Source organism: Numenius arquata, chromosome 5 (assembly GCF_964106895.1).
Source record: "Numenius arquata chromosome 5, bNumArq3.hap1.1, whole genome shotgun sequence".
NCBI classification, from domain to species: Eukaryota; Metazoa; Chordata; class Aves; order Charadriiformes; family Scolopacidae; genus Numenius; species Numenius arquata.
The window spans coordinates 7,665,491-7,737,579 of NC_133580.1; the positions used below are offsets into that span (position 1 = coordinate 7,665,491).

General features: G+C 38.0%; 1 protein-coding gene and 1 non-coding gene across 7 annotated transcripts; one reads left to right on the top strand and one right to left on the bottom strand.

The window, feature by feature from the left end:
• Positions 1-6,407: 6,407 nt before the first annotated feature.
• Positions 6,408-40,974, top strand: FMR1 (fragile X messenger ribonucleoprotein 1). Of its 6 annotated transcripts, XM_074147212.1 has the most exons (17): positions 6,408-6,720; positions 15,078-15,130; positions 16,198-16,291; positions 17,305-17,376; positions 17,653-17,801; positions 18,845-18,938; positions 19,029-19,145; positions 23,647-23,817; positions 23,951-24,029; positions 26,922-27,031; positions 30,665-30,751; positions 32,975-33,170; positions 34,479-34,658; positions 36,004-36,086; positions 37,955-38,047; positions 39,394-39,464; positions 40,901-40,974. In XM_074147212.1, the coding sequence occupies exons 1-16, from the start codon at positions 6,670-6,672 to the stop codon at positions 39,406-39,408; spliced, it is 1,644 nt and encodes a 547-aa protein (XP_074003313.1). In that variant the 5' UTR covers positions 6,408-6,669; the 3' UTR covers positions 39,409-39,464; positions 40,901-40,974. The 6 variants fall into 6 exon arrangements, with proteins under 6 accessions (XP_074003313.1, XP_074003309.1, XP_074003311.1 ...); XM_074147208.1 differs by lacking the exons at positions 39,394-39,464; positions 40,901-40,974 and having other exon boundaries at positions 37,904-38,912; XM_074147210.1 differs by lacking the exons at positions 39,394-39,464; positions 40,901-40,974 and having other exon boundaries at positions 34,515-34,658; positions 37,904-38,912.
• Positions 40,975-67,072: 26,098 nt separating this feature from the next.
• On the bottom strand, positions 67,073-67,145 carry TRNAV-AAC (transfer RNA valine (anticodon AAC)). Its single transcript has one exon. It is a non-coding gene; the product is annotated as a tRNA-Val (tRNA).
• Positions 67,146-72,089: the final 4,944 nt, after the last annotated feature.

Sequence of the window (72,089 nt, forward strand, 5' to 3'; positions counted from 1 at the left end):
TACTGATATTCAAAAAGAAAAAAGGAAATGTTTTACTGAGAGTTGTAGACCAACAACAGGATATACACATAGTGCTTTAGAGGAATGCAGAAATTACTATCAATTTTAAATGAAACCCATTATTCCAACAAACAACATAACATGGAGCAAATAAGAAAGAAATCACCCACCAAGATACTTATTTCACAGGTAGTTGAATGATGACGACAGTCAGTTTTTGGATGACTGAACTGAGCTAGAGCTCAATAGTTAGTGGATAGTATTTTAAAAATACATATTTTTAGAAGACAATATTTTTGCAAGTTACAAAGTTTAATAACCTTCTGAAGTTTAGATTCCAGTGTTTACTTCTTTGACTCTTCTCTGCGAAACCAGGAAGCTTCTTTACTGCAGGCACAAAGTAGACTTAAATCCCTCAGGCCTCCTTCCATATTCAGGTCAGGAAGATACAGTATACTGTAGAAACTGAAAACCACGAGTGGAAACACATATCTACACTAAAGTCGAATCTGTGACAAAATGAGCCTTGGATGCCTACCTATTCTGAACTTACTATACAGAAAACTATACATTTGGATGAGGAGAAAGTGGAGTAATAGCTTATAAAAGAAACAAAGAAACTGTCAAGTTTAATCAAAGGTCAGCTTAAGTAATTATGATAGAAAATCAATAGAGATTAGTTGGCTCTTCATATTAATATATTTTTACAAGATCAAAGAAGATTATCCACTAGTCTAATACATGTAATGAAGGATTTTTGGTTTTAATCCTTTTACAATATTTGACTTTGTCTTTTTGTAATGTTTATACTTTCATTGCCGCTCCATGTGAGCATTACCTTTTTATAAATAAAATACCAGAGTACTTTACTGGGACTCACAGATAAAGTTCACATTAACTATTCAAAGAACTGAATGAACAGGCATAGCATAATCTGATTTCTTGTACTCAACACAGTAACACTTGCAAATCTTCCCTGGTTTAGTTCAGCTTCTCTGTACAAGTTCTGGGAATACCCACTGCTCTATACCTTGATTTGGATATATGTCATTTCTGGGTATCACTTTAGTCAAGGACAAGCTAATAAAACTGCAATACTTTGGTTATACTCAACCTTCAACTATTATTGATTAATCATAAAGCAACCTTGTCTAAGAAGTTTTTCATCTTGATTATAACTGCTTCTTCCAATTGCTGACCTGGTTATTAAAACATCATCATTTCGGTTAGATCACTGAAAGGCACTTTAGTGAGACTACATTGTAAACCAACAAGAAAAGAGCATCTCACCACATCCAAACTAGCGTGATAAGTCTCTTGCCCTCTCAAAATTTTGGCCACAGCTATAAACTGACAAGAGAAGAATCTGAACTGTTTGGTGGAATAGAAATAACTCAAAATCCTATGTATCTCAGACAAACACAAAGCCTTTTTTTTCTCAGTATCAAATACTGCATCAGAAATAAGACACATATATTGCGACTACCAGGCTTAGATGGAAATACAGAAATCTAAGTATCACCTGCAGGGCATGCTGAAAACCACAGCATAGGGCAAAAGACGTTATCCAGGAGACTCCTGTCTTAAGTGATGCACAAGGAAAAACAGCAAATAAAAATTTGAGAGGTTGAATTAAAATCTCTATGAACCTCAGCAAGACTAAGCTGAAAAATGGGTGTGTAAATAAGGAGAACTGTATAAAATTCTATTAAGAGACTTTGACAGTTAATCGGATTACCATTTTCTAAAAATGTTTCAGGAGTAACTCTTGTAGTCCCTGACCAAGCCTTAAGGTAAATAGCACAAGGTGGGAAAAATACTCAGTTGTTCCTGTCACTCTTACTCCGGTGTCTATATGAAGGGTCTCTCACAAATCAATTAATGAGCAATTCATGATACTGGGAAAGGCTCTGATTGTTTGATTGCTGCTATTGTTCTGAAAGGCTGGTGTTGATGGCTACATTTTAAATACTTAACTCCTTCAATGTACTGAATCAAAGCTAGCATTTTCGGGTGAAGGTCAATAGACAAAGAGCTGGAATACCTAAAATACAAATCCTAGGGATTATTAGCTAAACTGGTACCGATGCTCAAGGATACAGGACTCTGATGAGTGCCATTTATCATAGCTTTCTGTCCTTCAGCTTTCCTAAAGAGAACAAGATTGGAGGAGACCTTTTTCTTATATTCTCTACAAACACTTAAGAAAGCATTTGAGTAAATCCACTAGTGAATAAAAGTCAAAGCTGTTTTTCTTTTAAATTATTTTGATGATGAAAAGAGGTATTCCAAATGCAGAGTGCCTGAAATACCTTCCAGTTAGCAGATCAGCCTGCAAACACCAAGTAGTGTAGACCTGAGTAAGAAACAGAAGCACTGAGCGTCTGTAGGACCAAACCCAAGACCTGGAACAGGTGAGTTGAGACTGTTGGGGAACATGAAAGAATTCGGGGGGGGGGGGGGGGGTAAAGGGGTGGGGAATTTTAATTGATTCATAATCGCACAGCCACTGCATAGTGTAACTGAACGCTAGGATTATATATAAGAAGTGAAGCCTAACGTTTGAATCAAGTAACATTTTATCTTTAATATTAAAAGACTTTAATGGAATTTCTGAGATGCATTTTTATAGTGTCACTGCATTTGAAATATAGACATATTTAAAATGATCTAGTTTACTCTAAGTCTGCATAAGAACTAGTTAATTATGAATACATTTCAGAATGGATGGGCAGTTCAGTCTGAAGATAGTTCAAAGTAAAATAGAAAAAACAGAAGTAATTTGGAAAATAAGAGGAAAGGTTAAGAGTCAATCAGCAGAAAAACTAGAGTGCACTCTGAATACATGTAAATTCTCTAATTAAGTAGACAAGGATTAGAAGACTCACTAGTCAGGACAAAATAAAAAATGTTGAATTTAAGCAACAGCAAGGAAAATTTAAGTTAAGCCTTAAGGAAGATTATGCAGTACAGCAGCTTTTAGCTTTGGGAAAGTGGTGAAATCATCCCTGGAAGTCAGAGCTAAATTAGACACCTTTATATTCTGTCTGCTCAGAAATAATCTGCCTGCGTGACAGCAACCTATCTTATTAACAAGTGAATAATTATGACAAACAATGAATGAAAAAACCCACTTCAGCTAACTTTGTTTTACAGCTGGCCATCATCTCTCCCAACAGACCATTGAAATTTTGAGTTGAACCATTTATACGGTTTCTAGTTTTTAAAAATGAATTTCTAACATGAACAACCACAAGAGAGGTCTATTTTACCTAAATTTCTTTATGGAGACTCTGTAGGATCTAATCTCTGATGTGTTTTTATTCATACACAAATCTTGTGTCATTGCTTCTCGTCTTTAAATATTTCCTCTTTCAGTCCTCTTGTACCCTCTGCCACCCCTAAGCAAGTCAGTCCTGCGACTGCCTGTTTAATGAACACAGCAGGCTGTCAAACTGAATCACTAGATTGAACTGACCCTTCATCGTACTCAAGAATTTGCTGAAAAGGGTATCCAAATCTGATGAAAAGTGAATCATACACCTTCCCTTCAAGATACATTGCATAGCAATCATACTATTAAATTCAGTGCTGTGAATGCATACAATAAACACAATAAACAGGTGAACACCTATTATACAGGGATTGCTACAGGCAACTCTCTGTCTCTCGCACATTAAAAAAATAAACAGGAAGGAAAAGTTTTGGTGGCTAACAAAAATATCGTGCACCCTTTCATAGCTTTAATGTAAAATGCAGCATACTGAGAAACCGTGTCTCCATGCCTGGGAAGATCATGGAACAGATCCTTCTAGATGCCATGCTTGGGCACATGGAGGACACAGAAATGATTCAAGATAGCCAGCATGGCTTTACTAGGGGCAGGTCCTGCCTGACTAACCTAGTGGCCTTCTATGATAGAGTGACTAGGTCAGTAGATAAGGGACGACCTATGGGTGTGATCTATCTGGACTTCAGTAAGGCCTTTGACACGGTCCCTCACAACATCCTGCTTGCCAAATTGGAGGGATATGGATTTGATGGGTCAACTGTTCAGTGGATAAGGAATTGGCTGGATGGTCGCACCCAGAGGGTGGTACTCAATGGCTTGAAGTCCAGATGGAGAGCAGTGACAAGTGGTGTCCCTCAAGGGTCCGTGCTGGGACCGGTAGTTTAACATTTTTATCAACGACATAGACAGAGGTGATGAGAGCACCATCAGCAAGTTTGCAGATGACACCAGGCTGTGTGGTGTTGTCGATACACCAGAGGGATGGGATGTCATTCAGAGGGACCCGGACAGGCTGGAGAGGTGGGCCCAGACGAACCTCATGAGGTTCAACAAAAGCAAGTGCAGGGTTCTGCACCTGGGCCGAAACAATCCTTGGTATAAATACAGACTGGGGATGAGGTATTAGAAAGCAGCCCTGAGGAAAGGGACTTGGGGGTGCCGATGGACGAGAAGCTGGACATGAGCAGACAGTGTGCACTTGCAGCCCAGAAGGCCAATCACATCCTGGGCTGCATCAAAAGAAGTGTTGCCAGCAGATCCAGAGAGGTGATTCTGCCACTTTACTCTGCTCTGGTGAGACCTCACCTGGAGTACTGTGTGCCGGTCTGGAGCCCTCAATATAGAAAGGACATGGACCTGATGGAGCGGGTCCAGAGGAGGGCCACTAAAATGATCAGGGGGTTGGAGCACCTCTGCTATGAGGACAGACTGAGGGAGCTGGGGTTGTTCAGCTTGGAGAAAAGGAGGCTCCGGGGAGACCTCATAGCGGCCTTCCAGTACCTGAGGGGGGCCTACAGGAAGGCTGGGGAGGGTCTGTTTACAACGGCCTACAGTGACAGGATGAGGGGCAATGGTTTTAAGTTGGAGAAGGGGAGATTTAGATTGGATATTAGGAAAAAGTTCTTTACTATGAGGGTGGTGGAACACTGGAACAGGTTGCCCAGGGAGGTGGTTGAGGCCCCTTCCCTTGAGATATTCAAAGTGAAGCTCGACGAGGCCCTGGGCAACCTCGTCTAGTTGGAGGTGTCCCTGCTGACTGTGGGAAGGTCGGACTAGATGATCTTTGGAGGTCCCTTCCGGCCTGGACCAATCTATGAATCTATGAAACACTAATTTGCAAGGCCTGAAACACAATAACATAAACAAAAAAACCACCAAACAAAAAAACCCCAAGAAGATAAAATCATAGTTCAAGAGTTTGCAAATTCATCATTTGGAGCAGAATTTCACCCCATGACTCATAAAAGGAGAGCATCACACACTTAGTGACAGAAATCACAGCTGTGGCAATGCATTGTGATTTTTGAGGGTAACAGGGGAACTATTTTCTTTCTTCTCTTATTCTTTGTAGTTAGTAGCAAAAAAATACCACAGAGGAAGATCATGTTAATGTTTGTGCAGGTCTAATGAAAAGCTGAACAAGCAGCTTTTGTGCCAGTATACTTTCAGTCGTAATTGCTCCATCACGGGTATAGCAGCTCTTTAAAATATTCACCACCAGGTTCTAGGGCGAGCCGTATGCAGTGTTACAGCTTGCCGTCAGAAAAATTAGGGAGTTGAAATGTTTGTGTGTAAATTAGCTTCATAGTGGACTTGTTAGTTTGTTGAATGTCCCATGTTAGAGGGACTAGCACCTCAGCCTTCCAGACCGACAGGTCTGCTCATCGTGAGGTGTTCAGGTCTCCATCACAACCACAACAGCCAGGCCATTCCTTAGCGGACAGCTCGGTAAAACCTGCCACAGCAATCTACATTTCATTCGTCACTCTTGACCGGAACCGGGGCAGAAAAGCCCACTGCCGTGGTTGGGCCTGCTCCCCCCGCCGCAGCAGCCATCTCTCACAGCCTCTGTGCAGTCCCAGGCCTCCCGCCTCCATCCCCTCCGCGCCCGCGCTGGCTCCGCCCCATCACTCCCGCTATCTCTCCCGGGGCTCCTGCGACGTCACGGCTCCCAAGAGCCGCTACCGGCCCCGTTCGCCCCCCCCTCCCGGTCAGCCCGCCGTAAAGGCCATAGACCCCCTCCCCTCCGCCCCCCGCATGCCCCACCCCCGGGCTCGCCGGAGCAGGCCGCGTACTGGCCCCCCTCCCGGTCACGACGCGCGGCGCGCAGCCTGATTGGCCAGCGGGGCAGTCACTCAAGACACGCGCCGGAGTGCGGGGGGGGGCTAGGCTGGATCTCGGTCTCAACTGCCGGGTTCCATTGCCCGGCTGCGGCTGCGCGCAGGCGCGCGCGCCCGGGCCGTTAGGCGGAGGTGCGAGCGAGCGGCGCGCGTGCCGGCCGCGGCCCGTCACGTGACCGCGGGCTTAGCGTTTACATTCGAAACGGGCGCCCCCCCTCCCCACCTCGCCCCGCGCGCGCGCCGCCCGGCGGTGACCGTTTCGCTTTCATTTCCGGGAGGGCCCAGCGCGCGGAGCGGAGCCTCACGCGCAGCGCCCCCCCCACCTCGCGCCCCGTCCCGCCCCTCCGCCCCCGGCGCCGCCCCACTCCCGCGGGCTCGGCCTGAACCGAGATCCCCCTTCCCCTCCCCCGCCCCGGCACACACATACACCCTCCTCCTCCTCCTCCGCCGCTGCTTCCCCCGCCTGCGCCGACACAGAGAAAAGGAAGGAGGAGGCGCCGGGCCTGGGTCTCCCGCACCGAGCCGCCGCTGCACAACATGGAGGAGCTGGTGGTGGAGGTGCGGGGCTCCAACGGGGCCTTCTACAAGGTACCGGGTGCTGGCGGCTGGGTCGGGCTGGGCCTCAGGGGAGGGAGTGGGGCCTGGGACGGGAGGAGGAGGAGGAGGCGGCGGCTCCTCCTCCCCGCGCTGAGGGAAAGCGGAGGCCCCGGGGCAGGAAGGAGAGAAGGAGGAGGAGGGAGAGCGGGGCATGGGGGGGAAGCCTTGGCGCGAGCCCCTCGGTGTCTGGGGAGAGGGAGCCGGGCCCCCGGGGTAAGGGGAGCTGCCCCTGGGCCGAGGGGACTGGAGGCCTGAGGAGGAGGGAAAGAGGGACGGCGAGAAAGGGCCCCGGCGCCCGAGGAGGCCTCGGGCCTTCCCCCTATTGTGGGAAGGGGAGGCCCTCGGCGTGCGAGAGGCGGCGGGGGGAGCCCCGGGCCGCCTTCTCCTCGGCGCTGAGGCGAGGATCAGGGATGGGGATGGGGCATTAATTGCTAAATCCTCAGCTTTTGTCGCTACTTAAGGAAAGTCTTTCTCGCTGTCCAGGTTTCCAGGAGAGCTGCACTGCTAGTGCACGGCGTTCAAGGCGGGGGTGGAGGGGGGGAGCTTGTTAAATACACGGTCATGATAAAATGCTGTCGTGGATTCCTGCTTTTAATGCCATGGCAGGGGACACTGCCTGCTGATATTAAGGAAAGCATTGTTTGACCGAATATATACGTGCTGAGTTGCTAAACACATTTAATTATCAAACGCACTGCCTACTGAAACTACTTAACAGCATTCCATGTTTGTTTCCAAGCCCTTGTGTTGGTGCTGAATAAAGCCATCACTGAGCCTTATACACCTATGCTGAGTACTTAATATTTTTATTAATACTGTGTAGTATTGCTGTGGCTTTGCATGAGTTGGGTTGTATTAATCAGCATATTAATAAGATATAATTTGTGGATTTACCCTACTCACAGAAGAATGAAATTCGGACACAGTGGGTTTGGGCCTACTATCATTGATGTGTTATCAGCATACCAGAAACAGTCATAGATCGGTTTCTGCAAGTCTACCATCATTTAAATGTTCCTAGTACTTTAAAAATTGGGCCTAGTTATTGTGCGACATCCAATATTTATGTTAGTAATGAAGGAACAGGTAGAATTTCACACTCTGGTGGTGGTGTGGTAGGGCAGGTTGATATCCGAATGATACAGTTCCACCAGCTCTGAGTGTTTCTAAGAAAAAAAGACCTCTTAAAAGCTTAATTTTAAAATACATATAATAGTATCTTATTCTAAAAAGAATACTTTTTTTAAAAGTATGTATGGAACAAGTCTGTCAATATGGTAAATAAGCATCCTTGGGTTTGCAGTGTTGTAGCCAAAGTCCTAGATCTGGATATTGCTTCCTGGAATTAAATTATTTAGCACTTTCAAAAATCAGTTTTACACTTCTAAAACGCAGTATTTGTTCAGAAAGAAACAGAATGCATAAGTATTTTGCATAAGAGAACTTTTAATGAGGCCTTAATCAAATTATATGAGATTATTTACACAATCATGCAAAATAAATGGTGATAAAAATGACATTGTGCATTTTTTAGTGACAAATATTATCAAAGAAACCTGGGAGGATAGAAGTCTTCTGTAATATTTTTTTTTTTCATCTTTGACATCGTGTTCTGTTCTCCTTTTGTCCATAACATATCGACATTGGTGGTTGTAGTTCAGGTGAAAATTTCTTTTGAGCATATGTTCATGGGAGCTCATTCATGAAGTGTGATTTAATGTACCCAAGTTACAACACAGACATTGACCAAGTTGCATATTATTTTTCTCTTTTAACTTTTAGAAATTTAAACATAGGATTTTTCTTGTCTCTTCTTAATCTCTAGCCCAGAGGACTTGGTTAAATTATCTAGGGGGACAAAACGGGCACGCAGATTTATTGGTCTTTACCTGTATTACTTGTGTAGATAGAGCATCACACTTAAGATTAATGCAACAACTTTTTTTTTAAACTAAAAAAAGTTTGGTTTTTTTTTTTTTTTAAATGAAACCAACCTTCATGCAGTAATGTTCCTCTAGCCTGAATTACTTGACTTGTAGGTACAAATTTTTATTTCGTCATAATGTCCGAGTATTACCCAGTTATTAAATAATTCATCTAGATGTTTTCTTGTGAACTTTATGCCCGTTTTGTTGACGGAGAATTTGATTATTAAATGAATTGGTTGACCCAGCATAACAAGAAGTGTGTGATGATGTCAAGTGCAGATTTAATTGCAAGGCGGTTTTATTTTTTTCATTTATAAAGTTTAAGCCTCCTGAGAAACGTTTTACAACAGTAGCCCTGCAAACAAAGCAAAAGCAATACAATTCAATCTCATGGTTTACTGATAACTTGTGATAGTTTCTTTGGCTTTGGATCTTTCTGAAGATCTTAATCAAAATATGTAAATGTTTTGGAAAAGCATGCCTCTGTCTTGATATCAAGACATGGTGGAGAGGAATATGAGGCTGCTGGAGCATGATGGAACGGACACAAGTAGGCACCTAATTGCCACTTCAGGTTTTCATAGCCTCCTTGTAGCTCTTTCTGAAGACCTTATAAATTCAAGGCCCTAAGCACTTGGTTTCATTTTTGAGTGTACCCAGCAGCACCTTGATGTTGACAGAACAAAACTGGTGCCTAATTGTCACTTAAGCCCTGCTGAGAGTAACAAACCAGTCTTTTCTCTGCTTGTATTACCTGTGGGACTTGATCCAGAAAGCATTGTGAGATACATCTAAAGGGATTGTGTTCCACACAAAACATAGGAGGTGGTTTGAGAAGTCATTCATAGTCAACTGGAAGATTTGAATTAAAATTTCATACTGGTCAGGTGCACTATGTTTCACGGAGTGCTGGAGTGTGTTGGTGTGATCGCTGGAGTTAAGACTAGCTCTTTCTGAATGGAGTTAAAATACCGCTTGGTGAATGCTTTGTGCTTTCATGCTTTTTTTTATCCTTGGCTAAGATGAATTATTCCATGGAAAGTGCAGTGCAATCAATGAGCATGATTCAGGGATAACTGACAATCTAGTATGTAGAGATGCTTAGTCATGACTTGGTGTTTTGCTGGGCCCAGAATCCTTGGAAGAAAATTTTAGGTTCACATATTTATTTTAAGAAGACTGGTCCACCAAACCAACAGGACTGTGAATCCTAAGGGGAGGGAACTACTTTTCTGCAGCTCACAACTAAGTAACTAAATCTTGAAGATTAGTGCTATTAGGGCATATCTTTCCACCTCTTTTCTTGTATAGGTGTAATAAATTGGGTTTTGAAGTTCTTGTCTCATTCTCAGAGGACTAATAGACAGTCCTTTGTCTAATCTTTCTGGGAATAGCTCTAGATATTATTTCCCTCTAAAAGGGTATGTGGTGGATGCCTTTCCAGCATGGGATTGATTTTTTTCTTTTCCAGTTGGGGGGCGATTCTCTCTTGTATCCTCTGCTAAAGATGGAAAGCATCCTGTTTATGAGGCAGATGGTTCTGGAATGATGTTTGCTATTAACATCTTTGTTGCCTGTAACTGATTTTTGCCACTTCTTGCTCTATAACCTTGTTAAAAATCTTCTAGTTCTTATCCCAGGAGTTTCAGGACTTAGCCATTTTTCTTTGGTTTTATAGATACTTCGCTTTTTTTTTTTCATTGAAGCTACAATTGGCAAAATCATTCATATTTCTTAGTTCTTTATTACTTCAGGTCTTGGTATTAACAACTGCTCCTTTGGCCTCCTGTTGCGTTCTCTATAAATTTTTTGTTTTTGTTCACTGTCCCATACAGACATATCCTCAACAAGTATCTCCAGTCTTTTTGTACATTTACAAGTCTGTGTACTCAGTCTTTCTGAAGCTGATAGCCTGTACCCTTTACCCTCGCTGCGTTACCATTTCTGTGACTATTCTTCTTTCCCTATTCTGTTTCTTTGGCCTGCTTTTCTCAGATACGATTAGTCATGTGAGTTCCCTTTTGACTTTCCTCTTGCAACAGGTATGAAATCTTACAGAGCTGTTATGTCAACAGTAGATGCACATTTGTATCAATGTAGCATTTTTTTAATCTTAAAAAGCTTATTTTCCCCACTTTAACTCCTTGAAATTAATTATCCTCTTTTATTAAAATGGTTGACAATGCTCACTTCTGATGATGTGAGCAGACTTAAAAAAGCAACAAAACCTCATGACATCTGGAGCTTTTATTCGTTCCTTTGAAGTGTCTGTCATTCCATTTAGCACAAAAATAACCAATATACTGGTGTTTCCAATAATTCTTATTTTATATCAAATAATCTGTAAAATTTAGTCCGTATCTTCAGCGTATCACCCTTCTTAGAATGTGAATGGTCATGTGTTTGAGAAATGCCCTGGTGTGTCAATGTTGGATTGCAAACTTTTCTACTTAATTATGTCTGGAGCATGGAAAAAAACGTTAATGGTTTATGTGACTGAAAGTCAAATTTGGTGTAGAAAACTTATATTTGATTTTTTTTTTTCCATATTAGAGAAGAAGAATCAACCTTAGCTCTTGTAAAATGTGCTCCTCTTCACAGAAGTAAAGGAAACCTTTTTCATTGATTCTCATTTCTTTTTGTATACTCTTACTTGGTATCTCTGCTATTAGTGATAGTGATATCCCAGCTGCTGTAGTCTTTCACTGTCCTCTTCCCTCATTTTACTTCCATCTAGTTTCACTATATTTTTTTATGCTTTTCATTTATGTGTTCCCATTCATCTTAGCCAGTGCTCTGTCCCTTCTTGGGTGTGCATTTCAAACTCGCGTATATTCACCTTTATGTTTGAATTTCCATGCCCAACTTATAATCTTTATTTCAAAAAGACTGATGAATGCTTATTGTGCTTTTCATGATACTTTGTGTGAAATCAGTACCTCTTCTCTGTCTTTACTGACATCTGGGGCTGGCTTGTCCTGTGTCTGAATTTGGGTTATGATGTTTAAGGTCTCCTTGCTTTTTAGCATTGGCTATAATTTTACACATATCACAGAATAAAGGAAAACAAACAGTTCTGATAAGCTTTAATTTTGGTTTCCCAAAGGCATTAATAGTTAAGTATTAATTATTTTTACGGAAACTTAGAAATGTTTCAGAACATTTCTATTTGTACTTAGAAGTGTACAAATATATGGTGCTGTGGAGTCCAAATACAGTTTACTTAGTACAGATCTGTTTAAATAGTTATACCAGAGGATAATCGACATAATGCTATGGTACAGACTATGAAAAACTGGTGTGATAAGTGTCTCTGACGCTTTTCTGTGTCACAAGAAAATCAAGAACAAGGAAAATCTATGGGTAGATGGGATTAGACAGCCAAATACTTAAGCTATTAATATATTTTGTCTGATTAATTGGTCTTTTAAGCATAAATCTCACATGGAGGTAGGCAGAAGTGTTGTACATATTGCGTATTTGAAAATAGGTATTTGGCAAGGCATCATTCACTTTGTAATTAATTAAAAATTCATTACAATGATTTTTTGTAATTTTGCAAGGCTGGAAATTAAAAGGCAAATAACAGTGTTATGACATCAACTTTTCTGGCCAGGCTGGAGTGAAAATCAGGTATTCCATATGTTTCTGTAGTTCAGTCTCCTGAACTTGGTATAAACTGAAGTAATTTTGGGGTTTGTAATTTCCTTTAGCAATGTCCATATTGATGCTACCAATGTATGGTCAACAGTTATCCTTAACATTCCTGATTCAGGTTTGGGGGTTGTGACCAAAGCAGTGTTGAAGACTTGTTTAAGGAGAACTTAAATAGGAGTGTGTAGTTCAATACTCTCTCATTTAGCTGTGTCCCCCAAGACTTACTTTTTCCAGATAACATAAGTACTAGACTGTTTAAATGTTGTAGGCTAACTTACATTTCTTTGTGTCACCATCTAGTTTACTTATTAATGGTAGGTTTTTTGCATTATTACCACTAGTTATTTATTTTGCTGTAGTTACTAGGATTCTGCACAAGATGACCTGGATGTTATGAGCAGTCAGATCTGAATATGAGAAGTTGTCTTGCTCTTTGCTGCTGTGCTTGTGTATTTTTCTGTCATTTCCTGAAATTTTACAGAGTGCTATTTAGAGCATCTTTTGGTGTTTTCATCACCATAGAGGGGATGACTTCTCCAAAAGTGTCTTTTCATAGCAGGAGAATTTTTTTTTTCTATTTTATGAATATGAGAAAATTAAGCATCAACAAATTCTTGAGGCATTGTCCTGTGTTACTCTTATCTGTTTTCCTCAAGGCTGTTAAGTTTTCTTGGTGTCATTTCTGTTGGATTTGCTTTATAAAATAATCTCTGCTTTTGCATACTCAAGTGTTACTAATAATACTAAGTCCTGCCCTTTTCCAGTCCGTGGTGTGCAGGAGTCATACCAAATACTTGGTAGTGATTGCAGTATTTTTCAGGTATTAAAGGCACCCATTTCTGCTACGTCTATAAGAATAGGTGCTTCAGAGCTGCACATGACAAACATTGGAAGAAATGTGTGTGGAGCCTTTAAAGGTGATGTGTGTAATGTTGCGAAATGAGTCAGGACCACCATAGTATTTGTCAAATACATATCCAGTTCTGGAATTTTCTTACAGAAGACACAGAAATATGAAACACGAGATAAATGTTCAGTATCTGTAATGATCACCTGGGAGTTCTGTTGCCTCTTTACGTAGATAGCATTTCTGTACTACTGTCAACATGATTTTGAGATGTGGTCTTAAATCTGTTTTATATCATGTCCCTAAAATGTATCAACTGTAATCCCCTTGGAAGGAATATCTTGGAGTTTTGAGATATGTAATTACGTAAATACTATTAGAGACTCTTAAATCTCCTTTGTATTCTAGCAATAATAAACTTTTTCTGGTAAATTTATGGTATTGAGAGGTGAGTAATTGTAAAAACATTTTTTGCTATTGTCATTGTGGCTTTGCTTTGACTTCTATTCAAGGTGGCATTAGTTATTTTCAGATTATTAGTTAACTTTGTACTTCTTTCTTGTACTGAATGTCTCTGACTAATGACACTTGTGCGCATCTAGTGCTTAATTTTAGTATAACCAATTCTTGGAGCTGCTCTTTGCTACTGAGATACGGCTGCAACTCAGGAAATACTTTGCAATACTTTATAAAGGAAAAATACCAGAAGAATTTTTTTAAACCATTTAGATTCTGTATGAGAAAGAACCTCTTAACTTCTCGTAAAAGATACGAGATATTCTTGTCTTGGAAACTTGAAATGCAAAGAGAATAAAATGTTTCACAGTTCATAAACTAATTCTTCTTTAGAAGTGATAGTAACTGCTAAATTATTTTCAATTTACTGAGAGTTTTTTGATCTACTAAGATGGATCTCCATTGGTAGAACAAACTTTTGTACTCAGTTTTGCTCATGGACTTTTTAGCTACGTACATTGCAAGGATATACTATATAAGGACAAATATTAGTGGAATACTCAGCATTTCACCAATGTTTATCTGTTTCAGAAGTTCTTAAAGATAATTTTTAAAAAGAAAGTAACAAACAAAAAAACCCCAGTGTTTTCATCCCTGGTTGCCCCATGACCTCCATCATTTGAGGCTCTGAAAGATATTTTCATTGGTAAATCCCAAAGTTCTTTTAGTATTGATCTTGCTGTTCTGTAGATGGGGGAGGATGTTTGGGCTTTAAGTTGAAAATTGCTCAAAGGTCAGTCAGTTGAGTAGCGTAAGGCAGGAAAAGCCATCTCTGTGCTGAATCTTAGTTCTGTACCTGCTTTGTGGTTGCATTGGAAGCTTAGCACAGCTGCTGTGCTGAAAAAAAGCTGCAGGGCATTTAAGTTTGTACGCTATGGAAGTTAAGTGTGATGAAGTGAGTAAGAGGAAAACTGTGCTGAAATGGATGGTGATGAATTTGCTAGTGTGATAGTCAAACTTAGCTTGAGGTAAAAGAGAAGAGACGAGTTTTTATAATTTTTTTATAATGAGTATTGCCATAGTTTAATTTCTAAACCTATGAAAATACACAAAATATGATTCTAAAATGAAACATTTTAAATTTTATTCATAAAACTATTCTGAATGATCTGGTGATTTGTTAGTAACCTTTCCCATTACTTATAAAAAGTAGGAGTCCACGTATAGCTCAGGCATTCTGTCTGTGTATCAGTACACTGGCAGTCATGAACCCAAGGAGGTTATTGGCTTTTGGTATGCGTTTTACATAAGTCTGTTGCAAAATTTGAAAGGCTGACTTGAAAGCATACTTAAATTTTGAGTTTCTTCAATATCTGTGAAAGGAAGGTGTTGTACAGGTTTAAAATTATTTTTTAAAATATCCATAAGTAGACCATAATTATACCTTTTTTCTTACACAGGCATTTGTAAAGGATGTGCATGAAGATTCTATAACTGTTGCATTTGAAAACAAGTAAGTATATTGCTATGCTATAGGTATAAATGATAGAGTATCAACCTTGCATTTGATTAACCTAAATATAACTTAATAATATAGAGTAGCATCTCTTAGATACTCTAAGCTTGGTGCTAGCATGTTTTAGAATGGTGTTTGGTATTTACTATGTTGTGACACTTCTGTATAAATACTTTTAATTGTTTAAATATTTTTAAGTACAAAACTATAGCAACATGGGTTGTGTTGGGATGTTCTTACTGAATTTATGTTGTGACAACCCATGTTTGAATAAGACAGCAGTGATACCCTGACTTCCCCTTTCTCATGTGAATGGCTTATTTTAGGTTTAGCAGATTACATTATTACAAAATTTGATTTATAGATAAGTGATTTTCTAAGCTAGAAATGAAAAGGTGTTCATTGCCCATCGTTTAAGGGCATAAAAAGTTAAACTTCTATTATGCCATTTAACTCACTTTTCGTTTCCTTCAGGAAGGAAATAACACACTGCTATATGCTTTTCACTGTAAATCTTTGTTATGGCCTCATGTGTTGATTTTTGAAAGTTGTTTTCTAGTTTCTTTAAAAATAACGTGTACTTGTCATGCTCTTTTTATCCAGTCTCTGTTAAAGAAACTGAAAATTAAAACTGTGTTTAGTCTGAATCCTAATCAAGTTTTCCTGGTCTATAGCTGTTAAATTACCAAAGAAAAAACAGGCTTATTTTGAAGGAAGTGTCCAAATATGTTGTGAAATGTTTGTTAACCTGCATTTTTAATGTTGGGGTTAAAACCTATAACTGTAGATAGAGTAAAAACTGCTGCTGGAAGATTCAAAACAGCACAGGCTTTTCCTGCCTTTATGCTTGGAAAAAAAAAATCATTACTTTATTAAGATGCTTAATGGTCATTTAGGTGTGTTTCTTGTTATATATACATTGGATCACATTACCTTCAATACTTGTGTGCACAAAAGCTCCACAAAAGTTAAAAATTTAAAATTAATGGATTGAAAACGCTTCTGACTTCTATTTACAAAGAAGGTGAAAATGTTTAGGCTATTCACTGTGTTTTTATTTATAGCTGGCAACCAGAGAGACAAATACCGTTCCATGATGTGAGGTTTCCACCACCCGCAGGCTATAATAAAGATATAAATGAAAGCGATGAAGTAGAGGTATGTATGCTCCATTAACAATATTTGTTTTGAGAAGTGAGAAAACTCAGGGTGAAAAATGTCAGCCAAGCCAGTGGAAGGCTTGCCTCTCTTAGAGGAACTTTTTTTGGTTCCAAGTACTACATAAAATGCAGTGTCAAGCATGTAATCAAAAGATATTTTGACAGTTGTAAACCATACAGCTGTTTTGGAATTCCATGTACCAAGACCTCGATGCTGATTTACAAACATGATCAGCGTTTCTTTGATTACAGATCAGTTCTTTATCAGAACTGAATTAATCTAGAAATAAATGCTGGGCGGTAGTTCTTCAGCACTAAGTTAATAATGTCTATATTGCCAAAATTTCAAGCTGAATGAGATAAGTTGTATTATTTGTGTGTGTACATAAAATATAAAAAAAATGTGTATATGTAAATTTTTGTGTCTATGTTTAGAGACTGGCTTTAATACAGGACATTCTTAGAACTCCAAAATTTATTTTTATAATTACTTTTAAAAAGAGACCTTTCAAGATTTACATTTTTCTTGCATGGTGTTCAAGTTTATTTTGATTTGAAAGATAAGAAAATGGCAAAACTTCTTTGGTGTGGCTGATGTCATATATGTGCTAAAGGAGTGTAGGTATGTGTCCCCTCCACGCACTGGTAGGACCTCATCAGACCTACACACAATTAGAAATATTGTTGACTAAGTATTAACAGATGTAAAAGGCTGAATTATCTCCCTTCTGACTGCATGCAAGACTGAAGCAACTAATGCTAGTAGATTGGGTAGAATATTATTTATCTGTACAGTCTTATATACATAATTTTATATCCTACCTGTATTTGCAATAGACGTTTCAGCTGTTACATGCTTGTTACGGAGTGCTTAGATTAGAGACTTTACGTACCAATGTATTTTGCTGGATTTTGTTCTTACAGCAGAGTTCCAGATCATACTAGTTACTGTTAGCTGTTGTGATGTCTTTTAAGATTGCTACACATGAGTAACGTATGTATTTTGTTTAGGTTTATTCCAGGGCAAATGAAAAAGAACCCTGCTGTTGGTGGTTGGCTAAAGTGAGAATGATAAAGGGTGAGGTAGGAATATGCATATATACATATATATTTTTTAAAATATTTATTTATACTTTTTTCTTATGTTGTGTTTTTATATTGATGTGTACAGTGTTGTTAACCTGTGCCTCTTCATTTTCCAAAAATTTATTGATTGGAACTGTTACAGTTACCATTAACTTCAACCTGAAAAGTTCAGATTTGACTTGTACAGTTAACAAGTGTCTTTCACTTAATAGTGTAATGTTCACTCTTGTCGTAAAATGTGTGGCTTGGATGATTTTATTATTTTTATATCAGTTCTACGTAATAGAATATGCAGCTTGTGATGCTACATACAACGAAATTGTCACAATTGAACGTTTGAGATCTGTGAACCCCAATAAGCCCGCAACAAAAGATACTTTTCATAAAATCAAACTGGCAGTTCCAGAAGATTTAAGGCAAATGTAAGTACAAGTGTTTCTTTCTAACCTGTTTCAAAATGTGGGTAACCTCTTGAGCCAGAGACAAGAAGGAATAAAAATGCTTTTTACTGCTCTAGAATAACTTAAAATTTTTCATGTAAGAATGTAGAAAATACAAATGTGGACATGCTCATACTTCAGAAATAGAGAAGATGATTTTTAAAATGCAGTTTAGTCCAGGAGGAGGAAATACTTCCTTTGAGGTTTTAAGTTTTTTGTGCAGTATAGGATAAGTCTTTGTCAACTTTATTGATCATTTTCTAGTGGTCATTGGTAGAGTATCTGGCAGTCTACGCAAGTTGATATTTAATGACAAATGAAAACGCTGCCTTATATTGTAGGGTGTAAGGTGTTTTGATGATGGCTGTGGAAATAGTTGTGCGATAATCAAGCCTCCCATAGTATGATACAGAAACAACTAGTTTTGTTTTAGAACATGGGCATTTCATTCTCATGTAAATATAGCTCTGAAACTCAGATTAATACTGACTCCCCTTTTCTAGCTTCAGATCACTTTCTGTTTTTTTAGAGATGTGTGTTATTGCCTCAGTGTGGAATAAATTATAAATTCAGGTTAAACTAATAACACTAACTTCAGAAATTCTATCACCAAGTAGCAAACAGACAGAAGAAGCCTGAATAAGCAAAATACAGCATGAGATGATCATAAGGTCATTAGAATGCTGCAGTGGTTACAGTGAAGTCACACATACTGATTTATGGTGTGTTTGAAATTTTGCACTTGCTGACTTTAACGATTATAGCTCTTTAATGTAGTTTTGCCTAACTGTTTTATTTCATAGATGTAGATACAGAAAACTTCTGAAATATTTCTAATCCTACTCATGTAAAAGAAAATTGATTATAATAAAGGATGATAACATAATAAAATAATACCTGCATTAAAAGGGAGGAGTTGGATATATTTGATTAGATTTTTTTTGTATTAAGAAATTAATCTTTTTGGCTATGAACCATAAATGTAGCAGTTATTATTTTTGACTTTGTGGTGTTTGTATTTGTAGGTGTGCCAAAGAATCTGCACATAAGGATTTCAAAAAAGCAGTTGGAGCTTTTTCTGTAACATATGATTCTGAAAACCACCAGCTTATTATTTTGGTAAGTACAAGTGTCTAACCGTACCATTGGCAATGGCTTGTTTCAGAAGTTCGTGTGTAAACCACTGTGTTTTCTTTATTAATAATTTAGTCAATCAATGATGTAACAACAAAGCGGGCAAATATGCTGATTGATATGCACTTTCGAAGTCTTCGTACCAAGTTATCCCTGATACTGAGAAATGAAGAAGCTAGCAAACAGCTGGAGGTAAGTTATTTGTTTTCCCTAAAGTACCTTGAGTTTAAAAAAATAAAACAGCAACAAAAACTCTCTACCCTTTTGCTTTTTATAGCTGGTAGGACTTGCATTAGGGTGAACGTAATTTTTATGTACTGGTACTATTCTTGGTGTTAAATAGAGGCAGATTGAGATGTAACCTAGCAAAGAGGTTTACAGTTAAAGGGCCTGTTTTTGCAAAGACTCAGTTTTATCCAATCCCATTTTATTCAGCAGGATTTTGTGTGGGATTAAATGCAAATATATATACACACATTTTTCCATAGTTTGAAGCATAAAATAACTAGCCATTGTTGGATGAATAGTGCCACATATTTGTTAGCTTTGAATTACTATTTTTAAAAATAGATGGGAGTTATATGGCATGATACTGAGGTGGACAAGAACTGGATCTTGCAAAACAACACAGTGAAAATGAGAGATGGAAGGGGTCAGACTCCTGATGGTAGTATGTATGAAGGGATGGGTTTGTCTGTAGATAAAATATTAGAAAATCATCTTAAAGCAGATACAGCTTCTGATATTCTTGTGACTGGAGAGTGGGTGTTGACTGGCAAGAAGCTTGACTCATACGTGTCCATGGGAAAAAAGAAAAAGCATAGAGTAGAGTTAGCAGAAGAGAGCAGAAAAAAAAAAAGCAGAGAGTAGGCTAGGAAATAAGCAGATCTTTAGACAGTAGAATTTCTTCATGTTTTTTCTCCTATCTACAAATCAGGAAAAGAAAAAGCAACGTTTCTGAAAACTTTAGATGTCAAGAACTAGAAGTACCACTGGAATGATTGTAATTCAGTTTTACATGGGTGTGTACCAGCTCTGTTACTTAAAAGCCAGTTTCATTTCCCCCTCACCCTAAGGGTGACATCTGTTTGGTTTTAGTTTGAAGTGGGCTGTGGTGTTAGTAATTCAGGCCTCTTGTATCCAGTAGGTGTACTCGCTGTTACAAGAAGTTCTTTCTTCTGTTCTTCTCTTTTTAGTCTTGATTTCAATATTTCAGAACTGTAATCCGAATTTGTTGGGGTCTTGATTTTTCTCAACACCAAGAAAGGACCAGTTTCTTCTCATTGGTGTTCCTTCTTGAACACCCCACCCTAGCGCTTCAGTAATCTGTTCTTCTCCATCTTCCTCCAGAACTGACAATCGTGTGGGCAGTTTACCTCTTGAAGTGCAAAGTATTATTTTGGAGGTGGGAAGAACAACAGCCTCTATAGAGCTAATTCTCTTTACATGCCCCCACAAATGCATGCAGCAGCAGCTGTTGTCATTGATTCTTTTCCCAATCTGAATCTTGGATTCTTGGTGTCGTTGTAAGGCTGAACTTTTTTGCTGCTGGGAAGGACTTGAGAACTTGATTTGGTTCTCACTAGAAAACTGTTATTGGACTTTAGTTAGAAGTGAAGGTTGTGAGATAAGTATGTATGGTTATAATTTGCTTGACAGAGGTTGGCTGGTATATTTCATGTTGGCATTTGTTTCCTGTACTTATAAAAATCAAGTTCAACCAAACCTGAAAAGAAAAGCTTCAGATAGAAATCATGAGTATGATTATTTATTTTTTTTTACTGTTGAGACACTGATGTACAAACAGACTGCATGTGTCTATCTGCAGAAGAAATGTTTAGTGAGCACTTCGGGCTTTACTGCATTATGATTAATAGTTCATTGTTTCCATGAAACTCTTTTTTGTGTCTTTCTCTCTGAATTCTAAATATCTGCCATTCTTTTCTTCTGCATGTTTTACCTTTCTTGCTTTCTTGAGCCGTAATTACTAGACTGGCTTCTTTTTTTTTGTTTTATCTTTACATTTGTTGTATCTTGTACCTTCTTTCTGCATATTAGCTTCTTGACTTGCAGGGCTCTACTTCTCAAATGTGGCTTTTAGAGCATCAAGTAAAATCATTTTTTTTGTTTGTTTGTGTTCTCTCTCAGTAGAAGTCTTAGTTGTTATTTTGACTTACTAGAAAGCCTGAATTACAAGTGTACTTTTGTGTTCTGCTTTGTACTTTATTCAAGTGCAATTCAGTCATGGCCTCTAAGTAGGTATTAATACATTATTTGCATAGCTGTTTCTTACTTATTTGTTGGAGGGAAGTAGAATACAGAATTTCCTATGTATAAATAAAATACATTTTGTAATACATAAATTACAGGAAGGCTAATGATTTTTTAGTACAAGCAGTATAACTACAGTTGGACTGTCATAGCCAAGGTCCCCAGTGACGGTGTAGCTTCGTGTTTCCTATGTAGTGTAAATGGCTGTGTTAACGACTGATCAATTGACTTGATCATCCTGTTCTCCACTCACATGTAGTAGGTCTGTAAGAGATGTCAACTAGTAAATCAGCATTTGCATTATTTGTTAGAATGTAGATCTGTGAGCATTTAAAATAATGTTTACTTTCCGAGTTGTCTGCAGTCTAGTTAATAGTGGTTCATGGAGCTCCCTGACGATATGAAATATTTCATGACATTTGGACACTTGTACCACTGTCTACTGTAGCCAATTCTCTGACAGTGATTTAACACAGGATATTTATCAACAGCTTTAAGCAGGAGTGGGTCAGATAACAGTAGCAGTTTAGCTGGGAAGAAGTAGGGCTTACTGTGGGCACTTTCTTGATGTTTTCTCAACCTCTGTAGGGCCTCGTATTGCTGAGGTTAAACTGCTAATTTAAAATTTGCTTGTATATGTCTTCACACATCTTAGAACTTTGATTGCAATGCAGAAACACGTATAGGATTATATATTTTGGCTCTGGAAAGATTGTATATAGATTTCTTTTTTCTTCCTTGCAAATACTCTTTTCATTTTGCTTAATAGATTATCACAGTTAGAAATTCTCTGTCTTCTCTCAATGCATTAAACTACTGTTAACTTTCCTGAGTTCTGTTATGCTCAGACGCTTGTGGATAGCATCCACGTTTTTATGTAGGAATTTTACTCATTATGGTAAATACTGACTTTTTTACACATACAGTATTTGCTCTTCTCTGTAGCTTTAAGTACTGTAACTTCCTTTTAAATGTATGACAACTTCATTATCATAAACAATATTTTGTTCTGTATGTTTATATCTTACTGAGTTCTCTCCATATGTTTCTTGTAGTTCTCAGGGTGACCAAATTTAGTGATTTTCCTGTTTCATCTATAGCACAAGCTTCCTATAAGAAAACTACCTGGTTTTTTGAAAGCTTGAACAGGCTATACAGGAGAAACTTATCAGTCATTGTTTTAGTCTTTTTAAATGTGTTTTTGAAAAAAAGTGTCCACTTCTTTCCCTACTTGCTTGACAGGTTGTGAACTGCATGCAATTCAGCATTTCCCAGGTGTTTTTCCTTGCACTCTTGAGGTCTGTTCATGCTAATAATCTGAGCCACCTGGGACTGACAGGCTGTTCATACCAATGCAGGGTTGTATGGGTGTCAAGGAAATCTAAGCTTCTTGCATGTTTGAGTATTTTCAGCACCACTGAACTCCACACTGTACTACAAAATAGTTCTCAATCTTTCCTCTCTTCCCAGCTGTCTTCTGAAGAGAAGAAGCTTGCTGTGCGGTGGAAGCTTTATACTATTAAGAAAATAATGAAATTGTATTTTACGTATGGGCATGTATATGCATACTTGTGCATCAAATCAGAGCTTACTAATGTAGTACACTTGAAAGCTCAGGACTGCTTTCAGAAATTGTTTACTTTGGTCGTTACAGTTTGTTTGGGTTTTTTTTCCCGTTTCACACATTTTTTTGCAAGTTTTATCCGGGTTTCTAGTGCTACTTTTTCAGTTACTTGGAAGATCCTCTTCCAGATCCAGAAGTTGGTTTGAATTTTGTTGGTTTTTCTTTTTATTATTATCTTATTTCATATAGAATATGCTCATTAAGATTCTGTAAGCCATTTTGTATTGTTTGGTTACACCATAACAGTTGCATGTAAAGGTGCATGTAAAGGTGATGAGAGTTGCAAAACAGTAACCAGGTGTTTAATTTGAGTGTAACTGAGCCTTAAATATGTGATTGAAACTTGTTCTAATAATAGTCTTTAGTCATTGCTATTTCTATCTCATTTTTGTGTCCAGTGCTTGAGTTGTTGCTGTTTCTTCCTACCTGTTGAACGGGTGCAGTTTTTTCTCAGAGATCATAGTGTTTGCTTTGATAATCAACACAGCTACTATTTTACTAACCTACAGGAATGCCGTCTTACTTATTAACACTTGATAGCTGTAGATATTCTGTGGTAATTCAAAAGACAGAGTTGTCGACACAGCTAGAGGCTAGCCTTATGTTAATATTTTAAAGGTGATATTAGGACTTCTTCAGAAGACTCCCCATTGTTTTTGAAGTGAAAATAACTGTCAAAAGGATTGATTAAAATAAAAAGTAGGCTAAATACCTGACTAAAGAATCGGCTCTAAATTTATGTTGATTTCTTTCTCCAGTGTACTAAAAATCAAACTAAACTAATGTATTTTTCTTCAGAGTTCTAGACAACTTGCATCACGATTTCATGAACAATTTGTTGTACGTGAAGACCTAATGGGTTTGGCCATTGGCACTCATGGTGCTAATATTCAGCAAGCCAGAAAAGTTCCTGGAGTGACTGCTATTGATCTTGATGAAGATACTTGCACATTCCATATTTATGGAGAGGTAAGTTCCCTTCTTTCACGATTCAAAAAACAAAAACAACAAACAAACAAAAAACAAAAACAAACCCCCCAAAAAACCAAACCCAAAACCTTGGGAAAACAGGTCTCATTTCTCATACATTTATCTGTTTTAGGATCAAGATGCAGTGAAAAAGGCAAGAAGTTACCTTGAATTTGCTGAAGATGTCATACAAGTCCCAAGAAATTTAGTAGGTATGTCAATTCTGGAGGCTGTCTGATAGTAAGGAAAAATGCCTTGAGAGAATTGTATTTTACTTCTAGAAGTGTGGCAGGGTAAAACTTTGAAGAAGTTCCCTTTGTGAAAGGGTTCTAGGTGGTACAGAGTTTTGGGGTTTTGGGCTTTTTTGTTTTGTTTTCCAGCTCAGTGCAGAATTTTTACAGACACATTTACCTTCAGTACATTCTAAGAAATTACCTCCTGGTTTGCAGTTTAGGGATATCTTAAACTAGAAGCAATATGCTGATGCTTAAATAAAAAGTAGAGTAGCTTCTGAATTGAGCCAAAGAATTAAATTACGTCCTCCAAAGATGTCCAGAGATCAGTTCAGTTCTACAACAGTTGAATCTGTAGTCTCATATTTTCCTAGTATATTTTGGATCATTTCTTTGACTTGTATTTGTCTCTTTTCCTATCCTTTCACATCTGAAATACAGTTTGTTTAGAAGCAGCACTGTGGGACGAACTGAACGCCTAGTTAAGGTACCCAATGATCAAGAAAATAACCCAAAGACAATCTAATAGATTTCCGTTATCAAACACCCTTAAAGTCCTCAGAAATGCATGCAACCCTTACGTGTGTGGGGAAATCTTTTAGTGAGCTTTTGATGCTACAAAGCAACTTAAAAATACATGGCTTAATTAAATAGACAAGAAAAGAACAGGAAAAATACTATACAGTATAACATACCACTAAAAGCAAATACTTTAATAGGTTGTCAAGCAATGTATGAAAGCTGGTGTTGGAATAGTATGAAATTCTGCAATGGGACAAGTAAATGCAAATATGCTACCTACAGCTCTTGGAATTGATTTAAATACAGTAGCTTTCCCTTCCCCACTTCCTCCTGATTCTATTGGTGGTTAGTAAAAATTATAAACTGCCATCATTATTTTAACTTGATGGTTTAATTTTTCTTTTTTTCTTCTGTTTAGAACTGCAATTATTTCTGTTTTGGCAGTTTTTCACTTCAACTTTGCTTCTTTGCCTGGATCCTTTAGAATATAAAATTGGCTGAACCGTATGTTATAACCAAAATAAGCTATGTTTGGTAATTTGCTTTTTAAAATTTCTAATGATTTGCCACACAACTAAATAATTTGTTTTAAATAGGCAAAAGGCTTTTTTCCTTTTACTATATTATTGATATGCTGAATTTTTTTATCTAAAAAAAAAAATCAAATGTCTACGTAGTTATCCTTTTAAAAATGTGAAACTGAACAAAACCAAAACAATAACAAAAAAGCCACTCAAGATGTTACTTTTTTAAAAGTCTGTATGGAAAATTATAACCTGAAATATAGGATAAAAATATATGCATGCAGTTCTTACATAAAAATCTTTAAGAATAATTATGTAGCTGAATTCAAACTATTTCAAACAAAACTCAAATATTTAAAAAGATGTATTTCTTCCATTGGGACAACCAATGTAAGATACTTTCTTTTCGGTTTTGTGGGTTGTTTTTTTTTTGTTGTTCGTTTGGTTTACCTGACTCTTTTTAAATCACTGCCAAGGCTTTTTTACATTTATTATTAAGCTGCTGTTACATTTGCTCGTGTTGTATAATGGAATAAAGTAATCAGAAGAAGCTTATGACTTTCAGAGCAGCCTTTGTTATCAAGGAAGAACTTACTGGCCATCTTTTGTCATGTTTTCTGCAAATACATAAGATTTTAAAACTCATTGTAGAAAAATTGAAACACAAAAATGAAAATTTACTTAGCTTTGAACAATAGGAACAATGTCCCATGTGATTAAAAGTGGATTTTAATTTGCTCTTCATAGATTAATTGTATCGGCAAAACAATAGTTGTCATAAAGGCAAAAAGTATTGAATTCATTTCAATGAAGTGCCTGTGAAAAAGGTCACTTTTTAGGTTTTCCAGCAGTTTTGTTAAAAAAAAAATCATCTTTTTCTGTTACATGCAGAAAACATCTTTTACATCACTCTCTAAGCTTTTTTGTAATGCTTTGAGTGAAGGATGTGGCCTTTCCTCACTACCTTCCAAGTAGCTCAGTTTTTCTTTCCATTTTTGGACAGCAAGTTATTTTGCTTAGGTTGGAGAGAACTAAAGTTTTCATTTTCATTGTCTCAAATTAGAATGTCTGGCTCTGAAGACAAATGTATGCATTACTGGCATTGCAGTATAATGTATTTTTATCTTTGACTTTTTAATGTATTATAAGCTATTTTCAAATATCTGCAAAAACAAAGCTCTGCTTCAGAGAAGAGAATTTTATGTCTTGTTCAAACAGTGTCTTCGGTAGTATCAAAACTTCATCAACTAAAATTTTTGTGAACAAACTAAGACTTTTGCTTTGTTCTCTACCCAAAAGGTAGTTATAGCAAATGTTAGGACTTTGTAAAAGGGGGTTTTGTTTTTATTTGTGTTATGTTTTTTTTAAAATACAACCAGCAATGTTTATTTGTAAACCACTGAAATTATTTTAAACCTAACAAAGCAAATAAGCATGCAAGATACAAATATTTCTGTAATCAAGATGTGTAATTCCAAATTTTATACAAAGGTAAGGCGTTTGTGCTTTGAATTTCCTTTTCTTCTCTTAAAGGAGCTTTGAAAAAGAAGGGAACTCTATTCAGTAGCAAACTTCTTTATTAAAGTACCTTGCTTTCTGTATGCTGCAGCGGTTGCTTTGGAACATTACCAAAGTTAATGCCCCAAGCTTACTTAGGTGTTTTAGTTCATGGCTTGTTAACTAAATCTTTGTTGTGGAGTATTAAGTCATTTTTGGCAAGTTCTTGCACTGATGTTAAATACTCTTGTGTAATTAGAGTATAGTAATACTCTCAGGTTTGGGGAAAAACCCTAAAGGTAAAATGTTCTATATGTTCTTTCTGTAGGAAAAGTAATAGGAAAAAATGGAAAACTGATTCAGGAGATAGTGGACAAATCTGGTGTTGTAAGAGTGAGAATTGAGGCGGAAAATGATAAAAATATTCCACAAGAGGAGGTATGTTTTCAGTTAATGTTATTTCTGTATGTGTTAAATGGTGGTTGTATTCCACGCAGTGATAAAATAAATTCTTCCTTGTGTTGTTGTAGTGGTAAGATACAGTTTTGATTAATGTATGTTTTCCTGATGGAATCTGTATTTCCCTATTAATGCTGATGGGCATTTTTGTATAAATTTGGCTTGTTATCTGTGTTTAAAAAATACTTTGTGAAATATTTTGGTGCTGCACCTTCTTAGAGATTTAATTTTATTCCTGTTAAAAGCAGTGACACTTTCCCAGCACTTGTTAAGCTGTAAATAAGTATATGTGAAGCTCACTGTTTTCATTCATTAGTTTGCTTTGAGTTCAACCTCTTAGGGTTTTTCCTGGTTTAAATTCTTACCAGTAATTTCTTATATTGCAGTGAAAAGCTTGTGCTCTATGTATAAACCTCTTTTTTAAAAAAATGTTATCTAAATTCACAATAGCCTGTAATTGTAACCTAAATAAAAACACGGCATGAACAATGTGATACTCTGGGTTTGCAGAGGAAGGCTATCAGCCTCGTAAAGGGCCTTAATGAAATCTTGCATGTTGTAATTTGAGGTGCTTTTATGTGGGGCTGTGTTGAGGGGAAAGGTTGCAGGTTTGCAGGAAAAGCTTCAGGCATGAAGCTTTTAACATCTCAATGCAAAAAGTATCCCTGCAATTTCAAATGTAAAATGTGCTTACGGAAAACTGAACTGTCTTAAATATACCTGGAAATCTAAATATCTACAAGGTAAGGAACCTTTGCTACTTTGAATAAGAAAGGAAACGCATCTCTTGAACCCTTACATTCTTGCTTGAGTAGTTACTTCATTTTTTTTGTATTATCACTGTAAAACCATTGCTGAAGACCCACAGTCCAACTTCTGTCTTTCTGTAAATGGTGGCTAAGCAATTAGGGTTTTTTTTACCACTTTACTAGTTTACGTCTCTCTGAAAAGGTAAAATAGTCAATGTTTAGATTTAAAGGATTCACTCCCATGTCATATTTAATTTCTAATGATAAATTCTTGCAGCATAAAATTATTAAACTAGCTCAATAAGCAAGAGGGTGCTGTTATCACTGCAGGCTAAAGCTTTAAACATTTTTAATGTGTTAGCATCTGGAATAATAGAAGAGTAAAAGAGCAGGTAGTCAGGGCTGCAGTTAGTATGTCAGGCTTTCTTTTTTTTCTTCTGGCTTGAAAAAGCTTATTTGTTGATGTTCTTCAAAATGGGCTTCTAAAGATTAACTTGAAAGCTTTTTTTACCAGCCCAGCTCTGCACTCACACTTCTGTTTTACCTGTTATGACATTGCTAACACTGGCATTGCTTACACTGCTTCACATATTAGTAGTGTCATACCAGGAGCAACAGAGAAATCTGAGATCAAATCTTGGCATGTAAGATTTCTTGTGAGTTTATTTGTATTTTATTTTTGAAATAAATGTACGTTAATCTTCCCAGGTGTGAACTTTGCTATTACAGCCCTTCTCTTTGTAAAGTACAGTAGTTTCAATTTTAAATTTTAATACAGCATTGGCTTCTTTTCCTTATGACTAAGATGTTAGACTGCTGCCCATCAATTTTAGGTGCAATTTCATAGCTCCCACGATTTTATAACAGGATCTTCAGGGCTTTCATCTTCTTAAAGCGAGATAGGTACTGTTTGCTGTAGTAGTATATATTATTTTGATCTGTAAATTTCTTACGCACATAAGGTCTGCTCAGTATTCAGCACTGAAACTAAGTTGAAGATTGGTACTCTTGCTTTGAAGACAGAAATAAGGTTCAGCAACTAAGCACTTTGATGCTAAATGGCTTGACATGGCTAAAATTGCTTGACATTGTTACCAGCTCATATTCTTAATAGTTGGCATTGCTATACCTAGAATCCACTGCTGAAAGCAACAAGCCATTTCCTTAAATGCCTTTTTTAAGTCAGTTGTTTTATGATCTTTTAATAATTGATACTATGTGCTAGTTAATGCCAGTTTAGTAGAAATTTCATTACTCTTTATCAGGGTGCATTAAATATTTATGAAACTTAAAATATCCCAGATAATAAAACATTTCAGCCAACGATGCCTGTGGCTAAAGGTTTGCTAATGCTCATGAAAGTTAGTGTTAAGGTTTCTTAGGGTCAGAGGATTGTGTCATTATTTTTTTCCTTGTTATTTAATGCAGATGTGTAAGATCTAACCAAAGTTGCTTGCATGTAAAATTTGAAAAAAAAACCAAAAAAAAACACCACCACAACAAAACCCAAACCAAACAAACCCCAAAAAAGAGACAAACTGTAGACTTGCCACTCCTAGGACTCCTAGGGAACCTCAGTATACTCTGTGTGTATTATTTTTTAAGACATTTGTGACTCAAATCGCTTTTGCAAAAAAACCTACTTTGGAATGCAGCCCTGTAAAGGGTATCCCTAAAGTGAAAATCAGAGGTCATGATGAAATACCAAACCAAAATTTAAATTCCACAGGTGTAGCCAAGCTCTGGGTCTGCAGTGGTATAGGTTTCAGCAGCTTGAGACTTACAGGTTGACTTGTGCAGTCCACAGTGAAGCTCGTACTGCCATGGTGAGGCTGCAGCTGGTACCAGAGTCAAGTAGTTTAAAGCTCCTTGGGTCTGTGTGGGCTGCAATCACACTTCCGAAATGCTGCATAGACCTATTTTAGTGTCAGGAGTTCTGGTGTGGAAATTGTCTTTATATCTGTCTAGTTGTTTTCAGCACTTACGGTCCTTTTTAGGTAGATTTCTTGGCCTGCTTTGGCTGCTTAAGTTAGTCTTTAGATATTTTATCTCCAGGTGTCGTAATTTCAGGCATTAGAATTCCCAGCTTTACATTTTTCAGGTATTTGTTGCATTGCTTAAATAAAATCCTTGAAAGGTAAAAGAAATCTAAGTTAGCAATCATTACCTGAAATACTAACTCTTATTTCTGGGATATTTTTGTTTGCCTTTTACAAATTGAACTATCCTCAAGAACAATCAAGTTTTGTTTTATGACACGGTGTTAACTTGATTTACTTTTTTAAAATATCAAAGGTTTTTTTACTGATGTGTAGCCTAAAAGAACCTGGTATGAGAGAGCAGGTGTGATCAGCAAAGGTGGTATTAATTTTGAAGGGAGGAAATCTGAAGTGTTTTGAATTGACTTTTTTTGTTAACGTGTTCAGAAAAATAAACGTTGGCATTCTGATGCATACGATCTAATTTTTCTTTATTAAAAAAAGCTCTTTGCGTGTGAGGGTGGTGAAGCACTGGAACAGGTTGCCCAGGGAAGTTGTGGATGCCCCATCCCTGGAAGTGTTTAAGGCCAGGCTGGATGGGGCTTTGAGCAACCTGGTCTAGTGGAGGTGTCCCTGCCCATGGCAGGGGGGTTGGAACTCTATGATCTTTAAGGTCCCTTCCAACTCTAACCATTCTATGATTCTGTGAATTGGACTACATGATCTAATCAACATCAAAATTCAAATAGACTATCTCACTCATTTTTAGATTTATGCTTATCCATGTTGTAAGAATTGCTTTCAAGTTTTGAGTAGTATGTTTGGTTCTCTTCAGTATTTGATGCCTATTCAATAACTGTAGGACTACTGTTACTGTGTTTCAGGGAATGGTACCATTTGTGTTTGTGGGAACCAAGGATAGCATCACTAATGCAACTGTTCTTCTGGATTATCATCTTAATTATTTAAAGGTGAGGAAAGTGACGCTGCTTTACCAATGGAATTTTTCTAGCAATACTCAAGACTGTAACAATAAGATGATGATCAAAGTCTGCTTGGGCCCCAAAAGGCTGTTGAAAAATTGCTGTTATAACAGGTTTTCAGTCAAAATGGGCTTCTTGTAAAGAGAAAATGTTTTATTCAAAGAACTATTAATCTGAAGGAGGGGGTGAAAAACATGTTTTTTTCAGAATGCAAAATACAAAGAAAATCTATCTCAAAAAAATACTGACAACTTAATATACAAGGAATAATCAGTCCCTCGTGTAACGCAAGTCAAGCAGGGCTCTATGCAGAGATCTTGTTTACAGTGGGCATTTCATTGTAAAACCCTGAACTTCTTTTTCTGTAGTTAATTGACATTTCATACTTCAGGATGTTTTGTAGGCAATTCAGCTTTATATGTTGTGTTTTCTCTTGGCTCCATAACTTCTCCAGTAGTCTGCAGTGCTTGTTGTCTTTCGTACATTTTTGCTTATAGCTGTTATGGCCAGGTGCTCAGTCTTTGGCAGGGCCAGATGTTAACAGTAGGGACTGCTTTGAGTTCATTTAATTAAATATATTCTTGCATCTCTTTTGAAACCTCAAGACCATTCATAATTGGATACATGTCCAGTTTGTGCAGTAGCTATCATTGAATCCTCTAGAATGCTGAGATTTCTTTATGTAGCTGAAAGAAATTTCTCAGTACAAGTATCATAGAAGTTAGAAGAAGAAACAACTTTTGTTTCTTCTACTTAGCTACTCAATAACCGTACCTTTTAATCCTGTTTGTGGAGCATTTGGATTTATCAGTGGTTTGGAGCAGAGCTACAGCAGCTATCAGGTAGTAGAGGCAGAGAAGGGACCGCATGAAAACTAGTGCTGAAAAATCAAGCTCCTTTCTTGCATGCTCGCTATTTCAGAATATAAAGACACAAACTGAGCATGCAGGGATGAGTTTGAGAAAGCCAAAGCCCATCTGGAGTTGAATGTGGCAAGGGATGTGAAGGGCAACAAAAGGGTTTCTACAGGTATATTGGCAGCAGAAGGAATACTGCAGAAAATGCAGGCCTGCTGCTGAACAGAGTAGGGAGGGAACCAAAGGAAGAGGCTGGGGTACTCAATGTCATCTTTGCTTCTTATTTTATTTTATTAATTTTATAAGACTTGTCCTAAGAATTACAAGGCCCTTGAAAACAATGGGAGAACCTGGAGCGATGACTTACCCTTCGTAAAGGAAGATTGTGTTAGGAAACATCTGGGAAAAAAGGGAGATGCGCAAGTCAGCAAGACCTGATGGGATGCATCCCTGAGTGCCAAGGGATCTTCTCAAAGTCCTGGATGGACAAGGTGACCTCCAGGGGTCCCTTCCAATATCCCACTGAAACTTTCATAAATAACTTTCTCCCTGACAAAATTTAATGGAAAAAAAAAAAAGTGACTTCCACTTTTTGGTTAGCTAGACAACATCTCAAACTTACAAAAGTATTCTCTGAATATATGACCCTGCAGAAAATTGTGTTTATCTCTTTTAGCAGTTACGTGTGGTAAGAATTGTGTGTGCTGGCTGTCTTTCTGTGTCTGAGATAAAGCACTTTGGTCTCTGCGCTTTTAGGCTTCTGCACTTCCCTGGTGTTATTCATTATAATTAAGTAGAATTTAACAGCAGTGTAACCTTTAGCCCTTTTTATGAAACAACATTATTACATCATAATTGTTTGTTAATTTTGGTATTTGCTACATGCAACAGTGTAAGAATCATCTGTTGGATCTAAAACTTTTAAATTACCATTGCTGGAAAGCTATAAATGGATGATATTACTGTGTTCAAAAATAAAGGAATGTTAGTTCCTCTGTTGAAAAATGTTTAACTTCCTTAAGGGTAAAGATCTCATAAATTTAATACCAAGGTATAGTTAATTCTGTCTCCTGAAAACAATTGATCTGAGTGCTTTGTCTTGATGTATCTTCTTTAAATGAACCTAAACTTGCCAGCTGGGCCACAGGGAGAATTGCATTGGTAACAGACAGACTTAAACATTTGAAAGTGGTTTTTTGGTAAACAAATTATTCTCAAAGTTGAGTTACTATTTGAATATTAAATAGATTATTAGTGGCAATACTTAAGTATCTGTTTCTGAGAATTGCATGTCTATAGATTCAGATGATTAAATAGTGGTTACATATGACTTGCTGTGCTTGTATTTGTGTAGGAAGTAGACCAGCTGCGTTTGGAAAGATTGCAAATTGATGAGCAGCTTCGACAGATTGGAGCTACTTCTAGGCCACCACCAAATCGTACTGATAAAGAAAAAGGGTACATGACTGATGATGGTCCAGGTCTTGGACGCGGTAGTCGACCTTACAGAAACAGAGGGCATAGCAGACGTGGTCCAGGCTATGCTTCAGGTAGGTAACTAAAACTACACTTACAGTTTTAAGAGTGGCCTATTGGTCTTTTGCTGTCTTGAAAAAGACTGGACTGGGAAACAGAGCTGTTACAACAGAAATGCCAGTTAATATTGAGGATTAATATTCAGAGATTAGGACTCTATGCTGTAGAAGATTTTCTGAAGTAAAATGCAGGGATTATATGTAATCTAAATTTATTTCCATGCAGTTCCTGTCTCTTACAGCATGCTTATGCCTTCTACATTATGAACTCTTTAGGGCAGGGATTGTTATTTTATCTGTATTTTTAAAAATTCCTAATAATAACGAGGCCTCAGTTTTTATTTGAGCCTGTAAGAGGCTATCTTAATCTAAATATTTGTAAGTGAAAATGTTGTGTAACTTAATTTGCAGAAAGAATATTTTCCTCATATTAAATTGAACTTTTACGTTTTTACTACAAGAGCATAATCACCAAAACACAGTATTCGTCTTTAAAACCTTGTGTAATTCATTAATGAATAGTTTTCAGGATTGTGGTGCTTCAGAGCAATCTGTTACTTCATTATCCATAATTTAGGTCAGCTGGTGTTTGTCCTGACTGAAAGAACTATAATATGAGCCTGTAAAGACAGTCTTAGCTTACATTCTACATGATACAAAAATAATGTGTTTTGTGCTGAAGCTGTTTTAACTATTTTTAGAAGATGAGCTCACCTGGCTGGTAACTACAGGATTACAGGCAGGGGGAAATTAGGGAAAAGAACCAGCTTTCATCAATGATGGCAATCTTTTAACTGGAAAAATTGTATTGGCCAGTTATTTTGAATTTGTTTCATTTCTAGCATTCTGACTTTGATCCTGCTGTTGCAGTGTGTGTTACAGGCTGTTTCAGGATGAAATTTTTCCTTTTCATAGAGTAGTTGCAGTGGTGAGGGGAGACAGGACAGGTTATATTCAGAATTTTCAGTTTTAAAATACGAAAGAAGGTCTAATCTATAAACTCCTTACGTTTTACTAGACTTAGTATATTTGTGTAGTAGAGTCAACAATATATTGATGACTGATAGCACCGGGTAACTGTGTATGTGTGGCACACTTATTTAACCTTGAACACACTTCTAACTTTTATTCATGTGTGTCTTTTTCAATAAGTAATATATTATACGCATTTCTGTATTATGTTACAGAGGTTGGGAGGCAAAAAATCGCAGAACTTTTTTTTAAAAAAAGGAAAATTTTTAAATATATACTTTTTTCATTCTGCTATAGTATTGTCATGCTAAGCTACACTGGCATGTTTGGATTTTTTTATCCTCTTGATAGGAACTAATTCTGAAGCATCAAATGCTTCTGAAACAGAATCTGATCACAGAGATGAACTTAGCGATTGGTCGGCAGCCCCAGCAGAAGAGGAGCGAGACAACTACCTTCGTAGAGGAGATGGGCGAAGACGTGGAGGTGGTGCAAGAGGGCAAGGAGGCAGGGGTCGCGGAGGATTCAAAGGTAAATATAGACTTAATTTTGAAGAAGAGGTCAGTGTTGGAATCCTTAAGCAAGCTCACTTCTGTCAACCTCTTGTTCTGTCATCTGCTCTAGCCTCCTAGCCATCCTGGTGGCCCTCTTCTCAGTTCTCTCTGCTTTGTCGGTATCTTAAATTGAATATTTTATTTCACGTGTTGATTGTTGAGCAGAGGGGAATAATACCTTCTTTTGACCTGCTGGCCACACTCCTCCTAACACAACCCATTGTTCAGTCAGTTGTTATTGTTGCAAGAGCACACTTGTGTCTTATTCAAGTTGTTGTCCATCAGGACAGTTTCTTTTGTGTGGAGCTGCTGCATCCAGTCAGTCTACAGTGTGTGCTATTGCATGGGGTTATCTTGGTGAAGCTGTGGGACTTGGGATTCATCTTAGAAGTTAATGAGTTTTCTGTCAGTCCATTCCTTCAGCTTGTTGAGGTCCTTGTGATGAGCAGTTCTGAACTCCAGTGTATCAAATCAGAAATGCTGAGGAGGCATTCCATCCCAGTGTCCCTTCATACGTTATATAAAGCTTCTCTTTCCTATCTAAAGAAACTAGGATAGCATTCTAAATAATTTGCTTTCCTGATATGCATCTTGACTCAAGTTTGTGGGCTGTGCCATCACACGTGGAGGTCAAGCAATCAAGCTCTAGTTTGTAAATGGTATAGAAAAATCTTTTATCGTCTTACTCATTCAATATCTATATTCCCACGTTCCTGTATTTGATTTTCATGAAACAGGATTATATAAGGTTGTAATTTGTGGTCAATGGCAAGTAAGGCAAAAGTGAGATGGGAGAACTTAAATAAGTTAAATACATATAATGAAATATCACATTATAAAATATATTTGTTTAAATATTTTTGTTTACAGCTCTACTCATTTATTGAAAATTTTTTTCAAAGTATGGGTATTGCTTAATTTAATAAGATTTTTTTTTTTTTGAAAAAAGGAAATGTGGAATTTAGCTCAAGCCATTAGAAAAAATGTGAACATGTTAAACCGTCCTGAAGTTGGCTGTGTACTTCTCTCCTATGGTTAATCATTTTGTGAGAGGTGCTTTTTCTTTAGTCAGTAGACAGTCTCTTTTGTACTGTGGTGGTTTTAAACACTGTGGTTTTGTCTACTTGGATTAATACCTGAGAACATTTTCTTTGGTGATTCTTGGCCCATAGCTTAAGAACTGTTGTTACATGTTGTTAGGAATATTTGTTTAATGGTTTTCTGCGTGAAAACTTTGAAGTCATTTCTTATTATGCTTGCCTAAATTTTAAGAAGATTATATGTGCTTTTCAAACTACTTAGATGATTAATTCTTCTTACAGGAAATGATGAACAGTCACGAACAGATAACCGTCAGCGTAACTCAAGAGATGCAAAAGGGAGAACAGCAGACGGATCTCTTGAGGTAATTTTTTTCTTATTGGAACTCTGCACTGTTTAAAATTGCATAAGTGACATATACTGACATTAGAATCTTCAAAGCTGCAAGTGACACAGTAGCCTTGTGGTTCCTTATTCCCTAATTCCCTAATCAGACCTACAAGAATTCTGTGTCATTTCGTAACATGTATGCAGGAATCTCAATTTATCAAGCTGTGTAAAGATGCAACTTCCTAATGTTAGCTTAGCTCTCCCTTTGGTTAGAACTCTGATCATGAATCCCAAGGATTTACTAACCAGCTTGATTTCAGTCTTTATTCTTACTAGCTTTTTGTTTTTAGCTTTTCTTTCTTGCTGCGTTGTGTATTGTTTGTCGCCTATATACCTGAGGGAGGAGAATCCTTAACGCTTTATATAAAGAAAGTGTGTTGTAGCCAGAATCTTCAGAATAACAAAGATTAAACTTCAGAAACTACCTTCACTACTAAATGAAACATTTGCAATTGAAGGCTATGCAGTCTAGAAAGTAAGTTTAAAATGCACATCAAGAAAATGTTCAAGTCGTATATTGAAATATTTTTTTATAACCTTAAATATTTTGTAGCCTTTTATAAAGACACTTCTGGAATTTTTTCAGATATGTTTTGCTATGTAAAATTATTCAGGCTGATATTTTATGTATATATATGAAGTTTCCCTACATGGAAACTGTTCTTGCTTCAAATGATAATGTGCAAACCTTCTACCATCTCTTACCGTGTAGGATGGATTGTGTTGGGAGGAAGAAATAGTGAGCAGCTGCAAGCTGCTGTCTTCTGTGTGGTGTTACCAGGAGTCATGATTCCGATGGGAGATTGAGATGACTTTTGGTTTGGTTTTAGAAAGCTCGTTTAAGAAAGGAGGGGGGGTAAAAAAATGGAACAAGTGACCAAATGCTTAGTTTTCCAAGTGGGAGTGCTGAACTTGAAAGTGTAGTACCTGAATACACATCTGAAATGCAAATAATTCACATGCCAAAAGTTTTTTTTTTTTATGGCCACACAACTTTTATATTTAATCAGTAATTAACTTACAGAGTTTGAAGTAGACAGTGGAGAATTGTGATCCTGAAAAAGATACTAAGGCACTTATAAGCAAGTTATCACTTTTTTCTTCTGTTGCTCTGAGATTTGGATGAGACTATATTCTGTATGAAAATAAATACTTGCATATTGTTGAAACCTGACTGATCAAGTTGTAAAAATTTTGTAATATTTCAAGGAATGAGAGCTTACCCCTTTACAAGCATAAAAATTTTGCTTTCAAAATGCTTTTTTGAAATTTTTTTATGACCGCTTAATTAGGCCACGGAAGTCTTTTTGGTGGATTAAATTACACTTTTTTTTAGATTGAAGAAGTGGCTGGTAGATTTTCCTTTTTTTTCATTGTTAGTATCATTTCACGGCAGCTTTTCCATGATGGTTTTTTTTTTTTAAACATTAGTGTACAATAAGTGAGTTGAATTATCAAAAATAAAATGATGTTTCATAGTTCCACCTGCTATTAGTTCTTCAAATTCGTCTTGCACAAGCACACTGGAATAAATTTTTAGCTTCCAGGGTTAGGTAGACAGGAGGCTTTTTGTTTTGGGGGATTTGTTTAGGTCACTAGTATGTGGCATTTTTGAACAGCAAAGAATTCACACACTCTCCATTTCAGCTGGATAGATGTTACAAAGCCATGAGTGTGGTACTAGTGTCTTCTGACTATTTAATAGTGCTCCTCCCAGGCTGCTAAGGTAGCAAATGCGTAAGGGGTGGATGAGAGGAAGAGAATGCTTTATATAACTCTGACTTGTTCCAGATCAGAATTGACTGCAATAATGAAAGGAGTGTCCACACTAAAACATTACAGAATACCTCCAATGAAGGTAGTCGGCTGCGCACGGGTAAAGAACGTAATCAGAAGAAAGAGAAAGCGGACAGCGCAGATGGTCAACAGCCACTGGTGAATGGAGTACCCTAAACTGCATAATTCTGAAGTCATATTTCCTATACTGTTTCAGTAATTCCTATTCCATGTTAGAGAAACTTGTTAGGCCAAAGACAAATAGTAGGCAAGATGGCGCAGGGCATGAAATGAACATATGTTCTCTGTTAGCCTTTTTTAACATCAACAGTATGCAGTTGTTTTCAGAATAAGAAGTTATTCAAATATTTGCATAAAAATATCTGAATTTCTGAAAATCGCTTTCAAGTACATATTGCAGTTCAAACAATGAAAGATTCTTTTTTGTTTGTTTTAAAAATACTGAGCTGTGCATTGGTAAACTTTCTGTTCAGTTGTACCATTTTAACACATCGGGTCAAATCCACTGCTCAATTTCAATTTTCAGAATAAATAGTGTTTGCAGTAATCAAATTGGCTTCTGTTTTCAATCTAACTTACAAGTTCTCCATGAAATGCTATGTCGTTTTATGTCCTGTGTCAGTTCACATTCTGGTCCACCTTTTTCAATATTTTAGTGGACTCTGAAATATGTGTGATGTAACAATTGTCATTTTCATTAGCAAAAAAAGTTGTATGATCTGTGCCTTTTTTATATCTTGGCAGGTAGGAATATTATATTTGGATGCAGAAATCAGGGAAGATGAGTTGGTAACACTAAATGTAAAATATATGTAGCAATCCTTGTCAGACATTAGTACTTTATAGAAAAGTGCATGCTTTCCATAATTTTTTCCTTACATAAACATTGAGTTAGGCAGTTATAAGAATAGGAAATTTATTTTGCACTGAAGATTTGGCAAATAGTGTTATTGAAAAAGGGGTGTAATTTTTTTCTTTGTAGGCAGTACAGAAGCTTTTTTTTAAAAAAAAAAATAATTAAAAAACCTTTCCATTGTGGAAAACTAAAAACTCATTGTTACTGAGGGAACAAGTGTAACGTGTTCACAAGCTAGTAAAGTGTGCCTGCTGTTTGGCCAGATGACCAGTTTAAAGCGCTGATGTTTCTCATCCTCCCCAAATTTTTTTGAAATGCTTATTTTAATTCGAGGACTATCTCGGGAGAGCTAGGAAGAAAATCACCACATGTAATGAATGCCCTGGAAAGTACAGATATAGCAGTCAGATATTGGAGATAGAATAAAAATTCATCATATTTTGAGGTAAAAGGTCTAAGTTACCAGCCAACCTGAAGGTGTCACAAAATTTGATCCAAAGTACAGTCGTACACTACGGAAGGGTGGGAAATAGTGGGAGGAGCTGTGCTTTCTTTTATTTCTGATCCCACATTAAACTTGCTGGGCAAAACTGTATAACGATCTTCATCTTAATCCATTTTTATTTAGATTATTCCAGAATGAGAGCCACTGTTTATGTACAGAATTGTACAAACTTGACCTTGCCTCTGATGTATCTTGTGAGTTTTGTTTCTTTGCTTTTTTTCATTCTTTTTTTTCCTTGCATACAGGTGAGCATACTAAAAATGGCAACGAACTGCACATGATTTAACAAATATAAAAATGTCTTAAAAAGTATTGCCAAACATTAATGTTGATTTCTAGTTATTTATTTTGGGAATGTATAGTATTTGAAAACAGAAATTGGTACCTTGCACACATCATCTGTAAGCTGTTTGGTTTAAAATACTGTAGATAATTAACCAAGGTAGACTGACCTTGTAATGTAACTGCTCTTGGGCAATATTCTCTGTACATATTAGCTACAACAGATTGGATTTTATGTTGACATTTGTTTGGTTATAGTGCAATATATTTTGTATGCAAGCAGTTTCAATAAAGTTTGATCTTCCTCTGCTAACTGATGTTGATGCAATCCTTATAAATGATTGCTTTAAAAAAAATCTCAGTTTAAAGTAGAGAGAAAATATTTCTTTGTTTAGACTTTAACTGTAGCCATTGCTTATTTACACATTCTAGAAGACTTCCAAAATATTACCAATTTTGAAACATATGGCACATAATGCTCAAGAAAACGCAATCTAATTATGGAATGGTACAGTACCTGTTGGGTTGTCACACTACGTGCACTATATTTCTCACATCCAAGCGGTTGAGTTCACTAAGGTGCTAACTAGGTTAAATGTGAAATTACTAAACTGCAGTCTGACTAATTAGCTTCATTCCATTTTCAAGTGCATTTTGGGGTTATGACCTTTTACAGTATTTGTGTGCTTAACATGTATCCCTTTCAATTCAAATTCCAGTGTTTCTAAATGTTATTAAATTTCAACAAATTGAACTGTAAATCTAAATGTATAATTTTATTTTGAAAATTCATGTTGTTACAAAACTTAAAAGTGCAACAAATGTCTGATGCTTGAGTTCAGGTCCGTCCTACTGGTAACTTATAAAGTATGGTCTAATGAATTAAAATTATTTTTAAAATAAAGTTCTTTAAAAAGAGTGAGAGGTATTTGTGAATGATGCCAAAGTCTAAATTCAGTAGGTTTAAGCTCAGAGCCTATGAATTAGCAAATGCTGATGAAAAGAGAAAGTTTTTGTTTCCTTTCTTTACTAAATGCAGTTTTGTTAATAATGGTGGGAATTTAAACTTTTCAGAGCTGGTATAAAACCTTATCGAGGAAAAAAATATTTTTATACAGCTTTTTTGAAACAGGCAAAAATCTCTTTGAACACTCATGAGCTCAAGAAGCAAATAGGTGTAGTTTCTTGAATACAGAAATTATTTAAAGTACATAGTTATAGATGACCTTTTTCAGCATTTTGTGTCTCTAATATCAAATGTTGTGTACCGTGCTTGCTTTCAGCAAGCCAGAAACGAAATTAGATACTGCGAGTATGATACTGAGTGTAGACTCTGTGTTCTTTGTAGGAGCAACATGAGATATAACTTATTTTCCTGAACTGCAGTATGTTTCTCTACAAAACCCGTCAGTATTGAATATTAAAAGAGAATAGATTAATTAGCTTCCAGTGAGTATTCCTCAGTCACTTCAGGAACCCTGCTGTATGGTTCTGGTAAGCAGCATTCTATATTAATCTGCAAGAGGAAAGGTGGGTCTCAAATTTTTTTAGCCTCTGTATTGTTAAAGATTTTGTCTGTTTCTAGAAACAGTAAGACTTGTAGTGGAATATCTGTATTGAGGGGTGGGGAAAGATGTTGATGCTGGTTCTGGTGCCGACTTTAAGGAATTTTATAAAAAGTGACGAGGCATAACTTGATGTAATTTCTGCAGTAGCGGGTAATAAGCTTGTTTGCTTTCCACTTGAACTTAACAGTACTTAAGTTTTCATCCTAAATGCACTGGTCAAAGAGTCTTTTCTAGCTGTATTCACATCCATGAAAATCAGGATGACTAGAAGAATTTTAATACCTTAACAGCATAAGACAGCTCTATATATGTTATGAAAAGCGAGGTTAGTTCTTTAAGTGTTTGGAATAGATTCCATTTTGATCTGCAAGGTTCTCCTTGTTAAGAGTTTCACTAGGTGTAAGTGCAGTGTAGCTATGGCATTTTTATGCTGGTTTTGCCATTGAAAGAGTTAGATTGACTACAACAGCTCTTTACTCTTCAGCAGTATGAGTCTTTCACAGCAGCCTGTGGATCTTTTGGCTGCATCAGGATGAATCTTTTTTCTCCTAATGATTTTTAGATGTATCCCGCATCTGTCACTCTTGCTTTTATGGTTATGAAGATCACTCATCTTGAGCAATTCACGTTGAAGATATATTCATGGCTTAGTAGCAATTATTTGAATTTGTTGCCACTATTACTTCTTATGTTTAAAAATTTCTTTACAATAGGCTTCAAAGTAGTAATTTTTGTGTGCTTTGAGTACTGTATAGAAGTGGATAATAAAAAAGAGCAACAATTGTAGATTACTATTTTGTTTCTGCTGAGGATTCAATAGGGCAAGACTTTTCCTTACCATTTTGCACTGAATATAAGAAACTGATTTGCAATAGAAGCAGTTAAAGAAAAAAAAAAAAACAAACCTGTGGATGTAGTCTGTATAAATGACTAGGAACTCAACTGTTGTGGAAATAGTACAACAAAGAATTATTTGGGGTGGTTTGGGATGTTGGACATGCTTTCTTCACTAGTGGACTAAGGTTGAGCCTTAGGTGTAGAATACAGCAACGAGAATCAACAGTCCTAGATTTAATAAAAGAAAATTAAGTGGTCAACATAAAATGTGGGGGCAATTTTCTCAGATTCTCATCAGTCTCAAAAGTCCCATATTTGTGCATCAGAAATGCCTCACGCTATATGCAGCGTTACATGAGAGTAATCAACATGGAAAATCTTAATTGCGTGTAAAAATCATATGCTTCAGAAAATGAAGAATGTTTTGTCTGTATTAGACATTTGTAAGTATCTCTTCTTTGATACTATTGAGAATGGCTGTCTACTTTATATAGAATAATGAAATTGAGTCTGTTGTATGTTGTTGCTTAGATCATCAAGCTAATGCTGCATACAAATTAGGTTGAGTCACCCTTTAAACTTGTTACTCGATTAACCAAAATGGGGAAAAAAAGCCCACAACATTTGCATGTGTATATATAACTTGATTCAAGATTTCTTATGTGTTCAAATGGATGTTGTAGCGTACCTTTTTTCAAACTGCTTTGGGCAGCTTGGCTGTTTGGAGAAGCGCTGATTTTGGGTCATCTGTGTTTACTTTAAGTTTCTATTATTTTTTTTTTTAAGCACTGTACTTAGTCTACTCAAAGGGCCTTTTCTTAATAAAAGGAATGGAGATGTCTAAGGAAGATGTATATCAGGCTGTGTTTTTATTTCAAGTGTGCAGATATTTGGTGGACCTGTGGGATGATAGTGTTACCTAATTAATTCACATTTAGTGGATTATTGGGAAGCTCTAACTTAAGCACTCTCATCAAACTTAGTCTGTTTTGAGAGGAGTGTATTTTGATGTCCCAAAGTATCTATTACCTGCCTGTGTTGCACAATGAAGTGGGAAAATCAAGAATAAACTTGATTTTAACTTAGTGAATGAGACGACTAAGAGACTTTGCAACAGTTGGGGAGACGGGGACTGATTTTTTTCAAACTGCACGTGCAGCCTTTGTCTAGCCACTCTGATGCGTTTCTCACGTCTGTACTCTTCTTTCTGAGCTTCACCGTAGTAACGGGAGCCCATTGTGGTGAGCTTTGATTCCATGTTGTGCTAACAAGTCTGTAGCTGCTGTGCTCTGGATAGCTGTGGTCTTCCAACAGTTGCAGAGAAGACAGGAAAAGTAGTATGTAATAGGCACAATTCCAGTTTTCCCCATCTCCCTTGTTTTCCTTTTCCTAGGAAGTGTTTTCCTCTTCCCAGTTTGTCCTGGATGACATTAGATTTTAATAGGTATCCTGGAAAACACGATTCCTGTTCTCTTAAGAAATATTTTCACATTTAACTACCAAAGCAAAGTTTCTCTGTGGGAGAGAATGTGTTTGTATGTTTATTCTACAGAACAGGTTCATTCCAATGGCAGGAAAGCTTTCCTCAGTTAGCAGGAGAAGTCTAGAGAGAACAGGCCCTTTAAAGGCCAATACCTGTGTAAAATGCAATCTTTCTTTTCCCTGTATAGCACTTCAGAAAATGGGGTTCTCCTCCCTTACCAATACTAATAAAATAACCTCTAGTTTGGGGCTGTTTTAATAACTAAATATATGTGGTAATAATTGAAAAAGACCTTTTTTTAGGGTAACACAGGAGCAGCAGGCAAAGTGCAATATAACATCTGGCAAAGCAATCCTCAGGGGTTGGTTGGAGGTAAAAAAACCCAGCTTAAACCTGCCGTTTGATTACTACAAGTGACTTGGGGATTTCGAAAACTATTTTTATCCATAATACAATTTCAAACTACCTTTTAAAATGTTTTTATCCAAAGCATCTCATACACTCTGATTTTGAAAAGACTGAAGAATTCAACAAGGTAAACGAATTCAGTTGTAGGTTTCCAACAATTTTTAGTGCTTCGGTCGTGATTCTGTTCATTAAACCCAGATTAAAATTTTTAGCTAAAAGTGATTTTTTTTTTTTTTTAAGGTGACGGTTGTTCAGCTCTGGGACATGTCGGAGAGAGTTTTTTGGCTGGTATCTGTTAACAGAATGCCTCACTTTATGCTCTCTTTAAATGAGTAGTTTCTTCAAAATCACTTAATGGAAAAAAAAATTTACTGGGTTTGGCCACCTCCTTACTGCAAAAAAAGGCCGTCCTGCTCTGTGCAACAGTCTGCTGTCATGTTTGTTCTAATCCATAAATACGAAGTAAAGATCAATAATTTTTTTTAATGCATAACGACATACCTGTTGTTACTGTTGGTTTTATTGCAGTAATGCTGCTAAGGGGCACCCATCTAGCGTGGAGCTGTGGGGTACTGATCTTGCTTTATTGCATCAGTTCAAGTGAGTATTGGAAGGAGAAGAGTATTGCCATAGAAGAAACAAGTATTTTCACTAGCCAGAAGTTAAGTTCATAATTCTGGTGTCTTGGTAATGACTGAAAAATACTGAAAAATATCGCAGACAGTTAATTACTCCAGATACGATTGATCAGTCTTGATGCTTAAATGCAGCCAAATATGCGGTTTTTCCCCACAACTAAAGTTCCTGTTTCCCTCATTGTATGAGAAACAAATGCTGGTTGTTTCATCCCTGGCAGTCTATCTTGCTTTTATTTTACCTTTGTTCATAGATTCTTCTATTTTTTCCCTACATTGTCTTTATTTTTCAGCATACAGTTAAAGGATTTCTATAATCTGTTGAGATTTTATGTGTTTGCTTAGTACAGCAGGTGCCTTAAAATAGTGAGCAAAGATTTTTGGCTGATAACTTGCACTCACACCAGAAGTTAAATTCGGTCATCTGATGTGTGTAAAGGATCAGCCCACACATTAAGCTTTCATTTGATCCTTTGTGCATTGAGAAACCAGACTTCAGAGACTGCCTTTTCAGATCTTGGTGAAAGGCCGTCAGTTGCTGCAAGTGTCACTGTAAAATGTTTCTGCACTATCTACATGAGGAAGTAGTTCTGGTTTTAAAAAGGAAAAGGAAAAAAAAAAAAACAACCACCCCAACCAGAACACTTTTCCAGGGTGTGTATGTGTGTGAGCTCTAATGTAGATATAAACGTGATTCATAAGTACGTGATGCAGCATGTATTGATCAGCAGTGACCATTAAACCTACATGTATGGCATGTCTCTTTAAACATGGTTATGTTCTCAAATAATTCTTACCAAACTGATTGTCATATATCTCACCTCATGAACTTCCTGTGAAACCTTTACAACTTCTTCAAAATTTTCTATTCTTCTGTCTCAATTATTGGTGGGGAGGGGCAACACAACTGTTAGTGTGAACTTTGTTGATCACAGTTCTGCTATACGTTACTTTCAGATTCTCTATTTTGATATATGTTCCATTCTCCCTAGTCCGATGCTTCTTTTTCCCAAAGGAATGTTGTATGGCATGAAAGAGGCAAGTTGTGCCCCAGGACAAATAGAGAATTTATACACGTGGGGCTCCTGATGCTACTCGCTGAGGAATCATCCAAAAGACTGAAGTTGTTCAATACCTTAGGTTTCAGTTAGGCCATGATCTCACTTCTGTTCACAAGGAGCTATAAAACTGTGAAATGGCTTTCAACAAACTCCATCGCTGGAAGCTATTAAAGCTGTGAATGTGTAAGTTTCTCACATGGAGAGAGAAAAAAGGCAAGCAAATAGGAATACTGGGTTTGGGGTGTTTTCCTCAATGTGGAGTCCCACTGTGATTTGCACTTTTGGCTTAATGAAAAATAGATGTCGTGAGGCAACAAGGTTTACTGATGCCACGTTTTTTGGAGTAGTGTAAATGAAAGGTGATCAACAAGTCTCAGAGCCACAAATCACTAGAGTTTGGGGAAAATACTCCATTATCTCTATATTTAGGAATGTTTTGCTCTTTTCTGCACAACTGCTGCAGGTTGCTGTCTGAAACAAGATGTTGGGATAGAAGCATTTTTGCTTCTGTCTGATAAAGCTGCCTTTCACCACACTTCTGTGTTTCAGTTGCGGTCTCATCTTTATCTGAAACAAACCCAAAAGTTCTGCTGGGATACGTAAGAGAAATACATCTATGGATATAACACAGAGTTTTCATGTAGCCTGCACCTTATAGGTGAACAGTAGGGCTTTTAATCTTGACAATTTCCACCTGAATGGATTCTTTAATTTAAATTTCACAGCTTTAGTTCTTTACTCATTGTGGTTCATGGAGCAATTTGAAGTAGTATAATTGAATACAACAGACATCTATGCTTAACCTTGCTAGCCATCAGTAGTCACAATTCATAATGACTATAAATGCCTTCATAATGAAAGATAATCAGTATGAAAATGTCATTGCATTTAATTAATTATGGATATTTTGATGGTAATGAGCTAATCATTATGAGCTTTCAGGTTTTGCATCACCAACTGAGCATGTTTTAAAAAAAAGTGAAGTGGCATCCAGCAACTTTAGCGTAAAACTGAAAGATGTATATGAATCTCTCTTAATCTTCTTCAAGCCAGTGAGTAAGTGTCACTTCATCACTGCAGCATTGTTTCTCTTCCCTTTCCTCTCCTGCCTTACTCTTCCCTTCTACCCCTACCTGTCAGCTTTTAGTATATTTAAAACCCTTAGTCTGATACTGTAAAACTCACTAGATCTTTTCAATATGATATTGACAAACCCCTTCATTGTCAGTGATGTGATTGAGCTAGAAATGCTGGATGGTTTGCCATAGGATCCACCTTGCCTAGCATTGTTGTATCTGATCTGAACTAGTTTTCTAGTTTTCCCATGTATGCATAGGAAGAAAAGAGCAATTTGGCACATCCTAAGAGAAGGATTTTACCCCACAGTAATGTCTCTCCCACTTCTGCTGGCTAAGGAAGGCTCCAGGGCCAGTAGCTTATGCTGAACTACTCGCATATTGGACTGCTGAAGTTAAATGACAAGAACTATATTATTTCATAAAGTCAGTGAGAAGGGAATTGCAATGTTAATTTGCTAGTATCAATAAGATAATATCTATAAACACAGAAAGGGCTCAGCATGTACAAAAATTGTCAGCCTGGTTCCATAATTGGCTCCCAAAGAGAAAGGAGAAGCAAAAATACTTTTCACTTAGTATGTTTCTGTATTACCTTAGTATCAGTGTACCCTCACTGCTATCACTGACACCTGCCCTAAGTAAAGAGGTCTTATGAAGTGCTTGATACCATGTTTAATGAACTGAATTTGGCCACCAGTAGTGTCTATGATAAATATGAGACTGACAATGCAGCCAGTCTTGGCAGTGCTGTTGGAACCAAATGATGCTTTGCAGCTGCTGTGAAAGTGTCAGGTAAGGGATGTGATATCAAGTTTTACAGGAATTAAATATATAGACATGTACTATTTTTTACTATCTTAAATGTTTAAGCCCTTTCCACAGAGGACCTCATGATTATCAATGTCTGTTACTAAATAGCAAATTTTAAAAATTGCTTAAATATTTTGTTCAGTGACTGGATTAGATGTCTTGGGGTTTTGTCCCTATCAGCTGACTTCCAGCTGTTTACAGAAACATGCAATTAGTGCCAAACAGAGAGATGGTTAGTTGCAATATATTCTATGCTGAGCCCTTAAAAAAAAAGTCTTGAATTTGTGTTTTCTTTCTTTAATTAGAAACAGTCCAGTCAGAAAATTTAGTTTGTCTTTCCCACTTACTTTACAAATCTAAGTGCAAAAAAGTGGCACAAGGGTGTTTAGATTCACTTTCGTAAATGTTTCTCACTGAAACAAAATAAATTACTTAAGATTTTGGATGACCTGATTTTAGCTTTTCTGTTAATTTCAATATAAAGATTGATTAGTTTTAGGAGAAAAAACATACATGAAGTCAATGATGCTGCTTTCTGGCGGAGTTACCTTATCAAAACACACTAGAGACAACAAAATGATAACTCTCTCTACTTGAGCATTGTTCCTGGAATAGAGATCTTACATATTTCTTTTTTTTTTTTTTTAAAGGATGCGATCACCTAGACAAACAAATCTTAATTCCTTGTCATGTAGGAGAGCTCCTTAACATAACTGAATGCTTGACAAATAAATGTTGTCCTTCAGAAACTAGCCATGAACTGAAATGTTATCTGCCACTTTTGGACAGTAAGTATACTTCTGTAGATTACTGCCTCATGCTGCTTCTGGTCACACAATACGATTTTCATTTCTGTTTCTTCCTTTAGTTTTTCAGGTCACTCTTCAGAATAAGTGTAACCTTGCATTTATTTCTGCGTATATATTAATACAGAAAACATTGATAAGGTGTTGGCTGGCTATCTTGTCAACCCGAGCACAAGCAAAGAACAAGTGATATGATACAAATAAACAGTCACATATGTTAGTATAAAGAATGGAGTGAAGGCTTTATTTGTGGAAAGAGGGGGTTAATCCAAAATAGCATTTTCACAGAGTCACTGCTATGAAGAAAACGTGAAGGAACCAGATGTTCCTTCAGGAGGTTGATTGGCTATTTAATAGCTACTGAAGCCAGTTGAGAAGGGCAGTTGCTCAGGTGCGGGAGCCACAAATTCTTCTTGGTAGAACCAGATGATATAACAAGTGGGAATTGCCACTAATTGATGCTTGGGAAATTTAGCTCAGACATTAGGGGAACAAGTTCATTAGGAAAGTAGTGCAACTCTAGAACAATTCATCAGAAAAGGTGATAGAGTCACCATCCTTGGAGAAACTTAATGGTTTAGGACTTCCTGATATAATTCAGCATACCTCCACTGGTTTCAGAGATGATATCCAGTTTTCAGGAAGAGCTGCCTTAATGCAGATACGGAACCCCAACAGAATACTTGTAAACTAAGATGAATTCACTTTCTGCTTGTTTGTACATGCTCAGGAGCAAGCAGAGGTCAGGATCAAACTTTTGACATTTTTCTTCTAGTTGAGCAGCTTCACATTCCAGTAGTAGGGCAGCTGTAATTACTACTAGCTAGATAACTTTTGATAGAACAAAGTACCATTCAGTTTGAAGCCATCAGGATGGGTCATACTGCAGAAATAAAATGTTTTAATAATACTCATTTACTACTTCGGTCGCTATATTATGCATAAAATACACATCACTATAGTGAGAAGAAAAAGAAGCTGCACAGTGAAAATTGTAGCACTTCTGCTCATTTTTAGGACACACACTCAAGCAAATGTTAAAATTTAAATATGCTTATTCAGCTCTGACTGCTTGATTCCTTATTCCAGTTAAGCTTTTATTGTTTAGACATAAATATCAAGGGCTGACTATTTTACAGAATTATTTGTTCATAGGTTAATTAGCTACTTGAATGGTCCCGGACGTACAACATATGTCCAAAAAAAATTCAGACACTTACTGCCCTGGGAGCACATGCTGTTTGCCTTGTAGCAATCTGTTGGCAAAAGAGAAGCGCTTAGCAGATATTAGACTCATGGCACTTGCATTTCTGTAAGATGGTCTTGAATTTCACTACAAATAAAATGAGGTTTTAGGAAAATGCTGCAAAAGTTACTAACTCAAATAGATAAATTGCATTCATTTGCAGGATTTTGCCACTATTTTTAAAGAAGCTCCTACAGGACTTGGATTTTTTTTAAATATTTATTTATTTTCTTCCCCCAACCCCTGGGCCCAGTCAAACCCCAGTTGCTTCTGAAACCGACCAAACACTTGGATTATTCAAACTCAGGTCAAATTTGAGACTTGATCTTTCTCATCTGAGTTCATTTCTAGCACCTACTTTTTTTCCATTGTGTTGCTGGTTGAGATATATACGTGTCTGTCTTAGAGCCTCATCTCTTCTAGCTAAACCTCAACATACATCTCAGAATGATTCCTAACTAATGCAAATTTCTGCTGGCTCTACAGGGATGCAAATGATGTTTCGCGTGCTTGTGTTTGTGGCAGGAGGACTTTTTATTTTGGGGTGTCTGCCACTGTGTTGCTGTTCCTGTTTGCATAAAAGGTAAGCATTAGAGCATGACCAGACCAAAGTGACGAAGTACTACTTATAAATGTAGAAAATATGGACAACTGACATGTTTGAAGTCAGTGAGGGGAGAAAAGATTGTGTAAAAAGGCAAGAAACTAATGTGCAAACATAAAGAAGGGATCCTTATGTTTTGAAGCTACTTAACCAGAGAGTTAACTTGGCTTAAGGAAAAAAGTTTGTTAATGCCCTGGTATTCTTTCTAAAGACCCAGTTATAAAGGACTTGGACTTAATCTCACTTCCCTTGCTTGGGAAGTTGCACGTAAAACACAAAGGCACACTGCCTGCAGGTTAGAAGAGAAGTCTGTGTGTGAAGCCCTGAGAGGAGCTTGAGCAGTGGGGCCTGAACTTGAGTTCAGCTCTGCAGAGAGCAGATCTCCTGGGCCAATACACTGAGGTAGGGAAGACCAGGCTTTTGCTCCCTTGACTCTCCAGTTATCATCCTCCACTTTCTGCCCTTGCTCCCCAACGAAGGCTAGTATGTTCATATATGTTAGAGGAACCTGGTTTCCATTCTCTCCTTTGGCAGGAAGGCAACACCAACGAATGCCAGTTGTGAGTAAAAAATGTGGCAAATGAGATTTAAAAGAAATTCAAGCTATTGGGCAGCCTGCAACACTGCATAAGGTCCATCCTGTTCAACCCAGAATAGGTTTTTAGAACAGTGTCCTGAGTACAAAGAAACCCCAGAACATCAGTAAAAAAGAAAGGGAAAGTTTTGAGGAAAAGTTAATTTTACTTTGTAGCATGAGTTTAAAAACAAGTGAGAAAAATTCCTGCCGCTTGCCTTAGCTCTCAAAAATCATGGGGAGAAAGGAGACACAAATGCTGCTTTTACTTCTGCCTTCAAAGGCATTTCTACAAAAGAGTGATGTTGCCTATTTGCCTATGGTTAAACAGTTGACTGCTGCACAGGAAATGACTTGGGCAAGCAGGAATGAATTATCTGAAAGATATTAGGGAAGGAGTGAATGAGAAAAAGCAATTAGTAAAGAAGAATAAGTAGAAATGTACCTGTGTGGGGTAGACCTAGAGTTATGCAGTAAGACACACAAGGAAAGGATGAAGTAGTAGGCCTGACCAGAGTAAGAGAGATGGGCTGGGAGTGTGCTTGGGAGAAAAGCGAATTAATTATCTCTAATGCTGCTAATGTGAAGTGCAGGTTTTTTCATGCATAGGGCACATTACAGCCTGTGAGTGCTATGCAAGCAGTTTAGCTTTTGATATTGTGAAGAGTTTTGGCATGCGTGTCTGTTCTTATGATAATGGAAAAACATAAGGTCCATGAGATCAAAATCATCAAACTAAGATGGATGTATTAACATAACTGTGCTTTATTATTCTAAGGTGGTAGTTGATATTGAATGGCTAATGCTATAGTTTGGTTAATATGACAGAATTGTCTTTTTTGTGAAGATTTTTTTTTTTCCCCTTCAGTGTTAAACTTCTGCTTTACTAAGATATTAGTAGTCTGTGTGGGATCATATACATGCACGTACACACACACACACATAGACTTTACTAATGTGGCTGCTTAGCAGATGGCTATTTGCTATGGAGTTCCACATTTAGACAAAACCTGCTGTGAAAATCTCCACATTACATCTTACACTGTGCTCAACAGCTGATGTTCAGCATACAGATAGCTGCACTGAGTCATCGGTGACTCTGAAAACAGGAGGCAAAGAATTAACATGAAATTATCATAAATTTTCTGGAAAATGAATTAATATATGTTCATTTTGAGAGAATTCACATTAATGTTTAAATGATCATTTCAGTGTTTTTTCATAGCCACTGAAACTAGGAATATTGCTGTTCTGCTATGACTTGTTTTTTGCTTTGTTTTTTAACACAGTGATTAACCAGATGCTAAATGGTTTTAATTTCCAACATCATATATTTGAGTTCTAGGAAAGGAGTAATCCTATAACATTACAACTTTGAGTTTTACCAGTTTTAGAGACAGTTTCTAGAGGATATGGCTTTGAAAAGCATTCCTGCAATGACCCCGAAACCTTCTCTCTGGATGGAAATTCTTTTGTTTTCAACATTGTACGGTCATTGTTGAGAGGGTCCTACATACAATGCCAAAACTGTTCTGCAATGGGTGTGCACCGGAGTAAAATTTGTTCTCTAGAGTTATCAAAAAAGAGGGCTTTTGCTGATAAGATTTGGGATAATTGATTAATTCCCCTGTGCCTCTTTTAGAGCAAATTCCAGGGTTTCCCATAGGAGTCGGTTTGGGTTTTTTGTTTGGTTTGGGTTTTTTGTTTGGTTTGGGTTTTTTGTTTGGTTTGGGTTTTTTGTTTGGTTTGGGTTTTTTGTTTGGTTTGGGTTTTTTGTTTGTGGTTTTTTTTAATATAAAGAGAGAGAGAGACCAAACCTGAGCAACTAGCCCTGGAAAGCTTTTGTGCTACATAGTCAGGGGTGGCTATTTGTCAAGAGATGCCCAGGACTAGGACAGCAGAGGTAATTCCATAACATGGCCAGACTGACCATGTAGGAGCGTGGAATTCCTGTAAAATTGATAGAGGGAGCTGAGTGCTCCTCCCCTTGCCACACTTCATCAGCACTAGTAATCTCCCAAGTCAGTGAGACTGTTACACAGTTTCTCAGTGGGGATGCAGAAGTATCTTCCTCCTTCCAATGGTATTTTTCATGCAGGAAGCAGAATCTACATCTACCCCTTCCCTGGTAATTGACAGTTTCTCTTGTGTGCTACCAACATGACATCTTTTCTTGAACTGTGTTCTCTGGTGCTTTTGCTATATCCATAACTGTGCTATCATATCTTACTTCTCTCAGTTTTGTTAGTCTTCATTAACAACCATGTGCAATGATGCGTAGATAGAGACACTAAAGGTTAGGAAAATGCAGGTGCCCTTAACTAGTGCTATGTTTGAATACTACTGTGTAGATTTTAAAAATAGAGTAAGAATTTGAAAAGTCTTCATTTCCTTCTGCTGAATTCCTTGTACAGCTGTGGGAGGCAGGCCATAGAATTTGGTTGACTAGTTACTAGGGAAATTTCTGGTCACGGTATGAATCACGGCGAGCTGAAATTCATGAAGAAAACCAAAGACCTAGGGAAAGCTTATTGAAATGCTTTTCCTAGCCTTAATCTGTTTATGTTTTAGTGATGAAATCTTGTGATGGCCCCTGGAATTTACTGTAGCTTTGTGTTTTTTTCACTGGAGCTAGGATTTCATGGCTACAGTCTCAGTGATCTTCTCTAAACGCCTTCTTTGGAAGTCAACTAATTTCAGCCGTTTCTTTAATTTGTTGCAGTCATTGTCTCAATCCTTTACGAAGGCCAAACAAGAAACTGTTGAACATTGTGTTGAAGAAAAAAGCACATAGAGATGAGGCTTATGGCCCTTTACTGGATTGACTTAAGGAAGACTCTAAGGACCATAAGAACAAAATAAAAAAAAGGTAAACTAACCTTGGAGTATTCTTTTGTTCTTTGAGTTCATGATTCTTATCTTGTATCAATTCTGTATAGAATACTAAACATACATGGTACTAAATGCCCGTTGCTTCCCAGTCCAGTAAACTTTGTCAAAAGGCACTATTTATCAGGGTTCACCTTCAATTTCTGTTGTCAGAGAAGTAATGAGTCTGCAAGAATTTGACAGGACAAGCATCTGCTGTCCTCAGATGCTAAATGACAGCAGAGCAAGCCATGGACAATATTACAGTCCTAAGTTTAAGTCCTTTGCCATTTCAGTGTTCCTTATCCCATGTGTAAACTGTGTTGCATGGGAAAGCGGAAAAACAAAGTAAGGTTTTGCTGCTTTCAGGAGATGGGGATCCATTTACAGGCGCTGAAGAAGTCTCTCCTTCTGTATGGGCAGGGGTGTTTTGCAGCTGATATGTTCACGTAGCTCCACGTCTTGGCATTCTTCCTCAGTGCTGAAGAGCAGTTGACTACTGAATTGAATGTAATCTGAGAGTGAAATGGTATTTACTCCACATAAGCATGCCAAACTATAACCTATTAAAGGTGACAAGATATAAAAATGTCAGTGAGGTCATTAAACAATAAGGAAATATTTCAGGGAGAGTATTGATTTGGCAAAAATGTAAAAATGTCCCTAAATCTAGTTACACTGATGTTCAGTATTTTTTCTCCCTTTGGTGTAGAGGAACATCCAGCTGATCTTGAAGACCTCAAGTAAATGGACACCAGGATTACTTGAATATGCCCTAGAAAATGAGATATTTAGTTTTAGTATCAAAGTAATACAATGTTGTCTACCCTTGATAATGCTATTGATTTTGCAATATGTCTTCATTTCTAGTTCTTCATGCTCATTCCATATCTCCTGTACAAAAAAACCTAGTAATAATAAATGGCAAAACTGCTCGTGGCAACTCCTGAATAATAAAGCCAGTCTTCTCTTATCAATATAGCATCCCTGTGGAGGGATATAAATATACCAGTTAAGTGTCTGTCTGTTTAGAGGTCAGTCTTAGAATATTATCAGGATTAAGAAGAGTGTTGTCATTCATTAAACTCGTAGTGAGTGGCAAGCTTGCTCTGTTTTAGTGTTGGATGGCACCATAGTGCAACTCTTACCGAGGAGAATGGCCAATTCCTTACCAGGCTGCAGAGGATTTGGGAAACCTGCTGTTGGGCCACTGCTTTAAAGATATGCCTGGCAAAAATACAAAGTACTTGAGGAAGCTGTGGTATTGTTTTCTCTAGCATTGTTTTTCTCCATGGTGTATCATTGCACCATGGAACTTTCTTTGATCTTTGGATGACCTGTCTCCCAAGGTAGGCAATTTCAAAATGGAGTTTCTTTCTGTTTCCCTGTAGTGTAACAAAAATGAAAGAAAAAAACACCTAAACACCTAAAAAGAGTGTCAGTAGAAATCAGTATCACCCATAATAATGAAATCAGTGGTCATTTTTTGGAAGGTCCTTTGAAGTCAATGCAGCAGGATTTCCAAGAGCTACAACTGGGAGGAATGGAGCTTTACTCCTAAGCTGGACAGAGAATAAATATTATGAGTGATTTTTTAGAAACTCTGTGTACTTTCAGAATTCTCTATTTAATTTTTTTTTTCCTTAGTTTCATCAGCCTTAAAAAAGGCATCACTTAATATCCCACTGTAATAGGGGTGGAATATGCATATGGGCAATCTCATGAAATTGTTGGAGTACTTACTGGTAGTCAGACATAACTATATGCAGGAGCTTTAAAGACTGATATGGCAACCATTGCCAGTAGTGTTGTATTGCAGGTGACTTGGTTATGATTTTGCAAGCAAAGGAATTATGATTTTGATGTGAAGCAACAGAATGCATGAGACTGAATAGGACTCTGTTTGCCTTCCAAATCTGATGTGTATTTGCTGTTTCTTGATGTTATTTTTATGAATGGTGAAGTATGTATATAGACATTTTGACAAAGACAAAAACAGTTTCCTGCTACATGAATTTAGGGGCACTGTCACAGCTGAAACGTGCATGTGACAAACCACATAGATCCTCATGGCTGATGATGGTTATGGAGAGAGAACGCTGTGCTCTGGAGAAAGTTAGGCTTTCATATGGTGCTTCATGATTTTGATTTGAAGGGTAATAAATTCCTTCTGTTTCCATGTCATTGACAGCACAACTGCTTTCAATGTCACATAACATTCTGACAAAGGGACACATACTGATAAAACAACTGTATTTAACAGTAAGCAATCAATGCATCTGCAGTAAACCGTATCTGGCAGCACCAGAACAAAATGAGCATAAGCAAAATATATGCACTGTAAGAGGAGGAGGTGAGATGAAAAAGACACAGCAAGGGTTATCTTCCTCCTAGTGGGACAGTTGTCAAAAGCACGGTATGTGGATTTGGGCCCTGTCCCTTTTCCATGTAGCAGCTTTGTAAAGATGTTCTAAAGAGCTAGAAGTTTTGCTTTTCAGTTGGAGGAGACAAAAGCTCTGGCTTTAAATTTTAATTTCTATAGTAGCTTGACAGTTCATTGAATCAATAGCTGTCAAGCGTGAGTATTGCATAAATAACTTATCTATTGCATAGGTATCTGCCTAAAATGTCAGAGTTGCTACTTCTTTATTATCGAAGGTCAAGATTATCACCTTAGGGTCAAACCACAGATACACATTCACAAGCCTGTGTGTGATGCTAACTGTACTGACGTTGCCACATAAACGCGGATGTTTTGATCAGGTGATCACTTCCACTAGTAAGTATTCAGATCCCTTTGATAATAATTTGTTTGGTTGGTTTTGTACTCCTGGACCTTGGCATAATACAGAACAATTTCAACATGGAGTTACCCCAGATCTACCTGGAATGTGATTTTTTTTTTTTGCCAGTGCCTAAACTGCTGATGTATATCTTGCGTACCAAGCTGCATGTTGCTGAGCCAAACTCAATTTTCCTTTTGTCCTTTCTGTCCCTTCAAAGATCTCAATTAGGACGCGGGTCAGCCAGAAGAAGGCACAAGTATTCTTACAAGGCTCTTGACAGTGCCTTTGTGGCTAGCGAAAAAAGCTGCTGAGGGTTGGGTGCGGTTCCCAAGTCTGCAGAGCAGAATTTCTACCTTCCAGGCCCAGGAAGAGACACCTTCGGTACTAAAATCAGGGACCACAAGATGGTGCTGTAGGAAAACATTTTTCCCTCGGTGGTTTTGGTTTCTGGAGAACTTTATTGATTTCAAGCTTTTACAATGTGGTTCATCAAGTCACAAAAAGGCAGACAGTGTACAATAGTGCAATGGTCACTCAGTAGAAAAGACAACATAATACAGCATATGATGACAAGGCTTTAGAAGACTTACAAGATATACAAACTATTGCTTGTGGCTTTAGAGCTGCTCTGTCTCCTATTGAACTGATACAGAGTGAAACAAAAGAGCTCTCAGTGGAACATCCCTCTTTATCTCCACAAAGATTAAACAAATACAAGGCTAAACAACCTGCCCCAATGCACAATAGCTGTGTCCAAGAGTGGATGCTGCTACCCTAGAGACAGGCATTATGATAGGGCTTCAACAGCAGTACAGCTCTTTCACCACACCACCCGGAGCCTGCGCCACGTCTAATGGCAAAGGGTTTATCTCACTTTCTGTTCCCTCTAAAACCTAACCCACACCTTTAACCACATTCTGTAAGATGACGAGAAAGAGTTGACATGGGTTTTGGGAGGCTTTAACGTGATATGAAATAACTGCATTACACTGCAGGCAATTGTGGCAATATCTGGTCCTTCCCTCCATCTGACCTTTAGAAAGCTTTCAAAGTCATGAGATTTGAACTTAAAAAATAAATACAGTGAAATGAAACCCAAGCTTCTCAGAGTAATAGTGAGAGAACAGATTTTAACCATAAAGCTCAAAAATCTGAAGACAAATACAAATTTGTATTTAAGAAAAATCCCTGTGATTGGGGAACTCGTCTCGTATTTTTGAAGGCTTGAGGTTCAGTTCTGAGGCCTGTTTTAACCAGCTGAGATTCATGCAATGCCAGGCAGTGCAGATATAATAGAAGAACATAATTCATTACTCAACAAATTTTTTCCTAGCTTGCTTTCATCTAAGAGATGCAATTTTGAAATGTTATGGTTCTTCTGATTCTTTGCTGAACTAGGCTTGGATGAACAACTAAAATGAAGTACAAAGGTCTCCCTGGAAAAAGTATTTCTTGTCCTCCTGCAAGGTCCCAGTGGAGCGACCAGCTCTGCCCAATTCAGTTTTGCTTCTGATCTTTGTGCTCCAAAACTTTTTTGTTCTCACAAAACACTGGAAAAAATAAAAAATGGTTTCTGCCAGATGAAAGTGAAAAACTGTCCACAGCTGTACCATTCTAGCCTTCTAAGTTTCATTGTACTGCTTCCAAGTCCCTTAACAAAAGGCTTGTTTCTTATGGCTCTGCTTCCTCGCAGAATCCGCTGTCCTATATGTATCTCCCATCCAAGCAGATAAATCTTTGAGCCTGTGTGTATGTACTATTCTGTGTACAGGTACATGGAACGGAGCTTCACTCTGCAACAGTTGTTTCCCTATAGTATCAACCACCACCACTATCCTGGTAGCTTTGTGGGTTTGGTAGTGTCAGTTGACATTCAGGCAACATGGGAAAGATGATGGCAATTCTACAAAGAGCTGCCCTCTAAAAGGGAGCATGGCTACAGATGTCAGAGACCTGCTGCATCCTGTCTCCCTGATTTTCAAGGATGTGATTTTTCAGTGTGTAAGGCCAGAGTTGTTCAATATTCCACCTAGTGTAGATCGTCGGCTGAGTTGAAGTAAAATGATTCAAACAACGTTCCTTTAGAAAAGGAATTTTCTGATGCATCTGCTTCGTCTGCCATTTAGCACTGCATTCTTGTCCAGGCTCCTGTTAAGGGTTTTACTGGTTCTCCAAGCTTTTACAATGTTCATATTCCAGGTACTTGACCCAGCACTAACATGCATGATCTAAATGTGGCATGAAGGAACTAAGCCAACTGAAAGGACAGATAACATCCTGTGCTTAGGACTTATTGCACAGCTAGGAGTTGTGGGCAGATAATACATAGATATAAAATGCTCTTGCTTCAGTTAAATGCACCAGGTAGGTAGCAGCATCACTGAAAAGTAATTTCTCCAATTAAACATGGCCTTATGAATGGCAGTAGCTAAGCATATAAGAATTGTCGTTGGCTATGCGGTGCATCTTTCCCCATCATCTTCAAGCAAGGGCAGGAGAAAGTTCATTCCCATTCCTATCATTGGGTGCATTGTTAGCTGGTATTTCAAGTTATTTCAAGTTATATTTCCAGGATACCAAACTGATAAGTTTAAAGAATGACAGAGCTCAGTTTGAAGGAGAGGGAGCTCCTATGGTCTCTGTGAACAGCTATCAGAAGCAAGGAAACCCGAGAACCTGGGGAAAAACAGTTACTGGGATGGTGTTGACCAGTTATTTTGGTGACACAGTAGGTGACTGAGACTTAGCTTTTCAATAGTGAATAAGCATGGCAAATTACTGTTATGGTCCTCCTCGTTCATAACAGTCCTAGAATGCTATAAAATGGCTATGATTAAACCATGAAACATCTGGGGTTGTGGCACATCAGCTAAAGACCAGGCTGTGCAAGCTGCAAAGGAAGAGAAAGAAGATCATGGGAAAAATGACCTTATGAAAAATGATATGGAATATTTTACCAGAATGCAACAGAATCTTTTTCCTATTTGGCTTTTTCAATTTATTTTTGTTAGTGTGGTCACATAAAAGTCACAGCAGCTTCTACAACCATTTATCTTATTTTTTTATCAATAAGCTGAGATTATTTTTTTAAAAGCATAACTACAATTAATCATAACTCATCAGTGCAGCTAGCTAGGAAGTAAAAGGTTAACAGCAAACTCTGTTTTACTGGTTAAAGATGCTACTATAGCAGCATTTGCTCAAATGGTTGTTTTACACATGCAGTGGCGTCATCCAGTTTAAATCCTGCTGTGTTTCTTTGCCAACAACTGCTAGTGAACATTTGCCCACCTTCCCTGCTGCTGAGTAGTATCAGGATTAGATGCAGGGAGGCGAGCAGGCTTACAACTTCATCTGTTGGCACCACAGGAATGCAGGAGCAGAACAGCATGGCAATAGGGAAAACTTTCAAAATCATCAATTTTAAGGTCTTACCTCAAAATGGCTATTTCCTGGCTGGGGGGAAGGGTATCTTTTCCCTAAATGTGCAAGGAAAAAGAAAAAAGCAGCAAGAAGAAAATCTTTTTCAAATAAAGACATGATGGGCATTTATTTATTATCCAACCTAGCAGGCAGGTGGATGTCTGCAAATCTGTACTGGGAAGTAGATTTTGACATGGGAGGAGTGCCTGTCAAGAAAACACAGGTCTTATCTGGCTCTGTTGGGAATAAAAATTTAGGGAGCTTTAGTACATCTTGGACTTTTTTAAGATGATGGATGGCTTGCAGCAACAGGCATTTTCCTCCCCTCACCAAAGGAAGCCACTTTTCCCTCAGTACTTAGCAAAAGTCTCTTTGAATGACATGATTATAGAGAATCACATTCTGAGCAAAGAGACTGGTAGAGACAGACAGCTGTTTTCTGAGCATTTATATTAGTTTTTGCCTGCACTTAAGAACAGCTGGAATCTACTCCCTGAACTCCATATATTTCTTACCTGCAAACATATGCACCTATATCTGACCTTCTCAACCACTTGTCTGTACTTACGGGGCAGAGGAAAGGGAATGTGATGTGCCAAAGGGCCAAAAGACAGGAAAAGGAAAAGGTGGCATCACCCTTTCCATTGAGTCCCTGGGCAGGAAGCTCTCAATATGCTGGTTTGATTCAAACATGTTGCTACAAGGGATGAAGTGGGCTGCACCCCCTTTCCCAGCAGAGCTTTCTCAGCTGGCTGGCAGCAGACAGTTGAGCTGGGAAATGGGGGTAGCAGGCAGATATTGCTTTTTAACTATAAACATAACGTTAATGGTTCCTCATAGGTTTTTAAAGTAGCTGAGTACAGAGTTAAACAGAGAAATAATCCGTCTCCCATACTATCTTTTCTCATTGTTTGTTCTCTGTAAACACATGGCAAGCATCTTCGTTATTAACTTTGAATTTGAGTCCCCTGTGATTTGTCTGATGATAGTGATGCCTGTTCTTCATAGCTGCTTCAGTATTTCACCTCCCATGCTCAAACGGTGTTCAGCTATAGCACCAAACAATCAGCTTAAATTGCACATTGGCAACTACAAAGTAATTGAGATTTTTTTCAGATTAAAATAGATTGTGACAAACTAGGCTGACGGCTCCAAAGCAGCTGTTATGGTCTGCAGAGTAACAGTGGTGTGCATTAAAGAGGTCGTGACCACATATTTATGCAATAGACCTAATAGCTCTAAATGATCTGTTATTATCTATCAATTAAGTAATATATACTGTTAAGAATGCAAGGATAAACCCAAAGGAATTATTATCTGCTGCATCAATTTTCATATTTTTATACTTCAAGAAACTTTTTTTTTCTTAGAACAATTGCTTTTCAATTTGCTTAATGCAGTTAATAAGAAGCATACAGCCAATACTGAATGACATGCTTAGAATTTGCAAAGTCTGCACAAAATACTATGTTAAGTTTAAAATATCATCTGTAGCTTGTCTTGACAGGTTAGAGTTGCTACAGTATTAATCTCACATTTATGCAATTATTTGGAACAGCAGTAAGAGGCGTCACAAGTAACTGAATTTTCCTTGTTTCTTGGGCATCCCTGTACCATCCAGAGGATTGTTTACTTTACTGTGGTCATGGGCTGATGTTCAGGTCCTAGCACTAGTTTAGTGAGTGGAATAGCTGCTCTTACCACTCACCTGCTCCAGGCTGTTTTGCTGTTTCAGCGCTACTTCTGGTTTTAGAGCTGACTTGGTGCTACCTGCAAGACCAGTTCTTTGGGTTTCCAAACTTTTTGATCACATGCCCCTATCAGTAAAATATTTTTGAGCATGTACCCCTACTACTGTATTAATATATTATGTACCTTAGGAAATATGCACAAAAATAAAAATAAAAAAGGATGCAATAAAGATGGATTAAATAGTTTTTAATTATTTTTCATTTTATTAATGTATAAAAAATAGTTTCTTTCTTCTAATGGGTTGTCTTGAGTGCCCCCTTGAGTGAAAGCACCCCACTTAAGAGACTACTGCTATAGCGTAGTGCAAGGACAGACCTCAGCCTCCCTTCTTTAAATATAATCTTCTGTGCTTTAATTCTCTCTCCATTATTCTATTCTCCCCACGTAGACATCCTAGTCATATAGGAAACAATGACCAATGAGACAGGTATACGACTTTTTCTTTCCCTTTCACTCTTCACCTTGTTATTAAGCCTGTTACAGATACAGCAACTTAATGACTGCTATGAATGAGATGGGTAGATGATAATTATTCTGAGTACATTGTGTGGTCAGACTGCTTGAGTAAGCCCCTGTAATCTGTAATAAAATTTACTTTTACTCATCATTACTGGGTAGGGAAGGTGCTCTCTAGTCCTGGCCTGAAGTTATATATGCAGTCAGTTGCAGTCTTGTCGTTCGCTCTTCCACTTCTTTATTTTAAGGAGAATTTGCTCATGCTTCCCAGTGACTGGGAATGGCATTTGCCTGAGCCAGGTAGGGTGCTGGCAGGCATCATACATCCCTCCAACTTGTGCCTTTCACTTCCACACCCATCTGATAGTTGTCTTCTAGTGTGAACTGCATCATCTACTCATATGATCACCTAACATTAGCCTCCTCCTAGCTGTTGCCTTCCTGAGGTCAATGTCTCCAGTTAAAGTAAAGTATTCAGGCAGTAAGGGGACCGGTGTCCCAGGCTAAAGTGAAGAAAGGTAGAGCTTCCTCTACAGCCAAGGCTCCAAAATTGGCAAAGCTGCTCAGACCTGTTTTACTCATATTTACTTCTGCTGAGCAAGGGGAGAACTCTGCCATTCTGTCTGAGTTTAGCCTCAGAGAAAAGAATAATTATTTCTTGATTCATTCAGACAACCAGCTGAAAAGGGTTTTGTCTTCTTTCAGATGTGATTGTCTCCTTACAAATGCCGTGCACCTGTTGACAGCAGTGGAGGCAAACCTGACTGTTAATACATTTCTCTGGGTTTGTGATAACCTCCTCCTTCTATCCCAGTCATGGTTTGATAGATTGGAAGAGTACATTTTGAAATGGAGTAGTGCTTTGTAGAGGAAAAGAAACCACATGCCAGCTCCAGAAAAAGCCAGAATTGAATTAAGAATTTATGGAATTTTGTGGAATTTCTGGATACTACATATAGTCTTAGGTTACTCAGTATATTCTTCCCTTCTACATCCATTTTGAGGCTAGGGTTTTCTGTATTAAATCTTGGTGCCTTTGTCTTTGAAGATATGTTGATTATGTAAAAGTATTCTTGAAATAAGAGGTTTTAAGAAATGGCTTGGAGAAAGAGATTGAGATTGCTGCATGGAAAACATTTGCCAGCTGCCATTTGCCTTTTAGTGGCTGATCCAGGTGAAGATGATGAATGTGATGATTAGGCCACTGCACCTGAGTGAAAAAAAGTAAAGAACAAGATAGGAGAGCAGAAACAGGATGGATTGTGAAGAGCTGGTAAGGACGAGAAGTAATATAAAGTGATGGTCAAGGTAAGGGGAACAAAAGAAATTGATCTAGGGAGTCGATTACAGTATATTCTTCTGTATCTCCTACAGTTTGAAACTTATGTTTGCGATCTATAGGAGTGGGTATAGCATAGTTGATGAAAAAGGGAGAGAATAGGGCTGTTTCTTCTGCTTGGTAATTAGACTGTGAGGAGGAGGAGAGTAAACTGAATGAGCTTATATTGCCTAGTTTAGCCACGTGCTTCCCTGTAGTCTCTTTATTCTTTTTTTGTGGTGTAGCTTGTTGCTTGCTTTATCCCCTTCACCATTTTACAAAGAGGAAAGGGCAGCTTGGTCAGTATTAGCTAGTTTGTGAGGCTGGCCTCCTGCACAGAGCAAGTAACAGTGGGAAGAAAATTAACCCTTGGTGGGAAGAGTGAGAGACCTTCTTCTTCCTGAAGGATGTAGCCAGGGAAGGGATGTACCAGGAAATGCAGAGGATGGACTGTTGTGGTGTTGGCTTCTGTGCAGGGTATATCGCTGGGAGAGGAGATCTCTTGGCTTGCTTGTGTGGAAAGGTGGAGTGCTAGGTCTGTGTTACAGAGAGCTCTCTTTCTGATGGTTAAAAGGGGAATGTTGGTTGTATATCTAGAGAACAACGAGCAGATTTGAGGGTTCTCTTAGTTCCCTTGTGTCCGTTAGTGAGCTTTATGGTGTAACACAAACCAGTTTGTGACTACAGCAAACAGGGGTTGGGAAAGTTGGCTGTTCTCACCTGTGATTCAGAATTTTTTACCATTTCCTTAAGTGGCCTTCCAAGATACCTGATACTTTCTGGATTGTGGCACATAACTCTGAGATTAAAATCAATTAAGGGGAAATCTGAGAGAGTACGATATGAGGAGAGAAAGAAGTACTTGCATTTCTATCGCAATCCAAGCAAAAACAGTAGACTGTAGGTAAAGTTTTGTGAATACATATTTTTGCTGTTAGTCATTGCCATTTTGTTTGAAAAGACGGGGTCTGGGCTCTGAGACTGCAAGGGTCTGTGTTCAAACCATGCAGACAACTTGACCGGTATCATCCCGAAGTATTAAATTCTGCAACAACATGTGTCATTCATCTAACTGGGAGAGGGTTTCATAAAGACTATTTTTACATATGACTCCACAGAAAAGAGAAAAAAAATGTAGACCATCAAAGCTTTTGCAATTAGGGTTTGGCTCTAGATCCAAAATATTTATGAATTGACACTGATGTTGTAAGTCTCTTATGAAACATTCATTCACAAGTTTGATTACTAAAAAAATGTCATTTACAGAAGAAATAAGTTATGAAGGAATCAAATTTCATACAAGAAACCCTGGAAAACAAGACCACAAATGACAAAACATACTATTTAGAGCCCAGATGGCTGCATAAAATAAATAGCCGTTTCCTCGGTGGAAGCATAGGCAATTTGGCTGTGTGAAGCTACAATTCCAGCAGAGATCCTTGAAACAGATGTTAATATTGCTTGTGCATGGAAACTTTAGTAAAAAGCAAGATGTTCAGGTAACATGAATGTAATGACTGAAAACCTCAGATTTCTTTGTCTGTAGGAGATATGCACTTAAAACCATAATGTGACTGTTGTAGCGCCTGGAACATAAAATATCTGTACGCGTGTTATGATGAACACATGCAGCTGCCTAGGATGTTTGAGATGTTTCGGTAATTTTCCTTTTGCTGGAAATGGTAGCCCAGTGAAATATTTTTAAACTAAGAAGAAAAATCAAAGCTGAACCTAAATATAGATAGATAGGGGTAAGTGTGTATAGGCATAGATAGATATAAAGGTATAATGTCTTTACCTGTGTAGAGTAGAAACAAGAAATTAATGACTTACCTTCTTCATGTCAGATTAACTTAAAAACTGCCCTGTGTTAATGTGTCTGTCTTTAGCAAGTCTGTGTTACCATTTCTGATGTACCTGGCCAGGTTAAGTAACCCCCTAATTTTAGTAGGAGCAAGCCCAACTCATCTTTTCCTTATAGAATCACAGAATATTTTTGGTTGGATGCTTAGATGGTTACATTCTTGACTCAAGCTTATCCTAAGAAATGCAAATGATGGAAGTACATTTTCTGGAGGCAATTCTAAGAGTTTGTCAGTGGAATGTGTTTTCTCCATATATTAAGAAAGAAGAGTGGCAATTTTGCAAAAAAACTGTGCTTCCAGTTCTTCTTCCAAAGTTCTCATGATTTCTGTTTAGTGAGTGTGGTTCAAGAGTCTCCTGTTCGACAATAGCAAGGCACGTCTCTTATGGCTTGCACTTGTGTAACGTTTTGATGGTTGTTCCAGTTAAATCCTATTCCGTGGAAACCCTAGACACAAAACATATATTATGATTTATTGATGTATCAATCATCATCATTTAATATGGTGTATTATGATTTAGTATGTCCATGTATGATTATGTATGTTTAGTATGTCCATAGTATGATTATGTATGTTTGAGTGGCTAATGGGAGTGCTGTCTTTAGCTCCAGTGCATACAAGATCAGGTGGCAAGGTCTGTCCTTGTTTTCAGGCAGTACTGAGCTGCAGAGCTTACACCACCTACTGAACAAGCAAAAACTTACCTGGCTACATTGATGCTGCTGGGACTAAGGGAAAGGCTGCTATTTGCTCCATAAGTTTTGGGTGAGCTGTTTGGAGACGAGTGGGTTGTGGTGAAGTCTGGCAACAGGTTATTTTCTGCCTTCCCCTGTTTGAAAATACATCCAGGAGAGTTCTGAGAGGGCTTTGCACAACAGCCAGTGGTCAGAACACACACCTACACGATGAGAGATTTGCATTCAGTTTCTTGTTTGGCCTGAGGTGATTCAGCCCCCAGCAGGCTCTTCTGAAACATGGGTGTTCTGGGGAAATCTGTCACCTGCACAGCTGTGCTTAGAATTTGATGAGGAAACATGTGAGTTCATTACAGTAGGGTCAGCATTGATGCTAGTGTTGTTGAAATGTAGCCTATTCCAGGGTTTAGACATGGCACTTCAGGGCATGCTCTAGTGCCCGAGATTGTTGGTTTATGTCTGTTTGTGGGTGGGTGTGGGGTGTGGTGGTGGTATTTTGGGTTTGTTTTTTTTTTTGGTTGGACTTGATGATCTCAAAGGTCCCTTCCAACCATGAAGATTCTGTGATTAGTTATTAAGAATTTAGCATTGTTGGATGTGAAGAAAAAAATGTTTATGCAGGAAACCATGGTATCCGTTTCAGTAGCTCAGCATGCTCAGTATTTCTGTTAACCTCCAAGATTTGGGCTGATCACAGAATCACAGAATGATATGGGGTTGGAAGGGACCTCTGGAGATCATCTACTCCAACCCCCCTGCAAAAGCAGGTCCACCCAGAGCAGGTTGCACAGGAATGTGTCCAGGAGGGTTTTGAATGTCTCCAGAGATGGAGACTCCACCACCTCTCTGGGCAGCCTGTTCCAGTGCTCTGCCAGCCTCAAAGTGAAGAAGTTCCTCCTCATGTTTAGATGGAACTTCCTATGTTCAAGTTTGTGCCCGTTACCTCGTCCTGTCACTAGGCACCACTGAAAAAAGACTGGCCCCATCCTCTTGAAACCCACCTTATAAGTATTTGTAGGCATTGATAAGATTCCCCCTCAGTCTTGTCTCCTCCAGAGTAAAAAGACCCAAGTCCCTCATTCTCTCCTCATAAGAGGGATGGCTCCAGGTCCCTAATCATCTTTGTGGTCCTCTGCTGCACCCTCTCCAGCAGTTGCCCCTCCTTCTTGAACTGGGGAGACACCCAGAAGGTGACACAGTCCTCCAGGTGGTGCCTCGGCAGTGGAGAAAAAGCCGTTCCGGCGGGTGTTTCCGCCCGGTTTCGAACCGGGGACCTTTCGCGTGTTAGGCGAACGTGATAACCACTACACTACGGAAACGCCGCGGTGATGTATGAGTTCCCTGAGGCAAACCAAATGTAAAGCTTTGAGCGGTTCCCCGGAAAGGACAAGAGGATTTTTCATCCCTGCTCGAAAAGAAGAGTATGGAATTTTAGATCCAAATTTTGATTTGCCTATGCTGGAACAACTTCCGTACAGACAATTTGGTCTTTACTATGTAGTTCAGAGCAGCACATTTGTTACTCAAGTGTGTTTACTGACTTCAAGATACCCTAGTAATCTCCCACATCAGACTAAGTAAATTTATAAAAAGGAAAGAGAGAAAATATTCTGTTAATATCGCTTCAAGTATCAAGGTCCTTTCACCCTTAACCTTTGAAGGGTATGTAAGCCGTTGCAAGGGGTTTGATAGCACGTATGGCAGAGAGCTTATCTCTGCTGGATGGTGTTGGAACTGCTCAACTTGAAACCACGTCCTCGACTGTTTGTGCTGAGCAGCCTCTCCCCTGAACAAGCAGCAAACACATGCTCTCTTGGTAAAAGGAGATTCTGGAATCTCTCTCCAGCCTTACAGCCTGCTTCTGAGTCATCTTGTTGTTCAGCTCGGTGACAACGACTGAGCTCTGAAAGCATAGTGCTTACTGTGACAGTAAAAAGCCTTTGTCTTCCAAGGCTTAGTGTCTCTTGGTTAGAGCTGGGGAACAGGAGGTAATTCAGAATCCTAAATCATTCACTTGGCCGCTCTCCTTCTGAATAGCTCCATCTCTGCTACATTTTCCTCATCTGTAATAACATACATATGCCTGTGCAGGAAACTGATATCTTCAGCTAAAAGTCTAGTATAAAATACACATTTTCTAAGAAAGCATCAGAAATCTTTCCAAAAAGAAATAGCTTTACTTTATGCTAAATTGCAGTGCCTCTACTGTCATATGATGCTGCTTCTCTAACACACCTAAGTCAGCTGAGTCAACAAGCTGAACACCACACATCCCAGTATTAATTTCAGCAATCTTGACACCTCTGTATCATGGTGTTACACTTCTTACCTCAGCTGTCAGCATGCAGTAAATGTGGTGCTGCTGACAGCCCACACAGACTAGGGCTTAGTATCACAAGGGAAGCGTTCTGTACGCTCACTCTGAGAAATTCCATTTTTATACTCTTTCGACATTTACAATAACAATGGGCTGAGTTTGCCACTCTTATCAATTAACATCTAGTGCTAATCCTGTAATAAACATACATTTGTTTGCTGATTCTTCCTCTCTAAAGAATCCCTTTGTTTGATACAACCGCAGACCTTCTTGGTTCTGTTCCTTCGGTTTCAGAGGAAATACACATCTACTGGTAACTCTTGCAACTGGGACACCTGTTAGTCTGACCGACGAGACAATAAAATCAGACTCAAATTGCTTTATTCAGTAAAGATAAGTAGATAAAATCACAGAAAATAAAGTCACAGTAAAGTAAATTCTTGCTCTGTTCACAGCTGTTAGTTTAATGGAATTGCCTTTCTGGTGAGGAGCACAGCTGCTCCAGCCCTGCCCGCAGCTCGCACGTCTGCGGGGGCCAGGAGGGGGCTCTGGAGCTGCAGCAAGGCTTGTCCTAAGCAGCCAGAGCTGCCTTCAAAAATGAACTTAATTAAAATGTGCATCTAGAACTAAAGCAAGCTACTGAGTGTTTTGACCAAACCATGCTGGTGCCCATTTGGTGGGAAGCTCAGCTGAGAGCTGGGTTTGTAAATTGCTCAGCGTGTGTTTGCTGGTTGACCACCATCCATCGGCTGTGGTGGATCTTGTGCAACTTCCCGTGTTCTGCCCCTTAGTAACATCAATACCTTTCCTTGCTACAAGTGACCGTGTATTCTCACAAGCTGGTAGAGCTCTGCAAACCAGACTGTTAGCCTTGATGCACAAGTGTTATTGGCATCTTATGTGTGCAGAGAATGGGTCCCACATCTTTGCAGGTTCAGTTAGTTGCGTGTAGGAATGCAGTGTTAGACATGGATCCAATTCTTCAATTTGTGAGCGTGGTCAGTAGTTAAATATATAGGGCACATGTAGGGCTTTTTTTCCTCCCTTCACTTGGCTTTTGCTTTAGAACTCCTCCTTCACTTTATGCCACACGCACAACAGGACTCTATGCCTTCATTTGCCATTTCTAAATGAGAATAATAAACCCCCTTAGCTCACAGGGAAATTGTGAAAATAAGTCAATTAGTATATTGGAAATGGTCTGATACTGCACTGGCAAACAGAAACAGTGCTGGTTTTAGAACTTGGTCTAAATAGTATGCAAAAAATAAGGCTCTAGACCAGTAATGAACAGTGACAGACGGAGAAATTATTGAATCGTTGCTCATTTAGTGAACATGATTCCTGCTGTGCATTGGATGAAATTGGCCCTATGGGGAAAATAGATAGACATTCTTTTCTTACAAAATTCAATTCTTACAAAAAGAGGAATGACTTATGGTTACAGAGACAACCTTAAATTTAGCATTTCCTCACTTCTGAGCGATAAGCGTGCCCATCCAACGACATTTCAGAAAATAGTGTGGGAGTATTTGCTTTGGGTGATTTTCTAGCTTTTGAAAAGAGAACTGAATATGTAGCAATTCTGACCTGAGGCATTGTCCTAATACCTACTGGAGATATCAGTTGATTGAAAGTGCTGAAATGCCTAAATCCACAGAGATCTCCCTCTTTCCAGCTGGGAGAAGCTGCCTGGATGGTATGCTATCACTCTCTGCGTGGGGAAATAGAAGCTTTGTCATGAGAAAATTAAGCTTCTAACCTGGTGGAAGAGGGAGCCTATAGTGGAAGTCATTGTACTTGGGTGAACAGTCAGCAGTTTCCCCATCCTTGTTCTTTCTCACTTTTACCTTGGTGCAATCAAGGAATGAAACTTAGTTCACCTTTGATGAATAAATTGGTTTGTGAAAACCAGAAAGGGTTATAACTTCCTAAATGCTGGTGGATTTTCATAGGGACGGCATGAAGTAGGCTTCTCTTAGATATCAAACCTTTTCCAAAATGTGTTTTCTGGAATGGATTCATTTGGGGTTTTTTAATGTTCAAGAAGCCACTGCTAGAATTTCTTGACACAGATAAAATGCTTTATTTTTCCTTATCTCATCCTTGGAAAAAGCAGAAATGCTTTGGCTGAAATTCTCTAAAATGCCCACTGTGAAAACTTCAGCCCAAATAGTTATAATTAAGATAAATTGTAAACAATTGAACACAGGATCTTCTAATGAGAGGTGTCAAGGAATATTAATAATAGGTGTTATTTCCAGCCATGCCTCTAATAATACATGATAGGATATTGAAGGTAAAGAGATGCAGGCATAAAGTGAGGCAAATGTATGTACTCATCTTTTACATTTTAATGGAACTAATTAATGAGGCTGTCATGCTTTTGAAAATGCTTTAATTTATTCTTTGATTAAAAAGTAGAAGTCTCTCATTAGTACAAAAATATCTTTTCTGAGTTATACGTCTGGAGTGTATAAAACAGATCAGTGCTGATATAAACTGGGAATTTCAAAATTATTGTTTACATTGCATACTGTTTCTGCATCATTCATTGTGGATTTACATCATAATTAGTTTGCTCTGTTTTACCTGCAGTGAGCTTGACTTGAAACTGGAAACTCCTCTGGATTTGACTGTTGCACCTGATCACTTTTTTATTTTCAACCTTTGGCCGTATGGCAATTTTTTTTTTTTTTTTTTTGAGAAGGGGAAAAAAATCTGCTTCTGTATTTGATTTATCAAATGGCTTCTTTTCAGTTTTGCTCAGTTTTATGTAAGGTGACCTTTGCATTTGTGGAATGGTATTTTGATGCTGCTGTGGCTAGCTCAGAATTTTGTGCATATACCTTAATTTACATTATTCCCCTGCAGACCTCATTTGGGCAAAAAGGATCTAGTGTAGCAGTTCCTCTTTAATGGTACGTTCTGTAATTAGTTTTCTTATTCTACTCACAAATTTGATAAAATATTAATTGATATTAAATAGCGTGAGTGTGTGTGTGTAGGGTGTAGGATGTGTTCCCTAGCTGAAGCTGCGTTCATAGATATGACAGGGGATGGCTCCAGAGGGAGAATGTAGCTGCACCTTTGGATAAATGCACAATTCTGATACTTCTCTGCCTCACTTTGATGGATGAAATTCTCCCCAGGCTAGAGGGTTTATGAGGTCCTTACGTTACTAGAACATCCTTGAGCTAAAGCTAAAATCCTGCCAGCTTTCAAGAATTTCATCTAGAGAGTAAAGAATTGGAACGTGTTACATTGGCATGGCACAGTCCTGTAGCTCCTACATCAGCTCCCTACCCTCCTGCAAATTTTCCTTCTCCTGCAGCCAGAGCAGGGCTGTCCTCAATCTTGGCTTGCTGTTTGAGCCCTTCTGCCCTCACCTTTCCTCCATGTCTGATGTCTGCAAAGCATTGGGGAGGAAAATCAGGATGTAGACAGAAGGGTTCCTGCTTTCTGCCAACCTGCTCAGCTTTTGTATGTTGGCCCTTCTTGTATCCCTTAAAACTGTCAGAGAAGTGAGGAGGATACTGGTGTCGTTGCCCATTATAGAGCTCTGAGTTCAACCTCAAAGCAGCTGAAACTGCTGCAAACCAAACGGTGCCTCATTGCTTTTAAGCAGTCCTTTTTCAGCTTTCTGCTACAAAAGGCTCGGGCTCTGAAGGGCAGTTGCCCTTCCCCACCCTTGCTTACCCCTGTTGTTGTGCTAGGAAGATGGCTGCAACCAGGGAGGAAGATTTTCCTTCTAGAAAGGCAGGATAAGATCCAGAGCATCTTGTTGACTAAGTAGAGCAGATGGGAAGCATACCGCTTTGCCCTCCTCAGCAGGTTAGAATCTGGCGGCTTGTGTATGAGATTTAATGTGGATATGAATAAATAATAGAGAGAAGGGAAAGAAATATTTGCTCAAAACAGAGCTTGCAGAATGATATGCTCTACT

Excerpts from the sequence above, each read along its gene's own strand:
- FMR1 (XM_074147208.1), top strand. The coding sequence starts at position 6,670 with ATGGAGGAGCTGGTGGTGGAGGTGCGGGGCTCCAACGGGGCCTTCTAC. Across the intron at positions 18,939-19,028 it reads ACCACCAGCTTATTATTTTG|TCAATCAATGATGTAACAAC; the intron begins GTAAGTACAAGT and ends TTAATAATTTAG. Across the intron at positions 33,171-34,478 it reads TGGTCCAGGCTATGCTTCAG|GAACTAATTCTGAAGCATCA; the intron begins GTAGGTAACTAA and ends TCCTCTTGATAG.